Genomic DNA, 72,089 nt, shown 5'->3' on the forward strand with positions numbered 1-72,089 from the left:
TCATGTTCTTCATACAACAAATCCTCTTGCTTTTCTAACAGTATATTCCTATCATTCAAGGCATCAATCAATTCATTAATTTTGTCTACCTTAGTTCTATCTAATCCCTTGAATAAGCATGAGTAATCTATCTCATCATCATCACTAGACTCATCCTCACTTGAAGAAGCATAAGTACTAGTATTAGGAGTGCTTACTTTCTTCTCCCTTGCCATGAGGCAAGTGTGACGCTCGTTGGGGAAGAGGGATGACTTGTTGAAGGCAGTGGCGGCGAGTCCCTCATTGTCGGAGTCGGACGAGGAGCAGTCCGAATCCCACTCCTTGCCAAGATGAGCCTCGCCCTTTGCCTTCTTATAGTTCTTCTTTTTCTCCCTCTTGTTTCCTTGATCCTGATCACTATCATTGTCGGGACAGTTAGCAATAAAATGACCAAGCTTACCGCATTTGAAGCATGAGCGCTTCCCCTTGGCTTTGGTCTTGCTTGGCTGTCCCTTGCGACCTTTAAGCACCGTCTTGAATCTTTTGATGATGAGAGCCATCTCTTCATCATTAAGTCCGGCCGCCTCAATCTGTGCCACCTTGCTAGGTAGCGCCTCCTTGCTTCGTGTTGCCTTGAGAGCAAGGGGTTGCGGCTCGTTGATCGGACCATTCAAGGCGTCGTCCACGTACCTCGCCTCCTTGATCATCATTCGCCCGCTAACGAATTTCCCAAGAACTTCTTCGGGCGACATCTTGGTGTACCTGGGATTTTCACGAATATTATTCACCAAATGAGGATCAAGAACGGTAAATGACCTTAGCATTAGGCGGACGACGTCGTGGTCCGTCCATCGCGTGCTCCCGTAGCTCCTTATTTTGTTGATAAGGGTCTTGAGCCAGTTGTATGTTTGTGTCGGCTCCTCGCCCCTTATCATCGCGAACCGTCCAAGCTCGCCTTCCACCAACTCCATTTTGGTGAGCAAGGTGACGTCGTTTCCCTCATGAGAGATCTTGAGGGTGTCCCAGATCTGCTTGGCATTGTCCAAGCCGCTCACCTTGTGATACTCGTCCCTGCACAAAGAGGCTAGCAACACAGTAGTAGCTTGTGCATTTTTATGAATCTGTTCATTAATAAACACAGGGTTATCCGAGCTATCAAATTTCATTCCACTTTCCACAATCTCCCAAATGCTTGGATGGAGAGAAAATAGGTGAGTACGCATTTTGTGGCTCCAAAATCCGTAGTCCTCTCCATCAAAGTGAGGGGGCTTGCCAAGTGGAATTGGGAGCAATTGAGCATTTGAACTATGCGGGATGCGCGAATAATCGAAAGAAAAGTTTGAGTTAACCGTCTTTCGTCTATCGTGGTCGTCGTCGTCCTTTTGGGAGGAGGAAGATTCGTCGCTGTCGTAGTAGACAATTTCCTTGATGCGCCTTGTCTTCTTCTTCCTCCCGTCTTTTCTTTTGTGGCCCGAGCCTGAGTCGGTGGGCTTGTCATCATTGGGCTCGTTGACGAAGGTCTCCTTCTCCTTGTCGTTGATCACCATCCCCTTGCCCTTAGGATCCATCTCTTTGGGCGGTTAGTCCCTTTCTTGAAGAGAACGGCTTTGATACCAATTGAGAGCACCTAGAGGGGGGGTGAATAGGTGATCCTGTAACACTTCAAAATCTTAAGCCACAAAACTTGGTTAATCGTTAGCACAATAATTGCCAAGTGGCTAGATCGGAATCCTCAACAAAACACAATAACCAACAAGGATCAATCACAGAGATGACACGGTGGTTATCCCGTGGTTCGGCCAAGACCAACGCTTGCCTACTCCACGTTGTGGCGTCCCAGCGGACGAGGGTTGCAATCAACCCCTCTCAAGCGGTCCAAAGACCCACTTGAATACCACGATGTTTTGCTTTGCTTATCTTTATCCCACTTGCGAGGAATCTCCACAAATTGGAGTCTCTCGCCCTTACACTTAAAGTTCACAAAGAAGCACGGAGTAAGGGAGGGAAGCAACACACACAAATCCACAGCAATATGCGCACACACACGGCCAAGAATCGAGCTCTAAAGACTATCTCAAAGTTCTCACTAGAACGGAGCTCGAATCACTGAGAATGACAAACGAATGCGCAAAGATTGAGTGTGGATGATCAAGAATGCTCTAAGGTTGCTTGGTACTCTCCTCCATGCGCCTAGGGGTCCCTTTTATAGCCCCAAGGCAGCTAGGAGCCGTTGAGCACAAATCTGGAAAGCCATTCTTGCCTTCTGTCATCGGGCGCACCGGACAGTCCGGTGCACACCGGACACTGTCCGGTGCCCGATTCCTTTCCATAAATGGCGCAGTCGACCGTTGGCAGGCTAAGAGCCGTTGGCGCACCGGACATGTCCGGTGCACACCGGACAGTCCGGTGCTCCCTTCTAGCCGTTGGCTCGGCCACGTGTCCCGCACAAATCGCGCGGCCGACCGTTGGCCTGGCCGACCGTTGGCTCACCGGACAGTCCGGTGCACACCGGACAGTCCGGTGAATTATACCCGTACGTCGTCGGTAAATTCCCGAGAGCGGCCAGTTCGCCCGAGTCAGTCTGGCGCACCGGACACTGTCCGGTGCACCACCGGACAGTCCGGTGCTCCAGACCGAACAGCCTTTTGGCTGTACACAGCCAACTTTTCTCTGACTCGATTTCTCCTATTTCAAGCACTTAGACACGATACATTAGTCTTCAAAACAATGTACTAAGGCTTAGAAACATACCTTTACTCTTGATTTGCACTTTGTCCATCCATGGGTATAGATTCACATTTAAGCACTTGTGTTGGCACTCAATCACCAAAATACTTAGAAATGGCCCAAGGGCACATTTCCCTTTCACTACCATACCGAAGGCGCCCTGAGCCGAGATAACTGAACCAAAGGCTGATAGAGATAAAGCCGAAGAACCAAAAACTGACGAAGCAAAAAGGTTAGAGGTTTTAAGTCCTTCGGCAGAAATAACGGTGCCGACGGCACAAAAAGGTCTTGCGGCAACCTTGAAGAGGAAAAGGATGGTAAATGTATTAGATGTGCTAGAAACAGTGATGGCTTTAAGGTCTACTCCTTCAGGGAAAATCGCCGAGGCTTCGAAATTGCAAATCGAAGCTGAAACAAAACCAGCCGAAGTTGAAGCTGCCGCAAGCCAGGCCAGTGCCGAAGCTGAGCCTTCAAAGCCTACTGATAAACAACCTTCAGAATTCGAAGAGAAGGCAACAGAGGAAGAGGCTATAGAACAAAGTTTGCCTAAGAAAACTCCCACATCTGGTCCCGAAGCTTTAAAAGAAAATATTGAATATATCATCCGTCATGCTTCGGGAAAGAGATTCTCTAAAGAAGAAGAGCGAGAAGCACAACACTATGCCCAGAAGCTGAAATATCCAAAGGGGGGCATTAGTGTTTAATGGCAGCAGAGAAGAGGATTTTTTGTACTGTCTCCCGGACAATAAGGAGATATCTGTCTACCGGGAGATGAGCAGAAGCTTCGGATTTCCAACATTAGAAGATGGGCTTTCAGTACTGTCGAAGGATGAATTGGCCGACAGTTTAGCATATTATAGTATAAAGGTATGAAAATCAAATTTTTGTACTTAAGAACAATTTTTTTTCATTTGCTTATACTTAATACAATGCTCCTTTCGCATGGCTTGATCCTTAGCAACGCCTTAAGGGCGCAAAAGAATACTGAAGACGAGAGCTGCACTATTGCTCTCAACAACCTTCGAACAGAGGTTATCAGGCTGAGAAACGAAGCCTTGGAAAAAGACAAGATCCTACTTACATTGGTGGACAAAGTAAAGGGAGACGAAGCTAACTTCAAGGCTCAATCTGAAATCCAAAGGAATGAGATTGAAAACCTTCAAAAGCAACTGGCTGAAGCCAAATTAAAATGCGCTGTGGCCGAAGCTGAACGAGATGCCAGTGATTACTGGAAAAATTATTGTGAAAAAACAGTTGCAGAACTTCGCGCATCAAAAGAAAGATGCTTTGAAAAATCTGTGGAGTGTGTAAAAAAGATAAAGACTAGCTTCGCCAACATGGGCGCGTACTCACTTCATAAGAGGCGATTCTGAGGGCGTAATTGAGTGGATCAGCAGCGAAGCCGAAGCTTTTGAAGAAATTTTAAATGACCGCGCGGACGTGTGCGCATTCTCTGGTGCAAGGGGAGTTGCAGCTATTTTGGAGAAGGCAGGGTGCGAACATGTTAAAACTTTGGCCCAGTCCGAAGCTGCCTTCTCTATTGACGATACGAAGGACCCCTCGGCCGAAGCAAGCTTAATAGGCGGAAATTTTTTTACTGATATCTGGGAAAATGGCAGCCGAGGGATGGCCCATGAAATAATGGAGAAGAGCGAAAAGGATATTCATGACGCTCGAGAAGCAACAAAAGCGGCTGAAAAAGCTGCGGAACTTGAAAGACGGATAGGTATTACTTAATAGCTTTTAACTTTGTTGTTTATTTTTGCGACTTCGAGCTAATTTATACCTTCTACCACAGCTGAACTTTCTCCTCCCCCAGAGCCATTCGACCCACTGGCCGACCCAGAGACATAGAAGGCAATAGAAATTATTAATATGACCGAAGCTATTGTAGACAAAGTTGTCACCAAATTACTAACCGAAGCTACAGAAAAAGTCTTGAAGGAAGAGGATTAGCTATTTGTAAAAACATTTCTAGAATATTAATGTAACATTTGCTGAACTATGTTTATAATATTTGGTGCTTATAGGTTTGAATGTAATATATGAATGGTTTGTAATTCAGTTCTTTGCAATGCATGAAACTTTTATGTACATACCATTTTTGAGCCTTCGACGAAAAAACACCTTCCCTTCTTTTCATGCTTCGTAAAGAAGAGCTTTTATGCTTCGTAAAAAATCCTCCAAACATCATAAAAACATTAATGCTTCGTAAACAATAGATTTCTTCCTCCATATCAGAGCTGATGAAGCTGTACTTCTTCAAAACTTATTTTGTGCCTTAGCACAATTTCACTTTTTCGAAGCATTCTCCGAAGATCAACATTGTATTCCCTTCTTGTGCCATTGATGCAATATGATGTATGATGTTATGTTATGCGAAATGATGTGATGATGTTATGTTATGCAAAATGATGTTTATGCCAAAGACACGCACTCACACCCCCATAATGGAATACACAATCTCTTTGCCGCTTATTTTCAGCTTCACCGTTTATTTTTCGGTGTATCAGCGCTGACTTTTCGCTGTAAGTTCTGCATTCCCTTAGGAACGTCTTTTGAACTTCTTCGCCTTCTATTTCGGTGGTATTCGCGTTGACTTTTTGCGCTTCGCCTTATATTTCGGTGTTATTTGGCTCTGCATTCCCTTTGGAACAACTTTTGAGCAGAAAACTTACACTGTGCTCCCTTAGGAACGACTTTTTGTAGGTTCGGCAAACTTACGCTGCATTCCGTAGGGACGACTTTTTGTAGCTTCGGTGATACTTGTAATGTGATTTTTAGCCCCGCGTTCCCTTAGGAACGACTTTTGCGCTTCAGCGACTTTTTGGACTTCGTGAGTCTGTGGAGAAGATATGTTTCACTGTGGCAAGAACGAAACTATTACAAGAAATTGAAAATGGCAAGAAAACTAGGTTAACAATAATTGTTCCTTATTGAGAAAGAAAATAGCAATGAATGTAAAAACTGTTTCAGGGGTAGGATATCTCTCAATAGATATGTTTCGATTCTGGCACAGTACTGTTGATTGTGCGAGCTTCGGACTCCTCCTTAAAATCTCGCTGCTGATGGGTATGTTGGCTCCCTTCTGGCTGGTGGCCTCGTGAATATGCAGGTTGTAGTGGTGGTGGAGGTGGAGGCTATGGCCAAGATGCCTGTGGCTGGCTAGCCGAAGCAACAGAAACTGCAGGATGGTTACCCACATACTCTGGTATGTAGGCTGAGTGATACGAAGCAGTGTGCATGACTTGCTTCGGCTGGTTCTGCTGAGCTGCGGCTTCTGCTATTTCCTTTTGTTTCTGAATGGTGACATGGCACATCCTTGTAGTATGGCCCTTGTCCTCACCACAGAATAAGCAATAAATTTTTCTAGGTTGATCCCCAAACCTTCCTCCAAATCCCCTGGCGCCTCTGCCTCTTGGAGCTGGCGGCCGGAAAGAGCTTTGTTGCTGCCTCGAAGCTTGCGAGGAATACTGTGGCCTCTGTTGTTGACTTCCTCTGTCGTCACTCTGAGTGGAGTGAATTGACCTAACATGCCTTGGGTGGACTCTTCCTCCAAAGCCCCTATTCATCTCAGAGAACCTGTAGGCTTCCTCCCTTCTTTGGCGAAAGTCATTGTCAGCCTAGATGTATTCATCCATCTTTTGAAGCAGCTTCTCCAAAGTCTGTGGAGGCTTTCTAGCAAAATACTGGGCAGTAGGTCCTGGACGAAGCCCCTTAATCATGGCCTCAATGACAATTTCATTGGGCACTGTAGGCGCTTGTGCTCTCAGGCGCAAGAATCTTCGGACGTATGGTTGGAGATACTCCTCATGATCTTGCGTGCATTGAAACAGAGCCTGAGCTATGACTGGCTTCGTCTAAAAGCCCTAGAAACTTGTTACCAGCATATCCTTGAGCTTCTGCCATGAAGTAATAGTTCCTGGCCGAAGAGAAGAATACCACGTTTGGGCCACATTCTTAACTGCCATGACGAAGGACTTGGCCATGACAGCTGCATTGCCTCCGTATGAAGATATAGTTGCTTCATAACTCATCAAAAACTGCTTTGGATCTGAATGTCCATCATACATGGGGAGCTAAGGTGGCTTGTATGATGGAGGCCATGGGATAGCCTGCAGTTCTGCTGCCAAGGGAGAAGCATCGTCAAAGGTAAAGGTATCATGATTAAAATCATCATACCATCCATCCTCGTTGAAGAAGCCTTCTTGGTGAAGCTCCCTATGTTGGGGCCTTCGCTCTTGTTCGTCTTGAGCAAGATTGCGTACTTCTTCAGTGGCTTCGTCAATCTGCCTTTGAAGATCAGCTAGTCGGGCCATCTTCTCCTTCTTTCTTTGTACTTGTTGATGAAGCATCTCCATGTTTCTGATTTCTTCGTCCAACTCCTCCTGGAGTGTTGGACTAGTGGCCTTCCTCTTCTGGCTTCGGGCCTCTCGAAGAGAAAGGGTCTCCTGGTTTGGGTCCAGTGGCTGCAGAGCGGCAGCCCCTGTCGCTGAAGCTTTCTTCGGTGGCATGACGAAGGTCAGTGCTTGCCGAAGGTGGTCGAAAAGGATTCACCGGAGGTGGGCACCAATGTTGGGGACTTGTTCTCAAGTGCTATGAGTTAAGAACAAGGCAACACAAAAATATTAAATGTTAACGCCCTTCGTCCTTCGAAGCATTATTTCCCTTAGGATATAATGATCTACAGACGAAGGCCATGAAGACATACCTTCATAATTGTAGTATACGTTAATAAAAGGAGAATCATATGAAATATAAGAGATAACATGAACAATTATATAACATTATTAGCTCATTTCTATTTTATTATCACGGAAAAATAGAAATGATATCAAATTACAAATGTACCTTCGGCTTGATGGAAGGTAAAAGTACAAGCGTGACACACGAGCAAGTACAATTCAGCGTGAACAGTACGGGAGTACTGTTCATCTATTTATAGGCACAGGACGCAGCCCGTGTGAAATTACATCCATGCCCTTTACATTTGCTAATGACTCTAAGGTAATCCGCCGAGGTCTAAATAGTCTTTTCCCCTTTAAGTCGTTTCCCTTTCTAGCCGTCATGCCGAAGCTCCCTTGCACGTAGCTTCGGCGCTACGTCAACCTTCGTATTGTTTGTGCTTCTCACACTGTGGTTCTGATCCGAATCCGAAGGTACCTGTTCATGTATTACACTCCGGAAACATTGTTAAATCATGTTTTTGAGGACCTTCGGAAGACGAAGGCCCCCAACAGTAGGGATCAGCGATGGTGTTCTCCGTCTACAAGGCGTCGTTCCGGTGAAACCTGGACAGTATATGTAAGCAAGTTGTATCGGGAAGCATCAGTTTACCAAAAAGAAGCTAAAAACAATGAGTGAGGAGAAGAGGGGATCACCACATAACGTTGTTTTGTTGAAGGACCAGTGAGGTGACCAAAGGGGGTGAATAGCTCAGAAAGATCTCAAAATTTACCAGTAGCGAGCATAGAGAAAGAGATGATGTTTTTTGAGGTTTGAATAGGAACAAATCAAAACTTTGCTAACAGATTCAAAATATTAACTACGAATGGGGTTTTGTTAGGGTTTTGCAAACTTGATCAAATCAGTTTGGAACCAGCCCATGAGTGTAATCTGCTCAAATCAGATATAGCAAATATCCTAGTGAAGTTCACAAACGAGGAAGTATCCTCCAACTAATCCCCAGACTCAAAAAACCAAAGATTCACACAAAAAACACAAGAGGGGTTGAGAAGTGAGAGAAAAAATCAAAAACTCGTTGAGATTAGATTTTGCACATGATTCGAAATGAATGGAGAAAGCACGCTGGCTCTGTGTGGTTACATCCACACTTCCTCACAAGAGCAAAGTCACGCCATAATTAAAAAATGCCTAAGGATCTCCAACCTAGAGCGATTACAAGACTAAGAATTGAAAGAGCAAGTGCCAAAAGAGATAGATTCAAAACAACCAACCCTCCCTCCTATTCATATGGGGTTATTATACTTGACTAAACTACTCCTAGATACATAGATCTTATCCATTTAGCCAGGGACAAAATGGACCAACTCCTAGAATATGCATCTAAAGGTTACGTGATCTTCATGAAGTTGCTTCAGCTCGATGCACCCTTCATGATGATGTCACGTGCCACCTCTAATTCCTGTCGGAACCGCATCGCTAGATTTTCTGACCCAAACTCGGCGAAACCAGCAAACTGTAGCGCTAGGTGGTTTTGAGGTGCAACCATCGAAACAATAGAGGGTAGCATACTCCATACACGTCCCCCACATTGGGGATACATGTCCCATTAGTCCACAACTGTGTCGTCGACATGATCTGCTCTGCACGTCCTCGCACCTTTCAGTGTCCCTAGGTATCAGCCACCATGGCTAGTCACCCAGCTTCTCTAGTCCCTTGGTCAGGACTCAGCGCTCATCTTTCACCGCTCCTGGTCCATCAGCATGAACCCGCATGATCTTGACTTTCGCTGTCAACCATCATCTCCTGTCTACACACCTGCACACCATAAACCAAGATACATGTTGCACAACACACAAACTCTTACTCCGGTTAGTCCAAGACTCACACCGTAGCACCACCCTTTTTGACAATTACTCATCACAAACCTGAACCACAAGGGACAAGTCCACCTTGTGTTCGCAATCTCCCCCTTGATGATTATATTGCATTGTCAACACCACCACACGAACACACATATCATCATAAATGAAGTAAGACAAAGAAACTCACTCAAATTACTAGAAGACAACAAAAGCCAAATGCAAGTCATCGAGATTGAGCAAAGCTTGGTTCCCGAAGAAATGGGAAATATCTCAACACAACCAAGCAAAAATGGCTAGTCCTCAAGAAAAGGCAGAAATGGGTTCAACACCACTATCCAAAAGTTAGAGCCAAAATGGAGCAAAAGCTGGAGCAAAAGAACTAAAAGCAACACTAGTCCCTCTATAAAGAGGCAAATGGCTCAACACAACCAGCAAGAACTCCCCTTGACAAGAATAACTCCCCCCCTAAAAAAGCAACTCCCCCTAAAGTACTTAGAACCTCAAAGTAAAGCATGCATCCTAAAAGGTGTTGGTCACTTGTTCTCAAATGTTGTGAATCAAGAACAAAGTAACACAATTGTTAAAGATCAAGGACCTTCGTCCTTCGAAGCATTGCCTCCTCTCGGATTTAATGATCATCGGACGGAGGTCATGAAGGACATGCCTTCATCATGTTATAAATAAATAAGAATACACGAGAACAAACACAATGAATACAAGTCATAAATCCTTTCGTATTAGCGTTCCATAAAGTTTATATGAGTATTAATAAAATATTTATTACATTGATACCTTCGGCTTGCTCGAAGGTGCTGACGCGAGAGTGATTACAATTCAGCATGAATAGTATGGTGCTACTGTTCATCTATTTATAGGCACGTGACGCAGCCCGTGTAAAAGTACATTTATGTCCCTAACATTTACTCATGATCATAACATGAATCATTAATGACTAGCTAGTCTTTTTCCCCTTTCGGCCGACATCATGTTCAGTCTTCATCATCATTATAAGCCGAAGTTGTTGTTCTCTGGTCATAGCTTCGGCGTTCATCCTTATAACTTTCAGACCATATCTTCACCTCGTATGCCTTTATTATGGGGAGAAACTTCCATCCTGAATCCAAAGCTCCCTGTAATAATCTATGCCATGCTGAAAACAAATGGTTAATCAAGTTGTTGAAGACCTTCGGAAGAGGAAGGCTGTCACACCCGGGTTTTAGGGACCCGAGCGCGAAATAATCACGAAGTGTGCTAGGACCAAGTCTTACACATATGATGACTCATGGTACAGAAACAAATGTCACATAATTTATATAATGGGGTTCTGTACAAAATAGTTAAATAGTTACATCATGCGAAGACAATGATCCAGCAACACAAAGTTGACTGGGAGACAACGGCCTAGACCACTCACGAACTCATCACGGTATCCTTCACGTGCCTCATCCTAGGGTACCTGTCCTTGAACTAGGGGGATGTGAGTATAGCAAGGGTGAGCTCACATACGTTCATTGCTCAACAAGTTGTGGGGAATAATGTGCATGAACTCACCAAAGGTGGGAGCTCATGTGAAGTTTAAGGCTTATCAAAGGAGATGGATAAAGCTGAGCATTGCTTTTAGAGTTGGTTAAAATTTTATTAGTAGTTACTAAGTATAAGTAGATACCAACCCAAATAAGTAAGAGATTGAATTAATAACAACACTCACAATGCAATGTGTCGGAGAGGAAATTCTCTGGCCGGGTGGCGGAACGCACCCGCCCTAAATCCTTAGATGAGGAGGGGCCTAAGCGTTTTGCCTGTCTACTAGGTGATCGATGAACACAAGAACACACAAGGGTTTAGGGTGGTTTAGGCCGCCGGAGCGTAATACCCTACTCCCCTGTCTGTGTATTGTATGAGAGTCTGAGTGAATCTAAGTTGGGTCTTAGTGAGCCTACCTTGTAACGTCGTGTGCCCTCCCTTTTATAGCTCAAGGGGGGCACATACAAGGATACTAAGCCCCGACATGTGGGCCCAGGGGCAAAATGGAAGGAAATAACTAATGCATGTAACACCTAGGTGATCTCCGAGCGCCATAATGTCCGTAGTGCATATAGTATTGATATGTCACGGCTGCTTCCTTGGTAACGCGCGAGTCATGATGAATGTGGTACACGCGGCAGCATGGGCGTACTGCCTGCCAACGGAATGGATAGGCACGTCGCCTGTCATCGGAGTGGACAGGGCTCATTAAATGCTGAGGCGGCACATCGCCTACCAGTGGAATGGACAGGGCTCATTAAATGTCGAGGCGGCACATCACCTGCCAGTAGAATGGATAGGCGGCGCGCCTTATCCGCAATAAATGCAGAGGCCGCACAGCCCAGAGGCCTTATGTCATGCTCTGCCCGCTGGCTTACGTCACGGGCAGTAGGCCACGTGGCAGCATCGGGGCTCCGCTTGAGCGGGGGGCAGAGGCGTACACGATATGGTCCAGACACATGTCGGCTCCAGACCCCCGCCTGGCCTTGATTAAGGCCTGGGTATTCTTTGTCCCAGAATCCTGGGACCCTGCTGTGAGTGGCCCGGACCCCACACAGAGGGGTCCAGAACCCATCCTAGGGGTCCGGTTTGCACCCGTGGAGGTCCTGGACCTTAACCGGAGGTTCGGTCTGCATATGCAGGGGTCTGTCACTTTCCCATGGGGGTCTGGACCCACTGTTGATACCTTGAAGGATATTGTCTTCTCTAGCCACGTGGCGGCCCTGGAGCCGTCCATGTGGTGGGGTCGGTCGTTGTTTACCACGCGACTAGTGATAGTCGCGTGGGTATCGCGTCTTCATACTGTAGTAAGTGGTACCCCTGTTTCAGGGTACCGATAGTGGCCCCCTGGCCCACCTCAGGGGAGGATATGAGCCTGCAGGTGGGGCCAAAGCTTGACTGGCGATTGGTGCGCCGCTTCCGTGCTCTTGCTGACATAATCACCGCCAATCCACCTTCGGTCACGCCAACTGCCATGTCTGTCCCCGTGGCTGACTGACCCGCGGCCCCTAGGCCTAATGGTTTCGCCGGGCCACGCGCGAGGCGCCTCGATACCGCTGCATTGGTTTAAAAATTCACCTTCTCTATCTTCTGCAGCGGCCCCGAGGGGACGCAGTACTAGCGCGAGCGGCGGTTCGCTCTTTCTGCACCCAGGAACTGACGCCCAAGGAGTATGACTTGTGGGTCTGGGCCCCCATGTCATAGACTGGGCCTTTGTTTTCAGCGGAGATGAAGAGGCGCACTATCGCAGGCGGTGGTTCGCTCCTCATGTGGCGGTTCGCCTTCTTCACACTCGGAGACTAGCACACCATCTGTATGCCTTGTGGACCCAGGCCCCCGTGTCATAGACTGGGTTGCTTTGGTGCGCGTCGGGCGAGATTTTCTGTGGTGTGTCGGGGCGCGAGCGGGAGAGTTTGCCTTGAAAAGGGATTCACCCCACGTGCAACAGTTACGTTTTTGCATTCTGTCCCAACTACTGCGCCCTTTCGCCTTCGAGCTCTTTGCGCCGCTTTGCATTCGCACTCTTCTGCTTTCTGCCGTCGTAGTCGCCATGGCCTCGGTAGTCGATCCTGAGCGTTTCCAGTCCGAGGGGGCACTCAACCTAGTGCGCAACCTGCTCGGATGGAGCGTGTCGGCGTTCGCCTGAAGGATCTGCGCCGGCGCCACTCCCCTCGGCGATCTCGCCGCCGGGGAGTTCGTGCTCTTCATCTCCTAGCTCTCCTGCGGGTTGGCGTTGCCGATCTCGCCCTTCTTCTTGCTGCTGTTGGAGGAGCTTGGCCTCTAGCTTCAGCACCTCACGCCCCACTCCATCCTCCAGGTGGCCATCTTCGCCCACCTCTGCGAGATGTTCGTGGGGGTGGCGCTTTTCCGCCAGTGCCCAGATGAAAGGATGTTGCGCAGCGACCTTCCGGAGATGGAAAGCGAGTTGAGCTGCGACTCCACCCTTCGTATGAACTCCATCGCCTCCTGCAGCGGCCTCTTCAGCTCCTCCCTGAACTTCACCAGCATCTCGTGGTATGCCTCCATGAACTGGTCCAGCTCCGGCTCCGTCGCAGCGGCCAGGCCACCGAGCGTCGTGCGCTGCCGCGCCTCCACCTCCTGCGCTATCTCCGTCAGCTTCGCCGACACCTCCGGTGGTGCCCCCACCTTGTTGCACACGAGGTAGGCAGTGAGGAGTGAGTAGTAGTGTGGGTGCGAGATGATCTTGGCTTTGATAGCCAGGCCGCCGCTGTTGGTAAGCTGCAACACCAGGTTGCCGCTAGCGCCGCTGTTGCCAGTGGCCGCCACCGTGTTCAGGGTGAGTGACAGGCCTGCGCCCGGCGGTTGCGGCGACAACTGCGCTACGACGGCGCCGAGGGAGGATGCCCACGGGTGGTGGTAGTGGTGCTGGTCGTGGCCATGGTTGTGGCTGCTTGCGCCGGCTCCAAAGCCACGACCCGACCATCTCCTTGGAGCCGGTGATCGCTGGTCCGGTTGCTGACACTTAAGACGCCGCCCGGGAGGTCATACAAGATGTCGTGGAGACGGTGGCCACGTGCTTCTAGCGCGACCCTGCTGATGTCGAGTAGTTCATACCTGTAGAAATGAGGCTAGGGCTCCGCTTGAAGGCGGATGTAATAACTTTTGTTTTTGTAAGATACTTTTGGGAACTATCAATTAAACAGCTCTTATTTGTATGGTATTTGTTCTTGCTGTGTGTGGCGTTACCAACTCCTCTCCTGGTACTTGGCCCCCTGGGAAGTAGGCTCGACGTGTCGAGGCTGGATACCAGCACACCTAAGAAAGAGTTGGTGACCCGGCCCCCAGGAGGTAGCCTCGACTGGGACCTGGACCTGTACACAGCTTCGACTAGGAAGTGTTAGTAGCACACCCATAGGACCCATCGTCTGGTATCAGCCATCCTTTGATTCATGCAACAGGACGTGCAGGATTTAGTCTGGGAAGCCACGTCGTATGCCTGGATCCCTTGGATCATAGTTCCAAATACTAGGACGCCCGTCGCAGAGTGGTGGAGCGTGCAGGCTTAGGGTACGGGACCATGCTAAGCGGCTACATAGCTCCGGACCACCCCAGGAGACGTGTGTCCGTTCTCTAGAACCGGACCCTAGGTTGCCAGACCCATAGGACTATAGTTCCAAATACTAGGGTGCCCGTCCTAGAGCGGTGGAGCGTGCAGGCTTAGGGTACAGAACCAAGCTAAGCGGTTGCACAGCTCCAGACCACCCCAGGGAGCGAGCGCCCGTTCTCTAGAACTGGCCCCCAGGCTGCCGGACCCCCTGCCTTTGTAGAGGGGTCCTAAACTGCAAACCTGGCTACTCAATTCGAATGTCACCATACCAGCAAGGGTGGGAACTGTATGGGTGGGTTAGATAAAAAATAATATCTGGAAACTGCAGCAGAATAAAATCATCACAGAAGCACATCTGAGGGGGGTAAATCTTTTCTTTATAACTTGACATGCATGGGTGCAGACCAACAGGCCGGGCTTATGAGGGCGGACCTCACCGGGCTAGCGTACACATATGCACAACCTAGTTACAAAAAGAAGAAACCTTAACCCCTCAGACTTGCTCCTATGGGTAGAACTTATGGAGATGCTCTATGTTCCAGGGATTGGGAAGAGGCACTCCTTCAGTTGTGGCGAGGCGGACACACCCGGGTCGGCATACTTTCGTCACCTTGAAGGGTCCTTCCCAACTAGGGGAGAGTTTGTGGAGCCCTTCTCGGTTCAGTACTCACCTTAGGACTAGGTCCCCGACCCTGAGCTCCCTACTATGCACGAACCTTTAATGGTAGCGCCTGAGCACTTGGTTGTACCATGCATTTCAGATTGCTGCTTGCCATCTGTGCTCATCGATGAAGTCTACGTCCTCACGCCGTAGATGTTCTTGCATAGACTCATCAAACGGTTGGACCCATGGGGAGCCCATAAGGATTTCTGGGGGAAGGCAGGCTTCGGCCCCGTAGACCAGGAAGAACGGGGTCTCCCCGGTAGCTCGGCTGGGTGTGGTCCGGTTCCCCCATAGCACGGATGGTAGCTCATTGGCCCAATTTGCACCATGCTTTTTCAAGCAGTCGTAGGTGCGTGTCTTGAGTCCCCTGAGGATTTCTGCGTTTGCCCTCTCCACTTGGTCGTTGCTCCTTGGATGAGACACGGACGCAAAGCAGAGCTGGGTGCCGATGTCCTCACAATACTCCTGGAAGATCCGACTTGTAAACTGGGTCCCGTTGTCCATAATGATACGGCTTGGAAACCCAAATCTACAGATGATCGACTTGAGGAAAGCGACAGCAGCACCCTGAGTGATATTGACCACAGGGGTGGCCTTTGGCCACTTTGTGAACTTGTCGATGGCGACGAAGAGGAATCGGTACCCGCCGACGACCCTGGGAAACGGTCCCAGGATATCCACCCCCCATACGGCGAATGGCCAGGAGGGTGGAATCATCTGCAGAGCCTGAGCTGGTGTGTGTATCTGCTTTGCGTGGAACTGGCACGCCTTGCAAGACTTTACCATCTCAGCTGCATCCTGGAGAGCGGTTGGCCAGTAAAAGCCATGCCGGAAGACCTTACCGACCAGCATGCGGGATGATGAATGACTTCTGCACTCTCCTCCATGGATCTCCATGAGCAACTCACGGCCCTCCTCCTGGGTAATGCACCGCATGAGAATGTCGTTGGTGCCATGGCGGTAGAGATCCCCTTCCACCACCGCGTAGCGTTTAGCCAACCTCACTATGCGCTCTGCGGACACATGGTCTTCAGGAAGGATATTTTCCTTCAGGTAGTCCCGGATCTCGGAGATCCATGCATTGGGACCACTCTGAGATATTGGCTGTTCTGCTAAGGGACTGGCAGGTTCTCCTATAGCACACACAGTCTTCGGTGGGTTCTGTAGATGGGACACCACCGGGACCACTAGCTTCGAGGTGCTAGTCTCGCCCCCTTCGCCCAGTTCGGCCGGCTGGGTGGTGGGTCTCAGCAGCCATCTTTTGAAGACGCCCTCGGGCACGGGTGCCCAAGTTGATGCCCTCACAGAGAGGTCATCTGCCGCCGAGTTGTCAGTCCGAGGAACGTGTTGCAGTTCCAGGGCAGTGAAGTCCTTTTCTAGCTTCCTCACGTGAAGTAGGTACGCTGCGAGCCTTGGCTCGTTGCAGCTACACTCCCCACGGACTTGCTTGATGATCAGCTGGGAGTCCCCCTTCACAAGGAGCTGGCAGATCCCTAGGGATAGGGCCGCCGACAAGCCGAAGATCAGTGCTTCGTACTCCGCCATGTTGTTGGTGGCCTTGAACTCAAGGTGCACCATGTACTTCACTTGATCTCCGCTTGGGTCGATGAGGATCACTCCAGCTCCGCCAACTTGCTGACGGGAGGATCCATCGAAGAAGAGTGTCCAGTGGGGCTCGGTGAAGACCGGACCCCTGGGCTTCGCAGGTGTGGTGTCCGAATCGGGATCCGGACCCTCAGGAGCGCTCGGGGGAGGCGTCCACTCCACGATGAAGTCAGCCAGGACCTGGCTCTTGATGGCATGGCAAGGCTGGAAGTCCAGCTGGAACTCAGCGAGCTCCGCGGCCCACTTGACGATGTTGCCTGTGGCGTTAGAGTTGTGGAGGATGGCCCTTAACGGAAAGGAGGTCACCACCATGACCCTGTGTGCCTGGAAATAGTGGCGCAGCTTCCTGGACGCAACAAGCAGAGCATAGAGAAGTTTGTACGTCTCAAGGTACCTGGTCTTTGCCTCGTGTGGAGGACCTCACTGATGTAGTAGACCGGCCTCTGAATGGTCCGGACCCCGACAGTCGGTCTTGAGTCCTCAGGCTCCTAGCCTTCTTATTCCATCCTTTCGACGACCAGCACCATGCTCATCGCTTCCACAGCCGCCGTGATGTATAAATACAACGGCTCCCCAGGCTCTGGGCTATTAGTATTGGTAGGGACACTAGGTGTTGCTTCAACTCTTGGAAGGCTTGTTCTGCCTCTTCGGTCCAAGAGAATGGACCGGACTTCCGCAACAGCTTGAAGAAGGGTAGCACCCTCTCAGCCAGCCTTGAAGCGGTATGCTAATGACCCCGTAAGCTTCTGGACGTCCTTGATATGGGCCGGAGGCCTCATTGCCTCAATCGCCTTGATTTTCTCTGGGTTTGCTTCAATGCCTTGGTACGAAACCAGGAACCCCAGCAACTTCCATGCGGAGACACCAAAGACGCACTTGTCCGGGTTCAGCTTCGTGCGGGTTGCCCGCAGCATGTCAAAGACCAGGGTCAAGTCTTCCACTAGGGTCAACCCTCTCTTGGTCTTGACTATGATGTCATCGACGTATACTTCCACCTTGTCCCTAATCAGGTCCCCGAAAGTCTTACTCATCGCCAGCACAAATGTTGGCAAGGCGTTTTTCAGACTGTAAGGCATAACAACATAGCAGTAAAGCCCATCCACTGTTACAAAAGAGGTATGCTTCCTATCTTCCCTAGACATCTGGATTTGATGGAAACCAGAGTAAGCATCTAAGAAGGACAAGAGGTCGCACCCGGAGGTAGAATCCACGATTTGATCTATACGTGGGAGTGGATACAGGTCCTTAGGACAAGCCTTATTAAGGCTGGTGTAGTCGATGCACATCCGAAGCTTCCCATTCGCCTTGGGGACGACGACCGGGTTGGCCAGCCACACTGGGTGATGAACCTCTTCGATGAAGCCAGCGTCTAGTAGCTTCTGGACCTCCTTTTAGATGAAGTCCTGCCGCTCGACGGACTGTCTGCGAGGCTTCTGACTCATCGGCTTGGCGTCAGGGTTGATCTTCTGATGGTGCTCGATCAACTCCCTGCGGATCTCGGGCATCTACGACGGCTCCCATGCGAACACGTCGGCATTTGCCTGGATGAAGGCGACGAGCGTGAGTTCCTATTTTTCCTCCAGATCACCCGTAAGTGGTCTGGGAGGAACCCGCGCTGAGCTGGACGGCCTTGACCGGGACGTCGTCCGCTCCGGATGGCCACACCTTCGGCACCTTGGTAGGCGCCTTGGTCCCGGAGGTCGAGGGGTTCCTCCCTCCATCGTCTGGGCGAGTAGCTTCTGCCGCCAGGGCGTGCAGCTTTTCCACAGCCGCAAGTGTAGCGGCACGGTTGCCCCGCACGGTGAGGACCCAGCCGGAGACGACATCTTGAGGACCAAATACCTGTAATGGGCAATGGCCATGAACTGGTCCAGGGCCGGCCTGCCGATGATAGCGTTGAAGGGGACGTTAACATCCACGACGTCGAACTGGACGTTCTCCGTGTGGAAGTTCTCCTCGGTCCCGAATGTTATCGGGAGTGCGATGCTTCCAAGGGGATACACCGGTTGTGGGCCCACTCTGGAGAATGGGCGAGAGGGTCCCAGCCGGGACCCGGGATCTGCAGTCGCTTGAATGCAGCATGACTAATGACGTTGAGGCTGGCCCCTCCGTCAATCAGAACATGGTGCAGCCGCATGTTGGCGATGACAGGGGCGGTGATGAGCGGTAGTATACCGGCCCCTGCCATGTTGTCGGGGCAGTCGGATGCCCCGAAGGAGATGGTGGTGCTCCTCCACCGCTGATGTGGAGCAGCCTTCGGGACCCCCGAGACCGCCGAAAGGACCTCTCGGCGCAGGGACTTGACGTTCCTGTGGGAGGTGAGCTCCCAGCTCCCGCCGTACATGACGTACAGCTTCTTGTGGTGGTCGTTGTCTTCACTGGAGTCGAAGTCCCCAGTGAAAACATCCTTCAGGACCCCCTCAGGTGACTGATACCCGAGGTCCTGTTCTCCCACAACCACATCACCGTCGTCGACCCTCTCCTTGCCAGGTCAGCGACGAGGCGGGGAGCCATCTTTGGAGGTCTGCTCACACCGCTCGCTGACACGCTTCGCGAGCTTGATGATCTCGCGGCACTCCGCGGCACTGTGGCGACTGTTGGGGTGCACAGGGCATGAGCCGCTGTTGCCTCCCTGTGGCCGGGGGCGCTTGTTGCGCTCGCTCCGGCCCCCAGTCGCGGCTGCGATGATCGGAGCGGCAGACTGCGACTTCTCGTGGCCACGGTTCTTCTTCTTCTTTTTGCCGTCCTAGATGATGGCACCCGAGCCACCCGTCTGGGCAACCCTGGTCTGTGGTGCCGAGTGCCATGCACGGCCTTCGGCAGCTCTGGCACACTTGTCGGCCAGAGCGAAGAGCATGGTGACTGTTTCCACGTCATGTGTGGCCAACTTCTCCAGCATCTTTTCATCAAACACCCCCTGGCAGAAAGCAGTGATGATGGAAGCATCAGTGATACGGGGTATAGTCCCTCATACCTTAGTGAAGCGGGAGATGAAGGCCCAGAGAGTTTCCCCCGATTCCTGCCTCACTGCATGGAGGTGAGCCTCCATGCCATGCTGTTGATAAGCGCTGGCGAAGTTTGCTGTGAACCACGCGCAGAGCTCTTCCTAGGAGTAGATTGATCCTAGGGTGAGGTTCATGAGCCAAGTCCGGGCTGGCCCAGACAAGGCTACATGGAAGTATGTTGCCATTACGGCGATGTCTCCACCTGCTACCGTAATGGCGGTGACGTAAACCTACAAGAATTCCGACGGATTTGATGTACCGTCGTACTTCTCTGGCAGGTGTGACCGGAACTTGGATGGCCAAGTCGTCGCGCGGAGATGATACGCCAACGTGGCACAGCCCACACCGGCCAATGGGACACCCGCCTCGATCCGGGCGCCCGTTGGAGTCTGCGGTGCAACCGCAGCGAAGTCGTAGTCGAGGTTGCGACCCTCGACGTTTAGCCGGTGCTCACGCGCCCTCTCCAGAGAGACGTGGGCATCCTCGCCCGCACGCCTGTGGTTGAGTTCTGCCCGCAGGTCATCAACCCTCTCTAGAGAGACTGGAGCGTCCTCTCCCGCACGCCTGCGGTTGCGCTCCGCCCGCAGGTCCTCAGTAGGTGCGGCCCTCACTGAGGGGGAGCGCACTGACGTCGACGCCTCATGTTGATGCCGGGATGACCGAGGCCTAGGCATGGCTGAGCCAGAGTGCGCCATGCCGAGCAGACGGTTGACATCGTCGCCCCACTGCTTCATGGCCCCCGGCGAGGCTGTGGAGCTAGGAGGGTGGCGTAGCAACTCCCTGGCAGCTGAAAGCGCCCCATGCGCAGCTCTTGACGCCCTGGACGTCTGCGCAGGAGTGTGCTGCCACGCAGAGTGCACAACAGCAGCACCAGGCACAGGGCGGTTGGTGGCCCGCAGTGTGGAAGACACAACCTCTTCCTCCATCAGGAAATCCTCGGGAACGAAGTCGTGGTGCTTGATGATATGGACCATGGTGTCGAGCAGAAAAACAAGCAAAAACCTAATGCCAAGCCCCCTACTTGGCGCGCCAAATGTCGGAGAGGAAATTCTCCGGCCGGGTGGCGGAACGCACCCGCCCTAAATCCTTAGATGAGGAGGGGTCTAAGCATTTTGCCTGTCGACTAGGTGATCGATGAACACAAGAACACACAAGGGTTTAGAGTGGTTCAGGCCGCCAGAGTGTAATACCCTACTCCACTGTGTATGTATTATATGAGAGTCTAAGTGAATCTAAGTTGGGTCTAAGTGAGCCTGCCTTGTAACGTCGTGTGCCCTCCCTTTTATAGCTCAAGGGGGGCATGTACAAGGATACTAAGCCCCGACATGTGGGCCTAGGGGCAAAATGGAAGGAAATAACTAATGCGTGTAACGCCTGCGTGATCTCCGAGCGCCATAATGTCCGTAGTGCATACAATATTGATATATCGCGACTGCTTCCTCGGTAACACGCGAGTCATGATGAGTGTGGCACACGCGGCAGCATGGGCGTACTGCCTGCCAACGGAATGGACAGGCATGCCGCCTACGGGATGGCCTGGTCGCCGCCCGTCAGCGGAGTGGACAAGGCTCATTAAATGTTGAGGTAGCACATCGCCTGCCAGTGGAATGGACAGGGCTCATTAAATGCCGAGGCAGCACATCACCTGCCAGTGAAATGGACAGGCGGCGTGCCTTATCCGCAATAAATGTAGAGGCCACGCACCCTAGAGGCCTTACGTCATGCTCCGCCCGCTGGCTTACGTCACAGGCAGTAGGCCACGTGGCAGCATCGGGGCTCCGCCTGAGCGAGGAGCAGAGGCGTACACGGTATGGTCCGGACACGTGTCGGCTCCGGACCCCTGCCTGGCCTTGATTAAGGCCTGGGTATTCTTTGTCCCGGAATCCCGGGACCCTGCTGTGAGTGGTCCGGACCCCACACAGAGGGGTCCGGAACCCATCATAGGGGTCCGGTTTGCACCCGTCGACGTCCTGGAACATACCCGGAGGTCCGGTCTGTATATGCAGGGGTCCGACACTTTCCCATGGGGGTCCGGACCCACTGTTGATACGTTGGAGGATATCATCTTCTCTGGCCACGTGGTGGCCCCGGAGTCGTCCACGTGGTGGGGTCGGTCGCTGTTTACCACGCGACTAGTGATAGCCGCGTGGGTATCACGTCTTCATACTGCAGTAAGGGGTACCCCTGTTTCAGGGTACCGACACAATGCATATGACAAATTTAGTTTAGTTCCATAGATTAATCATGCGAGAGTCCTGAAAGGATGGTATACCAGTTTTACACTCTACAGAGGTTGCGCCCTTTACCCATAAGTCGTGTATCCCGTCTAGCCAGGGTTAGCTAGACCCTTAGACACTTCCGAGGTGAATGGATAGGGATCCACTACGAGGCCTTTACAAAGTTCCACTAGCTTCAGAAAACCCGCTACAGTTTCTAGGGAGCGCAATGCAGGGATCCCCCGTCTGACCGCCATCGCAGCAAAATCAACCCGAGAACCTCCCTACACGCCAACTCTCCTACTGCCCTGGCCTCTTTTGGATAAGGTAGTCTTCCACTAGCTTTCCTAATTAGTCAGCCAAGGGCGTCCCATTCCAACCTTGTGGTAGCACGTGTTTCTCAAGTTAAGCTTCATGTTCCAATTAACACAATGATCTTGTCATGAACAATAATTAAAACAACAGTATAATTGGAACATGATCATAATGTAATATTAATCCTAAAACCAGATAGAGCAATAGCATAACTAACCAAAAGTTCAGTGGTAAACAAGGTGTGAGATAAACAAGTCTAGGGAAACCTATTAGGTCCCATAAAATTAACCTGAGCATGTCATAGTGATTAACAAGAACATTATTGGGTAAAGAAAAGTGATCAAGGGCACAACTTGCCTTAGACTCGAGATTCCAGGTACCAGGATGATCTTCAGATTTTCGTGACCTCACTACTAGTCGTAGCAATACAAACAAACATGGTATAGGCAAAATTAACATCACATCAAACATAAGAACAAAATGCATAATAACAATCTACGCGTCGCTACGAGATCGTGGGTTCAAGAATCATTAAAATCAGAGTTATGATTAAAAGGATATAGTTTTCGGAAGATCTACATGATTAATACTAGGTCTTAGATTGATTTATAAATCATGTGAAAGATATATTAAACATATAACTGATTTATTCCAGGTCACCACTTGATTATAATCTTATCTTGGTTAAATTTTAATTATGAAGTTAACCTTTATTAAAAGTTTAGTTGATCAAACATAAGCTAAACAAATTTGTAACTATACAAGTATGTGAGATGCCATAATCAGCACTGTTAATGTGTAGAAAATTTTATTATGAAGCTAACGCAACTAGAAGGGACCAAATCGGAGTTAAAATGAGCAAGATATGGATTTTCCTAGGTTTTGTGTATTTTTGTATTAATTTTGTGCCTAGAAATAAACTCCAGGGGCTAATACGCAAAGTCTTCATTTATTTCATTTTCTTTATACCGAAAAATGGACGGGGCGTTTATTTGGCAAAAATGGAGGGGCTCTTTAGAAAATAAACCCCGGGTTGCGCTACTTGATGCTCCCTGGCCGTTTGATCAATGATCAAGAGCCCGGATTAGATGACGAAGGGGTACGCACCCAGGGCCACCGGATCAAAGATCCCTGGTCCCAAAATCCGACGATAGCGCGATCCGATCCAAGCCATCCAACAGCCGATCAACGGTTGAGAACACACCACGCGCGGATCAACCCGATCCGTTCATTGGTCGTCCAATGATACAGATTGCATGTACCGAAGGGGTTCTTCACGATTTAATCCCGATCGTTCCCTAGAGATCTAACGACACGAGCCTATCTCCCCTCCGACTCCCACCCTCGGCGCTTGGCAACGACGGAGGAACGCCCCTACGGCGGCGCAGTTCGCGGAGAAGAGTGCCCCAGTGATCCGGTGCCCAATCCAAGGAGAGAACGGTTTCAAAACGTGGTACATATGTTGGCGAACTAGATAGGGTTGACTCACCATCGACTTGTGCAGCGCAACACTCTAGTCCATAGCCCCTGCGGCCCCAAGATGACAAATTCACATCGGCGAGACATTTGCTTTTCTCCGTTCATCAATCGTGCCTGCCGAGGGAACCACACGCACCTGAGTTCCTCGACGAAGATCCCTGACCGCAAACCAGGCCGAAGCGACGACCAGGTCATGTATCCACAGTGGCGGCGGCTCTCTCTTCCCTCTCTCCTTATCCTCTCTCTACTAGCGACCCTACAGAATCCTAACATGGCTTGGGGTCAGGGGGCGGCCCGATTGGGATTTATACCATGGACACAAGATTCCAACAACCGGCGCGGGTTCACAGCCGACACCGGCGTGTTTGGCCGAGCTCGCAACAAGCCGTGAACGAGTTAGCGAGGAGGATGGCCCTGACAACACGGTCCCACTCGTTAGTGAACGGCAACCGCACGCGTAGCTTTGGACGCTGACGGGGCGGGTCCCACACGTCTGGTAGGGGCACGATTGGCTGAGTTGGGCTGGCGGTCCTGTTGACTAGGGCGGGCAGGGAGGTTTTGGCCCATGGCGCAGTTAGCAGGTGAGTTTTTCTTTTTCTTTTGTTTTCTATTTCAGTTTTCCTTTATTTTGGGTTTTCTTTAGATTTTAAATTCAAATTAGGTTCTGAACTCAACTTATTTAGAATGCACAATCAAAAAGCCCTGCATGATGCAAAGTATCAATATATATGATTTTATTTTCTCTAGGTAAATGCTATTTAACCTAATAAAGAATAAATCACAGTGAGATAACAAAAGACCCCTTTTTAAATAAAATAAACAATAACCTTATTTAAAAATTAAGTATTTATTATCTATTCATAGATAACCATGAACTCTATATTCGGTAACAATTTTGTGTAATACTTCAGATAATATTTCTAGGTATAAGATTTAGAGAAAGAATAACCCATTGGCAGCTCTTTCCATGTAATCCCCTATTTCTAAACAATATTATTTAAATCTTGATATAAACTTTCTCTAAAATCCAATAATAGAAAATTTGAGGTGTTACAAAGGCCCCCAACAGTAGCCCCTCAGTATTAATTTGTTCCTTTATAACAAATTCAAACTACGACGTGAACGAAGGCCTTTAGCCGAAGGTTCGAAAAACACCTTCCCTTTGCTCGAATAGCGAATCATTCTGAACCGTGGGACCCACCGAGCTGTGGGGATCTGAGTATATATATAGAAGGCTATGTCGCAAATATTTTTTGTGCGATCTAGCTGTTTGCGCTGTGTTTGCCATTTTAGCCTTCTTCTCTTTCGCGAGCTCGATTGACTTTTGAGCTTCAGCATCTGCTCAGCCATCACCTGAATGGCTGAGGAGAAGAATATTACAGACCCTGCATTGTCTGGGTTTTACGAAGCTATGGAGAAGACCAACACAAAGAAGATCACCAATGAGATGCTGGCTGGGTTGTCTGAGGACTCCAGCGACAATGACAATTTGACGTTGAGAGTGGGAATGAAGATGTCGAAGATCGGCCGTGGAGGCCGAGCCATATTGTTTTTGGGAAATCAACTATCAAACAAGGGTAAATTGAAACGATGAAAGGCAAATATTTTCATGACGTTTCCATAGTGAGGGCTAGAGGAGGAAGCATTGTTCCCCTTCCCGAAGCTAATGAGGTAGTGGTTTGCGAGAGCTTCATGAAAGCTGGGTTTTGAAGACATTTGAGATATTCCTTCATCAACTTACCCCCGAAGCTCTTATCAAAGTGGGGGGTTTTATATGGGTCATGAGGAGTCAAGGACTAGAGCCGGATGCTAAGTGCTTCTGCAATATTCACGAGTTATCTTACCAGACAAAGGTGACTGAAAAAGAACAATATCATAACAACTTCGGCTGTTACAGCTTTGTGCCCCATTCCGAGGCAAATTATCATGTGCCTACATTTCAGAAGAAGTGGCCGGGCTCTTGGATGAAGCAGTGGTTTTACGTGAAGAATGACCTGGATCAGAGGGAGGATGTGAGGGTGTAAATTCAACGTCCTATATGGCCACGCTTCGGCATTAGAAGGCCATCAATCGCACTTGGGAATGAAGTGCAAGCGTGCCAAATTGCCTTCAACACCATATGCACCTACATTGGCATGAGAGATTTAGTTCAAGAGCGCATTGCTTACAAAGTATGGCCTCTTGCAAATGGATGGGAAATGCCGAAGGAAGCTACCGTTGGCTCTAGCCAAAGTGCTTGGTTTATCTCAAGTATACCTTCTGATACAGAAGTCAATTTGATGAGCAAAATGATGACTGGCTAGACGCTATAGAGGCAACAAGTGATGAGCTATTTGGAGCCTACTCGAGGACAGAAGACGAAGCCATGACAGTTGCCTTCGGTGCTCGCGGGAAAAAGAGATTGAACAGGGTGTTCGATGTTATTGGGTTTGTTTACCCGAATTGATGCTTTCCCGTCCAAAAACAAGGAGGAAAAATAAAAACTGCTGCTTCAACCTCTACTATCGCACCGAAGTCGAAGAGAGCCAAGTTCTTGACACGTAGGACGAAGCCTATTGGAACGGCCGAAGTGCCCAAGCTCATTGAAAGTGTAGAGGCTGGCTCGGTAGCCACAGAAACAGCTCCTGTGATGCCAATCGAAGCTAGTGCGGGCTCGGTAGAAGAGCCTGGACCAAAGAAAACAACAAACGATCAGCTAAAATTGTTGAGCTACCTAACTGTGACAGAATTGCCGAAGCTATCGGCTACTGCAACAACGACTCCGAGGAAGAGGAGGATGGCTAGTGTTTTGGATGTTGTTTTGGAATATGTGAAAATGCCAACTCCTACTTCTGCTAAAGCTTCTGGCGAGAAAATTGAAGATGCAAGGGGAGCGGTTACTACAAGCGCTTCTTCTGGTCATGCTGAAGCAGGATCTTCAGAAGCTACACCAGTAAAGCTGGTGGGGGGAAGTCTTCCAGAAAAAACCCATGACACCTGCTCCCGAAGCACCTCCCCAAGATGATTTGGACTATATTATTCGACATGCTTTGGGAAAACAACTATCAGCAAAGCAACTTGCCAAAACACAACATTATGCTGAGCTGAAATACCCCGAGGGGTTGGTATACGGGGGATACAACAAAGATGACTTCCTCTATTGTCTACCAGACAGTAAGGAGGTCAATGTTTGCCGTGAAATGATGGACAACATGGGGTATCCAAAGCTTGAGCTTGGCTTATCTGTAATGGCGAAGGATCAGCTTGCAAATAGCCTCGCCTATAACAGCTTGAAGGTTTGTATACTTTAGCTTGTCATTTTGTAATTTTTGTTATGGTGAACTATTTTTGTGGTAATTATTATCGTTATTATTTGCTCACTCATTGTTTGTTAGGGCTTAATTCTAAGCAAGGCTGTGAAGGCTCAAAAGGATGCAGAGGATGAGAGTTCTCAAATAGCACTTAGTAACCTTCGATCGGAGGTTATAAACTTGAGGAATGAAGCTCTCGCGAAAGACAAGATTTTGCTATCTTTGGTCAAGAAACTGAAGTCCAGCGAAGCCAAGCTATCCGCTCAAGCCAAAGTCCAGAAAGCCGAAGTGCAAGAGCTAGAAAAGAAAGTTGCCGAAGCAAATGAAAATTTTAGCGTGGAATGGACGAAACATGAAATTTGTGAGATTGAACGATCAAGGGCACAAAGAAATGTTGATGAGCTTCGAGCAACTAAAGAAAAATGCTACGATACAGCTATGGAATGCACTAATAATCTGAAGAACAACTTTCCAAAAGTTGGTGCATTTTCTTCAGAGCAAAAATTCATCCGTAGTGACCTGAAGGAGTTATCCAATGGATTAAAGGCGAAGCCGAAGCCTTTGAGGAGATTCTTAGTGACATAGGGGATTTTTGTGCTTTTGTCGGTGCCCGTGGAGCTGTGTCCATTTTGGAGAAGATTGGTTGTGATCATGCTAAGGTTGTAGCTCAACCAGATTTTGCCTTCTCAGCTGACGATATTAGAAACCCTTTAGCCGAAGCTACTACCCTGGGTGGGAAGTTTTATTCCGAAGTGTGGCTCGAGGGTGGTCGAGAAATAGCTGATGAGGCCATTAGAAAAATGAGAAAGAATCTCATGACGCCATAGAAGAGGCTAAAAGAGTTGAAGAGGCTGCTGAACGAGCCAGACTTATATGTACATTCTTTATAGTTTAGCTTCGTAATTTTTGTAGGTTCGGTACTAACACATATTTGTGTTTTAATGCAGCTGAGCTTTCTCCCCCTCCTGAGCCATATGATCCTGAAACTGATCCATGTGTGAAGGAGGCGCTTTATATAATCAAGATTGCTAATGAAGCTATTGACGAAGCTATCGACAAGCTGTTGAACGAAGCTGTCGACAAAGTTCTAAAAGAAGACTGAAGTTGTGTATATTTGATAGTTTAGTGTCCTTGTACGTAGCTTTTGTTTTTGTAAGAAACAATTATCAACAACTCGTATGAATGTTTATGTAATATATTTCTTTGTGATGCGTGGAACCTTCATACATACCGTTTTTGAGCCGGCGGCGATAAAACACCTTCCCTTCATTTCATGCTTCAGAAAGAAATCTCCCTTTTTTGACGAAGCGACTGTGTAGTTCTTGCCGTAGACATAAACTCTGTATGACAATATCTCTATCACAAGCATGGATCATGCCTTATTAATACACTCGCATGAGTCTTTGCCGAAGCTAAAGGAGCAATTTTCCTTGTTTTCCACTGTATGTACCAGTGCAAAGTGATGCATGATGCGATGTCATGCAATATGATGCGATGGTATGATGCAACTGATGTTGATGCACAAAACATAAAAAATAAGACTCTGCATCCCCTTGGGAACGACTTGGAGTCTCTTCACCTTTTACTTAGGTGGTATTTCAGCTCTGCATTCCCTTAGGAACGACTTTGGAGCTAAGCTCTTCATCCCCTTAGGAACGACTTTGGAGCTTCTTCACCTTTCACTTAGGTGGTATTTTAGCTTTGCATCCCCTTAGGAACGACTTTGGAGCTTTTTCACCTTTCACTTAGCTGGTATTTTAGCTCTGCATCCCTTTAGGAACGACTTTGGAGCTTCTTCACCTTTCACTTAGGTGGTATTTTAGCTCCGCATCCCCTTAAGAACGACTTTAGAGCTTCTTCACCTTTCTTGTTACACTTGATGGTGTAACCACAGATTTATTACAACAGGTCGAAGATTAAATCTCCTCATATTTGTCTTCTAGAAGAAAAATATACAGACAGAAAAATAAAACTACATTGAAGTCAAGCCTCTGTGCTGCTTTAGTAAATGTGTCTTGATTCGGGCACAATGCTATTGACTGTGCGAGCTTTGGACTCCTCCCGAGTGCCGTGTTGTTGTTGTGCCTAGCGATGCCCTTCAGGCTACTAATTGTGAACCAATGTAGGCGCCAGTGGTGGTGGTGGTGGTAACTGAGCCCAAGCAGCTTGGGAATGACTTGCCGAAGCCACTGATGACGTGGGTTGCTGGTTACCCACATATTGAGGGATATATTGCGAATAGCATGGGCAGTATGCAAGACCGGCTTTGGCTTCAGCGATCTCCTTCTACTTTTGGATCGTGACTTAGCATGTCCTTGTTGTGTGTCCCTTATCCGCCCCACAGAAAAAGCAGAACAATCTCCTGGACTGAGTGCCAAACCTTCCTCCGAAGCTTCTCCCCCCTCTGCCTCTTGGGGTTGGTGGCCTGTAAGAGGTTTGCTGCATTCCGAAAGATTGTGAGCTTTGTTGGCTACTCTGAGTATGATTTGCCCTGTCATCATTTGTGATGTGATTGTGGATTGTTCTGACATACCTGGGGTGGAGTCTTCCTCCGAAGCCCCTAGTCATCTCAGAATACTTGTAAGCTTCCTCTCTTGTCTAGCGAAAATCATTGTAAGCTCGGATATACTCATCCATCTTCTAGAGGACCTTCTCCAGGGTTTGTGGTGGCTTCCTGGCAAAATATTGTGCTGTTGGTCCTGGTCGAAGTCCCTTGATCATGGCTTCAATAACAATCTCATTTGGCACTGTTGGCGCCTGAGCTCTAAGATGTAGAAACCTTTGGACATACGCCTGCAAGTATTCCTCGTGGTCTTGTGTGCATTGGAATAGAGCTTGAGCAGTCACTGGCTTCGTCTGGAAACCCTGTAAGCTGGTGACTAGCATATCCTTCAGCTTCTGCCACGATGTGATTGTTCCTGGCTCAAGAGAAGAATACCATGTTTGAGCCACACTTCTGACTGCCATGACGAAGGACTTTGCCATGACAGCAGTGTTGCCACCATATGATGATATGGTTGCTTCATAGCTCATGAGGAACTGCTTTAGGTCGGAATGCCTGTCATACATGGGGAGTTGTGGTGGTTTGTACGAAGGTGGCCATGGTGTAGCCTGCAACTCTGCTGCTAGGGGTGAAGCATCATCAAAAGCAAAGTTACCATGGTAAAAGTCATCATACCATCCATCATCGTTGGTTGGAATTTCTTGACAAAGCTCTCTATGTTGAGGCCTTCGTCCTTGGTCATCTTGGGTGGTGTGGCGCATTTCTTCAGCAGCTTCGTCGATCTTCCTCTAAAGTTTGGCTAGCCGAAGCATCTTCTCTCTCTTCCTCTATACTTGCTGATGTATAGCTTCTAGGTCTTTGATTTCCTGGTCCAACTCCTCTTCCTATGGTGTTAGGCTGGTAACCTTCCTTTTCTAGCTCCTAGCTTCTCTCAGTGAGAGTGTCTCTTGATTGGTGTCCAGTGGCTGTAGGGCAGCCCCTAGCACTATTGCCTTCTTCGGCGGCATGACGAAGGCGAATGCTTGTCGAAGGTTGTGGAAGTGAGTTCACCGGAGGTGGGCGCCAATGTTGGTCACTTGTTCTCAAATTTTGTGAATCAAGAACAAGGCGACACAATTGTTAAAGATCAAGGACCTTCGTCCTCCGAAGCATTGCCTCCTCTCGGATTTAATGATCATTGGACGAAGATCATGAAGTAGATGCCTTCATCACGTTATAAATAAATAAGAATACACGAGAGCAAACACAATGAATAAGAGTCATAAATCCTTTCGTATTAGCATTCCATAAAGTTTATATGAGTATTAATAAAATTTGTATTACATTGATACCTTCGGCTTGCTCGAAGGTGATGACGCGGGGGTGATTACAATTCAGCATGAACAGTACGGTGCTACTGTTCATCTATTTATAGGCACGTGACGTAGCCCGGGTAAAAGTATATTTATGTGCCTGACATTTACTTATGATCATAACATGAATCATTAATGACTAGCTAGTCTTTTTCCCCTTTCGGTCGGCATCATGTTCAGTCTTCATCATCATTATAAGTTGAAGTTGTTGTTCTCTGGTCATAGCTTTGGCATTCATCCTTATAACCTTCGGACCATATCTTCACCTCGTATGCCTTTATTATGGGAAGAAACTTCCATCTTGAATCCGAAGCTCCCTGTAATAATCTATACCATGCTGAAAACAAATGGTTAATCAAGTATTTGAGGACCTTCGGAAGCGGAAGGCCCCCAACAAAAGGGAAATGGAATTAAACCATTTCCTATATTAATTTTGGTGCTTGATGACCATCAACAACCTTTCGTACTAACTACTTGTCTAGTATTTGATTCACAGGTTCATAAGATCAATGATTCATCTTCTAAATCAGAATCAGCTCAAATGCAACAAAAAGGGCTAAAACTTAGAAAAAATGAACTAGTAATAGTTCTATAGTTTAGATAAGTTCTAAATACCCCTAGGAACCTAGTTGTCCTATCTAGAAGTCTTTTATTCACAGGTTCATAAGATCAATGATTCTTGTTCTAACGCTAACCTAGGGTTGAAGTTTTTGTTTAAAGATGTAAATTTCAGGTTTCGCCTATTGAGCCCCCTCTATGCGACTTTCACATCCTCAACAAGATGTGTGTGTAGAAAACTCCGCTTGAGTTGAATTCTCCCCCTTGTTGATAATTTCACTTAGCAACCAACCAAACAAGGGATAAGAAAGAAGCAACTGCCCCTGAGAAATGCATGAAAATAGCAAGAGGTGTAGCAAATGCAGGAGCTTTAGGAGTATAGCCATCAGAATGTAAAAATGCGAATAGTGGTGTTGTGTGATGTGTTCATCAATATATGCATGTTCTAACATATGCTCAAACTAATCATATGCACAAAATATGTCAAGCTTAATCATTTGAATCAGTTTTGATCAAGTCAAAAAGTGGTTCACCACTAAAACAACACTAGACATATGTAAGCAGGAAATCAACACAGTGCTAGTCAAAGGTAGACAATGCGAACTACCACATACAACAATCACTCAACATGCTTGAAACAGAACTATACTTGTATTTTTCATATTATCAGGATTTGCAGTGGAGCACAAGTTTCATAGAAAAGCATGAGTGCGAGAGGTTGTAAGCATTGTCAAGTCTAACGTTTCAACTGGGTGTAGCCTATGCAGAAACGCAATCAGAAGCTAAAGACACCGGATTCAATCATCCACTACATTGCTCAAGTTCTTCCAAAAGTGCAAGTGCAAGGTCTCGATACAGTGATATGGTGTCAAATGCAAACCCATCACGATCTTTCTGATTTTCACTTATCTTGATTTAGATTTTTGCACAGATTTAATGTATCAATACAATGAATGACTCAAAGCATGAGACATAGCAACCTAGCTTATTAGTGATAGAAAAAAGGATTTCAACACATCCTATGTAGGTTAGGTGCCAATCTCAATGGTGAAAAATTTTGGATGAAACAAGTAGTAATCATGTTCTCAATTACGAAAATAGGCTTAGCTCAACAACACTGTATCAATATGAGCAAAAGAAGCCTAAGCTTGCCATAGCATCATCATATACACAAGAAACATACTACAAAGAGCATAGTCAGATTCTAGCAGATATACAAATGAAGCTCGTGCTACATGATGAGATGCAAAGTAGATATGATACATAAAGAAAAATAAAAAATGACAAAGAAGGACGAAGAAGCACAAGATGCAACTAAAAACAAAATAGGGCCCCTCAGCTAAAAAGGAAACACACATCCAACTCCCCTCAGAAATGCACAAAAGTAAATTGATCAAGGGGTTTGATGAGGATATCTGTAAGCTGTCTATGGGTATCAACATGGCAAATATATGTCCCATTTCTCATAATAACCTATGAGATGAAAGCAGACATGGATGTGCTTGGTCTTAGAATGTAACACAAGGTTTTTGGCAAAACTAATGGAACTAGTGCTATCACAAAGCAAAGGCATAGGCTAAAACTCCAAGCCAAAATCCTGCAAAGTGTCCATCCAAATCAATTGCGAGCAACGGCTAGTGGCAGCAACATACTCAGCCTCTCTAGTAGATTGGGCTATGCTAGACTGTTTGCGAGAAGAGTAAGAAACCAAAGAATATCCAAAAAATTGACAAGTCCCAGAAGTGGACTTGCGATGTAAGTAGTAACCCGCAAAATCAGCATCAGAATAAGCAAAGATAGGACGAAAGAAGCAGAATACCATAATCCGAACTCTTTGTGAAATGAAGGTATCTCATGATCTGTTTGACTGCTTGACTCTAGGAAGTGCATGGGGAAGTCTAGAATCGAGCGCATAGACACACGACGAAATGTATGTCTGGCCGCGTTGCTTTCAAGTACAAGAGGGAGCCGATCATGATCCTGTACTGCTTCTGGTCCACAAGCTTGCTGTCCCCATCAGCGTCCAAAGCCGTCGTGATGGACATGGACGTAGAATGAGGATTGGCCTCGCCCATGTCAAACGTCTTCAGGCCATCCTTGGTGTATTTGCCTTAGTGCACAAATGTCCCATCTTATGTCTGCTTGATTTGTAGCCTAAGGAAGAAGCAGAGCTCTTCCATCATGCTCATCTCAAACTCTCTGCTCATAGTATATGAAAACATGGAAACAAGAGCATGAGAAGAACCACCAAAGATGATATCATCCACAAAATCTAAACCAATAGAGAATCAATGTTTTGCCTGAGGAAAACAAGAGTTTTGTTAGCAGAGCCCATTTTAAAACCCTTTGCAAGAAAGAAAGTTTTCAAATGCTCATTCCAGGCTCTACATGCTTGTTTCAAACCATACAAAGGCTTTTGAAGTTTAAAAACATGGTTTGGAAACTTGGGGCTCTCAAAACTAGGACATTCCCTCACATAAACCTCTTCCTACATATACCCATTCAAGAAAGCACTTTTGACATCCAATTGAAAAAGTTTAAAACCATTTGAAGCAGCAAAAGCTAGAATGATTCTTATGGCTTCTAAATGGGCAACAGGGGCAAAAAGTTTCCTCATAGTCTATACCCTCCTTCAGGCAAAATCCTTGGGCAACCAACTTCATCTTGTTTTGAACTACCAACCCATCCTCCCTTTGCTTCTTTTTGAAAACCCATTTTGTACCAATTGGGTGGCAGTTTTGAGGCGGTGGAACCAAAACCCAAATAGGTTTCTCTCAAAATTTTCAAGATCCTCATGCATGGCATTGATCCATTTAGGATCAGACAAAGTGTGTCAATCATCCCGGGGTTCAAAAGAAGCAACAAAATCTGAGTGAGCAAAGTGGGACATCTGCTGATACCCAAAGCGAGTGACTCGCTCATGAAGCTCACCAATCATCTATTAAGGAGGATATTCACACTGGATGTGGCGGGGAGCATCTCTCGCGGAGGTTGCCTCCCTCTCAACAGTAGCCTCAACTCCTCTAGACTTAGCAGTCTCTAGCTCGAGCGAACCCTAAGACATGGAAGAAGTCTTGTTGTGTGCATCATCCGAAATCATGGACACAGGCACAACTAGGGTAGCCGATGGAGTGGGCTCGAGATCACGTTAGTCAGCGTTGTCGTGCTCCTCCTCCACAAAGATGATCACACCTATATTATCATGACATGCATGCTCAAAGATAGGGGATGGACGAGGCAAAGTCTCATCAAAAGTCGCCTCACAGGTCTCCATGATATGGTTAGTCTTAAGGTTAAGAACACGATAGGCTCAGGAGTGCAATGCATAACCAAAAAAATCTTGTCAGAAGACCGTGACTCAAATTTATCCAAATTTCTTTATTTCAGCACAAAGCATCTGTAGCCAAACACCCTGAATTAGCTAACCTTGGGTGGACGTCCAAATCGCAACTCATAAGAAGTCTTGTTCAAGAAAGCTCAAAGAAAGATGCGATAAGAAACATGGCAGGCAATGTTGATCGCTTTGGCCCAAAATTTCCTAGGAGTCTATGCTCATCGAGCATCTCCTAGCTATCTCAATATGGGTTCGATTCTTGCATTCAACAATGTCATTCTGTCGAGGTACATATGAATAGGAAAACTGATGCTCAAGTCCCAAAGAAGCACAAAAGGTCTCAAAATGAGTATTCTTGAATTTGTGCCATTGTCACTACGAATCGCTCTCATGGCATTCTTGGGTAACTCATTTTGCAACCGAAGAATTAATTTTTGAACATGAGTAAAAGCCTCATCCTTAGCGTCAATGAAAAACACCAAAGAGTAGCAAGAAAAGTCATCAACAATCACCAAAACATACCACTTTCCCCCCAAAATAGCAAAACCGAGCTGGACCAACAATGTCCATGTGAAGCAACTCATCGTGTTGCGTGGTCATCACCTTGGTGACCAGGTAATGATAAGCAACAACCATTTTTCCATGACAACATGTGTGACAAACAAGATCTTTCTCATATTTCAATTTGGGTAATCCTTGGATGATGTCAAGTGAGCTTAATCGAGCCCAAAGATCAAAGCTCAAATGACCCAACCTCCTATGCCACTTCCAAATCTGAGAGGAAGAACTTTCCACAAGACATTGAGAAGGGCTAGAAGAGTGGGAAAATCAACACAAAAAACTCACACAAATGGGGAAATTTGACAAACAAGATCTCCCTTAGCATCCAAAACACGAGAAAGGCCCTTCTTAAAGCGCACTTCATAATCATCCTCAAGGTGTTGCGAGACAGAAAGCAGATTGAAATGCAAATTGGAATCCAAAGTCACATCCTTGACCACAAATCCCTTGTTCACGCGAATGGTGCCACAAGAGACAACCTTACCTCAACTTATCCACGAAGGTATTGTATTCCTTACCAATAATGGGGTGGAGAACCATCTAGAGCTTCCGGTCATGTGGCGTGAACAACTAGAAACCATGAGCCACGCGTTCTCCATGCCTCTGTCCTACGTTAATAAAAACACACAGGGTGAACAAATGGCACAACATTAGGGTTAGTAACCTGAGAAGAATACTAGTGTTGTGTCATTTGCCCTTGAAAAGTGTTAGGGAAAACACCAAACATCACCAATCTCATAAGGGGGTGCGATCATCACAAGAATGGAACCATGGTCCACTAGAGCTATGGGAACCAAAGCCTCTACCATGAATCCTTTGGTCATACGACACATGACCAACATCTCAATGGGAAAGATCACCATGTGGTCTCACTACTTGAGGCCTAGCAGCCTGAGGAAATGCACCTCTAGGCCTAGCAGTGCATCTCTAAGTAGGAAGATCATGTACACCATGAGAAGAGTGGTACATGTCCCTTCTACTCACCTCAAAACCCCACATATCATCTCTCTTTCTCCTAAAGCAAAACACAACTAAGTGACCATACCTCTCACAGTACTCACAATGGTATCTCACCTCTCTCTTGGATGGAGTCTTTTGTGGGATTGGATCAACTTGGGTGGTTGTGGTATTCTAGGAAGGTGATCACTAGAGTTGTTGGGCAAGGTGTCAAGTGGGTTCCTTAGATGGTTAGGTTTGGGACACCACACTTGTTTTAGAGGTGGGGTTTTCGTAGGCTCCACAAGCACTCCATCTCTCACAACCGGGGTGGCAGATTTGCGTGGAGTGAATTTGATAAGCTAGGAGGTGGCTCGAGATTTCTCTAAAGGTGTCAAACCACCACATTTACCAATATTTCCATAACGAGCATCACCCCATCTCTAGCAGCAAAGCTTAACCCTGGTCCACCAGTTCCCTTTTGAACTGACTGACCATCATGCCCAATTAGGGCTCAATGCTAGACACCAAGCTAAAGACTGATCAAAGGTATGTTTTTTCTCCCTCGAACTGAGTCTTGATCTGTCTGTAGGACTCAAGCTCGACCTGTAAACCCTCATAGAGTGCACACTGAGCAAGTACAAGTGTACTCACTAATCTAGTCTTCTCAAGCAAGGCTATCCTAGTGTTCTTCTTCGCTAGCTCAATCTAGAAGCTGCAACAAGTCTTACACGCACCTAACAAGCTAGATCTAGATCGCAACTCATCACACTCATCTAGCAGGGTGGCAAACTTGGTCTGCAATGTGGTGATGTTTGACATATGAAGAGCACACTCATCACATTCAGTCTTGTCGGACACTACGAAAGAAGCTCTAGCAGACTCTAGCTCCCTAAGCATGCTCTCATACTTGCATTTCTATTATTTCTTCTCAGGAGCAGCAAGCCTAAGCAACTTGTCCTGACTAGCCAAAACAGTCATCAACTCATCTAACTCAGAGGCGAGATCATCGGTTGAAATTTATACCTCATAAGTGGAGTCGTCATCGATGTCCTTGTTAGTGCTGCCCACCGCGTCCTCAATGAGTGCCATGGTGCAGAGGCCTCATGCAGTATCGGCGAAAAAACAAAGTACATTGAGCTTGTTCTCGACCTGCCTCTTGAGATCCTCATTGCTCGAGGAAGATGGGTCATCATAGTGATGGTTGAGGTCGCTAAGGGAGGCAAGGAAGACATGTTCCTCGATCTTGGCCTTATGGAGGTACTTCTGCTTAAGTGCCTCCTTGTCAAACTTCCCTTTGGACTTGTGCTTGCCAAGGTGTACTCGCAGTTGCCCTTGTGCTGGCAGGAGTGGTGGTCGTGCTTGCTGGCCTCCATCTTGCCCTTCATCTTGGGACAGTTGGCGATGAAGTGGTCGGGGTCTCCACAGTTGAAGCAGCCATCATTGGATCTACTATGCCACTGGTTCAGGCGGTCGTTGCGAAACCGCGTGAACCGACTGGCAACAAGCGCTAGCTCCTCGACCCTAAGGCTCTCAACCTGCTACTCTATGATAGTCAACAAAGAAGACAAAGCAAACAAAGTAGGTGAAGGGTTAGAAGAAGAACCACCTCTAGAGACAAGGACCATGGTGGGTGAATGTGACACCTCAAAATCGTGTATTGGGTGATGAAGGAGAACCTCTTCCAAGAAAATAGTAAATAAAAGTAATTTCTAATAAAGGATCAACATATGATCAAATTAACCTTAGTTGAATTATGCATATGGGTACATTCTCTAAAAGAATAGAGTTAAAAATGCTCTTAATAAAAGAATATATATATTAAGAAATAATTCCTTTGAAAACAAATGAATATTTAGTTCTGAAGTAACTTTTAATTTAACTTCATATCTAAAATAATATTTTGTTAACATAACTAAATTTGTGAATTCGTATTTTTTTACAAAAAAAGAACGTTTGATGAAATAGGATAACAAATAAAAATAAATTTAAGGCATTCATGTTGGATCTTTGTTTGTGCATATTTAAAAGTTAAACCTCAACTAAGATTGAAGTTAAAATTTGAAATAAGAAATCATGTAGAAAATAATTTGAAAATAGAAAATATAGATGAAGGGAGTACAATACTTCTGGGCTGAAAACCGGTGACCCGACCCAGTGGCCTCATACCGCCAGCCCTGGTGCTGGCGTGTGCTGACATGGTGGGGCCCGCCGGACAGCCGCACAAACTCCACACCCTGCGTTCATGCTAATATCGCCGACACAGGATCTTCCTCGAGCTCGGTATGCCCTCGATCCGGCGCTGTGTTCCGCCCGCATCGGCCAACCTCTGTTCCATCCTAGCACTCTCACCCGCACGCGCGCATCTGTCGTGATCAGACGGTGGATCCGCTCGGATCAGACCCCCACCATAACAGACCTTACTATGATTTACTCCGGCCGGATTGCAACAGCTTCGGTTGAAGCTCTCGGCCTAGGAATATAAATCACCAACCCCCGCACCCCGCAACAATCACCATGCCGCAGAGTGCCATAGCCGTCGTGATCAGAGCAAAGCCATTGGTGTGAGTAGCCATCTTCCCCTAGGTACGCAAAGTGAGGAAAAGGGATCTACCGCGGGGGCATCCACCAAGCATGTGCGGCAGGCGATCGAGAATTAGGCTAGGGCAAGCGCCAGGGTACATGGTGGCTTGTAATGGCAACGCCGGGGCGAATTTTCGCTCTAGGCCACCGGAATCGCTCGCCGCACCTCCATGGTCGCCGCTGGGTGACGCGTCTCCATGGGCGGGGATCTCGACACATCGACCATCGGTGGGATACCTTCGATCAAGTTCGTATTGCATCGCTATCTATAAATCGCTCGTTAGTTCGAGGAATAGGGTAACAACACGTTGATCTTGACCTCACCGGAGTCCGCGCCGCCACGGTCTTCTCCGGCGCCATCGTGGCTCTGTGTTGGGAAGGGAGAATGTGTCGTGGCCGTGGATCTGTGCATCGACGGCTGCGATTAGATGAGAGAATAACCTTTCGCGACATCGAATCATGGTCGTTTGATGGAAATCGGGTGGCCGCGGTTTGGTGTACCGGTTGATTATAAAACTGGATCTAATCTGGGCCTTCGGTCGTTGATCGGACAGACAGAGATCATGGATACCCCTTCGTACGAGACCCATTTGCAAAAGAACCCCTTCAGTTCTGTAGAATAAACCCACCGTCCAAACACATTGAAAAGTAATTGCAGATCAGTCCAAAACTTTGCGGATTTGACCTTGAGCTTTTAAACAATAGGCACCACAGTCCATTAATTATGGATTATGAATAAATTAAATTAGGGAATTGTTTTAGGGTATAAAGTGATTCAATAAACTTAGAAAATCCATAACTTTTGCGATCTAACTCCGTTTTAGTCCGTTCTAGTTGCGTTGGCTTCGTAATAAACTCATCTACACATTAGTAACCCTAACTTATCATGTAACATGTTTTTAAATAATTAATTACCCTAGGTTCATCATATTAACTTCTCTAATTAAAATTAAAGTAATGTTTTCAAGTCCCTAGTTATGATTTGGCTAAAATATGTCTTCTAATCAAGTTATAACTTGGATTAAAATTAAATTAATGGTTTCATAGGAATATCTTCCTCGCATGACTCAACATGGACATAGTTTTCATACTCGATCACATTAAACTTATGAAAACCCCATCTTTTTAATCGTAACTCCGATTTTAGTGGTTCCTGAACCTACGATCTCGTTACGACGCGTATATCATTATTATGCAGTTTGTGCTTATGTTTGGTGTGATGTTAATTTTGTTTATACCATGTTTGTTTGTATTGCTACGAATAGTAGTGAGGTCACGAGAATCTGAAGATCAACTTGGTACCTGGAATCTCAAGTCTAAGGCAAGTTGTGCCGTGGATCACTTTTCTTTCCCCAATAATGTTCATGTTAATCACTGTGACATGCTCAGGTTAATCTGATGGGACCTAATAAGTTTCCCTAGACTTGTTTATCACACACCTTGTTTACCCCTGAACTTTTGGGTAGTCTTTGTTATTGCTATATATAGTTTTGACTATTGAGATAACTATTACATATGGTCATTCTTTATTATTATTGTTGTATTCTGTTCATGATAAGACTATTATGTTAATTGGAACATGGAGCTTAACTTGAGAAACACATACCGCCACAAGGGTGGAATGGAACGCCCTTGGCTGACTAATTAGGAAAGCTAGTGGAGGACTACCTTACCCGAAAGGGGCAAAGACAGTAGAGGAGTTGGCGTGTAGGGAGGTTCTCGGGTTGATTTTGCTGTGATGGCGATCAGACGGGGGATTCCTGCATTGCGCTCCCTAGAAACTGTAGCGGGTTTTCTAAAGCTAGTGGAACTTTGTAAAGGCCTTGTAGTGTTACCCTGCCTCATCTCCTCGGTAGAGATGAATGGGACTTCTAGACTCCTTGGCAACCGGGTGACATGAATTGTGGGTAAAGGGTATAACCTCTGCAGAGTGTAAAACTGGTATACTAGCCGTGCTCGCGGTCATAAGCAGCTCATGACTCTCGCATGATTAATTTATGGAATTAAATTCAATTTGTCATTTGCATGGCATTGCGGTTTATTATTAATTTTGATCTATTATTACTCTGGTTTGGTATCTACTTATACTTAGTAACCGCTAATAAAGTTTTCACCAACTTCAAAAGCACTGCTCAGCTTTAACCATCCTCTTTGGTAAGCCTTACACTTCACATGAGCTCCCACCTTTAGCGAGTTCATGCACATTATTCCCCACAACTTGTTGAGCGATGAACGTATATGAGCTCAACCTTGCTGTCTCACACCCCCACAGGTCAAGAACAGGTAACGCAGGATGAGGCGCATGGAGAATGCCGTGATGAGTTCGTGAGAGGTCTAGGCCGTCGTCTCCTAGTCAACTATGGGTTGCTGGATCATTGTCTTCATATGATGTAATTATTTAATTATTTTGTACAGAACTCCTATTACATAGTAAAGATGTGACATTCATTTCTGTACCATGAGTCATCATATTGTAAGACTTGGTCCTAGCACACTTGGTGATTATTTCGCGCCCTGGTTTTGGTGCCCCTAGAATCCGGGTGTGACAGTGAACTTGGGTTCTCATAGTTGGGTGACTCTATGATCACTGAGATCTTCACCTCCCAAACCCTCTGACCTAGATCATGTAGTAACTTGAGTGCTCTCTCATGATCGACATAGGGCAATTGTGCCTTGTTTGCATGAATCTTGTTCACAATTGACTGGAACCGAGAAAACATGGTGTCGATGGTCTCTCCAGTCCACTGCACGAAGGTCTTGTACTCTCGATGGTAGGTCTCAAAGAGTCTAGTTTTGATCATTACCATCATGGAATTTCTCTAGGATAGACCAGATCTCATGAGTCGTACCCAAGTGTCCATTTAACACCCTTGGAGGTATGAGAACTAAAATTTTGACATGTCATCATGTGCACTAGCATCCTCTTGTTTGTGATACACCTAGAATGCATTCACTAGATCCAAAATTATGATGCAAATGTGATGTTGTGCTTTCTAGAGTAGAAGACTTAGTTTAAGGACACTACTTAAGCCAAGTGGGAGCAAATCACTTCCTAAGATAGTGACAAGTTGGCCTTGAGTCTTAAGTGCAAAAGGTAGATCTTGTTAAGTAGGGTAGCTTGGCCTTTAGTATGCGGATCAAAGTTGGTGAAACACTTGAAGTAATTAAGTGCATCCAAAACCCTGATTTGAAGCCTAAAAGTGAACCTTGTGATCTAGCCACATATTGCCAAAAGTCAAAATACCAAAGTGGTAGAGTTTCTAAAACCAAGCAACTTTCATATTATGAGATTTAAGTTTTGTGCAAGATTTCATAGTAAATTGCAAATTTCAGATTTGGTTCAGTTGTGAACTCATAGTGTGGTTTGGCTGATTTTGGGCCCTTATAACTTGAAATCCATGAGCCTTTAGTTAATGGTCACTATAGCAAACATGTAGAGCTATTATAGGAGTAAAAGTTTGATTAAACAATTTGACCCTAGAACTATTTGGAACCAGGAGAAAACTTTGTTCAAATATGGGCTGACAAACTTGTGTTTGTCTGAACTTCAGTTTACTTCAGTGAAAACTTGAGTTAGTGAGTTTTGCTTGACTTTGGATCTCTATGGTACTAGATCTATGCAGTTTTGGGCTCGAATGTCTATAGTATGTTGGTAGACAGTAGAAGGTGAACATGTTTCTTTAACTGATCTTGGTCTTATGCTGACCAAAGTTTGAGAAAAATGCCCCAAAATGTTCACTGTCAGGCTGCATATGGACTGAATCTGTTTTAGTTAACTGAAACAAAGTGTTTCAGTGTTTTCACCCCACTTTGGAGCATCATGACTTGTGATCTATACACTTTGGGTCTTGGGCAACTACAGTAGAGTCGAAGGGATATACATGGGGTGTGATTGGTTGCTCGGATAGCCACACCCAGGCTCGTTGTGTGCATTGACCATGAACGAGCATGCGATTGGTTGCCTGCGCCATCCGGGCGCAGCATGCACGCGCAGAAGCAGGCCAGGCGTTTTTCCAGCCCTACGCCTGCACGCGCGGAGACACAGGAGAGGGGCTTCCCCGGTCGCCCAGGCCGGCGTGAGCATGGCTCGCATTGGCACCACAACCAATCACGTAGATGGTGAACAAGTTTGGCCAAAGGAAGTCGGCCTGTCCTTAACAAGAATTGTGAGAATAGAGGGGCTGAACAGGGAGGTTCAGTCGAGTAGTGAAGATTTAGTGTCGATTCAAAATATCTAAAGAAAAGATCACCATCCACTATAGACTCCTGGCACTTCTAGGTGAAGTTGGGGATAAGTGATGACTGGTGTATGGGGTGTAATGTTGGCTAGATTCACTGTCCAAGGGCTTGAGCTAGGAGAGTTGACACCTATCCACCGCTGGTGGTAGTGCTGCCTACCTACTTGCTCCCTATCGAAGCACCACTGGTTGCCATTCACTGCCTCACTGTGCCATCGATCCTACATGGTGTCCATGCGCTAAGTGGCGTATCCTTGGGCTAGCAGTGGCTGGCCTTGCTCGCCTTGCCCTCAGCCTCTGTAAACCAGCGTGTGGGTGACCTGGGGGCTCTATCCGTTGCTGTTGCCCTCGAGTGCGGGTTAAATTCGCCATGTCCATGCCCCATCGCTCAAAATTGGTACTTCATCGAGGTTCGCCAACCACTTACACCGTGTAGCCCAAGTGGCCAAGTCTAGTCGCCTGTTGCCGTTCGAGTACACCTCGTCGCGCTTTGCCCTCGCCAATCATCGTCGTGCCCTCCCACGTGCGCCTCACCGTGGCTAGAGCCGTCCAAGGTACTTGCAGTTCAATTAGTGAGCGTTCTGAGTTCCCTTAGGACTTGTTCGGTTATTTTCAATCCATATGGATTGGAGGGGATTGATACGGATTGGGAGGGATTTTGACTTAATACGGATTGAAACCCCCTCAAACCCCCTCAATCCATATGAATTGGGGTAGAACCGAACAAGCCTTTAAGGGCCGCGTTGCTCATCGGCCCAACTGTTTGAACTCTACCACATTGAAACGCCGGGAACATCGTGTCAACGCTGGTCGTTGACGCGGTCGTCGTTCCAAGTCATGTGCGATCGTGTCCATGAGTCGGTTTGCTTCCTGGGGAGCCCTGGTGCTTGCTCTGTCCTTATTTTGAACTCTACAGCAATATCACGTGTAGCCGTCGCCCCGCTAGACCACTTTGTCCGCCGTCGCCGCGGGTAGCTAGGATCCAGGGCTAGAGTTACTCGTTTTTCTTAGGGGATGTAGTGGGTTCGGAGTTGGAGTACAGGTGCTTCCTTCCGCCAGAGAAGTTCGCCAGAGCTAGGTGTTCGACCGGTGTCTATCGAGTGTCTGAGTTTGGGAATGAGACGAAGAGGGACCTTGGTTTAATGTCAGTGTCACATTATAATAGTGTTAGGGGTCATTCATCGATTGTTCAAAACGTCGCGGGCCACCATGCAAAGTGTATAGGTGCGGGCGTGGATGGCAACGGGTAAAAACCCGCTAGGTATTATTTGCCCAAACCCATACCCGCGAAGAAAAAATACGTTCGCTAAAAAACTCATGCCTATGACGGGTATAAAATTTTACCCAAACTCATACCCATGCGGGTTTCGGGTACACAATTGGTTTCCCATACCCACTAACATCAACATAAAAAATAATTCATCATGTAAATAACAATCAATACATTAATAAGCTAGAATAAAAGGAACAAGTGATAACTAATTTTAGCTTAAAATTTGTTACATGAAGTTTATTTCAATTAGAACATATTTAATTAATAATATTACAAGACATATTTATAAGGAATGATGATTTTAAGGCGGGTTTTAAAAACTCATGGATTTGCGGGTATGGGTAGTGGAAGAATAAATCCATGCCCATGTACCCGTTGGGTTTCTATTTGAACCCATTAACAAAGCCATGAGTAGAGAAATTGACCTAAACCCATACCATAATAGAGCAAAAACCCACCGGGTTTCGGGTAGCGGGTACCCATTGCCATCTCTAGGCGTGGGTGATTGGCCTGGGGCTGGTATTGTGTTGCACGTGGGCTAGATTCAGCCCAGAACTATTCATTGTTTTCTTTTTTCTTTTAACTGATAACTTGTTTAGTCTACCAAAAATGTAGAGAAACTCAAAAATGGTGAGACAAATTTTGCTAGGTCCACAAAATAGTACGGTTTTTTGGGAAAAATAGTTTTAGGATTTTAACAGTAAAAAACAGATTATGAACAATTAAAAGGCACCTTAAGACTACTTGAACGAATTTTAGGAATGAAAATAGAGCTCTAAAATTTCTAAATATTTTTGGAAAAAATTGTTACAATCATATCAACCCTTAGTAAAAGTTTAATCTTGTTAGGAATCTGTTTAGTCAAAAAACCCCTTGATGGTTGAAACAAAGAAAGGTTATCACTAATCAATTATAGAAATACTCAACTACATATTTAGATAGCTAGTTTATGTTGTCTTAACAATTGCTATGTTTCTTGGTAGTTTTAGCCAACAAGGAAAATATTTTGCAATGTACTTTGATCTTTAGTTATTATTAGGGTCACATGATTATCTTTTATGTAAGTTTGCATCCATGACATAACATGAGCATTCATTATTGTCGGGGACCATAATTAGGGGTACCCCTAAGACTCCTAATCTCAGCTGGTAACCCCCATCAGCACAAAGCTGCAAAGGCCTGATGGGTGCGATTAAGTCAAGGCTCGGTCCACTCAAGGGACACGATCTCGCCTCGCCCGAGCCCAGCCTCGGGCAAGGGCAGCCGACCCCGGAGGATTTACGTCTCGCCCGAGGGCCCCCTCAAGCAACGAACACACCTTCGGCTCGCCCGAGGCCCAGCCTTCGCCAAGAAGCAACCTTGGCCAAATTGCCACGCCGACCGACCGTATTGCAGGAGCATTTAATGCAAGGATGGCCTGACACCTCATCCTGACGCGCGCCCTTCAGTCGACAGAGCCGAAGTGACCGCAGTCACTTCGTCGCTCCACTGATCGGCCTGACAAGAGGACAACGCCGCCTGCGCCGCTCCGACTGCTGTGCCACTCGATAGAGTGAGGCTGACAGCAGCCAAGTCCAGCCTCGGGCACCATAGGAAGCTCCGCCTCGTCCGACCCCAGGGCTCGGACTCGGCCTCAGTCCCGGAAGATGACGAACTCCGCCTCGCTCGACCCCAGGGCTCGGACTCGGCCTCGGCCTCGGAAGACGACGAACTCCGCCTCGCCCGACCCCAGGGCTCGGACTCGGCCCTGGCCTCAGCCGACGGTCTCCGCCTCGCTCGACCCAGGGGCTCGAACTCGGCCTTGGCCCCGGAAGACAGACTCGACCTCGACCTCGACCTCGGAGGAGCCTCCGCCTCGCCCGACCCAGGGCTCGGACCGACCACGTCACAGGAGGGGCCATCATTACCCTACCCCTAGCTAGCTCTGGCTACGGGGAACAAGACCGGCGTCCCATCTGGCTCGCCCCGGTAAAACAAATAATGATGGCGCCCCGCGTGCTCCATGACGACGGCGGCTCTCAGCCCCCTTACGGAAGCAAGGAGACGTTAGCAAGGACTCGACAGCCCCGACAGCTGTCCTTCCGCCAGGCTCCTTAGACGGCCACGACATCTCATGAACAGGGTGCCAAAACCTCTCAGGCTGCCACGACGGCATGTACTTAGGGCACTAGCTCCTCTCTGCTAGACACGTTAGCACACTGCTACATCTCCCATTGTACACCTGGACCCTCTCCTTACGCCTATAAAAGGAAGGTCCAGGGCCCTCTTACAGAGGGTTGGCCGCGCGGGGAGGACGGGACGGCGCGTGCAGGCCTCTCGCTCCCTCCCACGCGGACGCTTGTAACCCCCTACTGCAAGCGCACCCGACCTGGGCGCGGGACAAACACGAAGGCCGCGGGTTTCCCCTTTTACGCCTATCTCCCTCTGGTTTTCCCCCCTTCGCGCTCCGTCTTGCGCCGACCCATCTGGGCTGGGGCACGTGGCGACAATTTACTCGTCGGTCCAGGGACCCCCCGGGGTCGAAACGCCGACAGTTGGCGCGCCAGGTAGGGGCCTACTGCGTGTTGACGAACAGCTTCCCGTCAAGCTCTAGATGGGTAGTCTCCAGCAACCTTTCCAGCCCGGGACGGTGCTCCGTTTCGGGAGTCTTGAGTTCATGTCCCTCGACGGTAGCTACGACATGATACTCCTTCCCCCGCCGCGCGACAGCGACAATGGCAGCCGACAACCCGCCCGCCGGCGGCGGAATCGACGACGTCTTCCCCACATGACGGAAGAACAACATTCGGGTTTGTCCCGTCGGCTCCCCCGCCGACGGAGGAGGAGGCGGGGCAACCAAGGCCAAGCAGGAGGCGGCACCTCGTCGGTTGTCGAGCGAGTCGATGGCGCCGGTGCCCCAACGGGGGACACGTCGGGCATCGACCTCGCGTCTGAGACGAAGACGAGCGCCGTTTCCCCGCAACACGCCAACTCCAAGCGGACGGACGACGCCAGCACGCTCGCAAAAGACTTGCTGGGCGTCACCCTCGTACCTGAGACGACGGTGCAGTCTGCCCCTGACGTGACTTCGTCACCACCCGTCGACCAAGAGGTACCGACCGATTCCCATCTCGTGCCTTTTGGATTCAGCCTCGACCCACCAAGCGACTTCGCTTCGGTGGACGCTTTCATAGAGGCGAGTCCAAACCCTCCGGGGTACGGTATGCGGTCACCCTGGGACCGGCTGGCAGCCGTCTCGACCTACAGGCCCTCGGGTTCCGAGGAAGATGACGAGCCCGACTTTTGTTGGGATTTCTCCGGACTTGGTAACCCCAGTGCCATGCGGGACTTCATGACCGCATGCGACTACTGCCTTTCCGATTGTTCCGACGGTAGGCGCAGCTTCGGCGACGAGGACTACGGCCCAAGTCATGAATGTTTCCACGTCGATCTAGGGGGTCCCGGCGAAGGCAACCATCTTGGTATACCGGAAAACGGTGATCCCCCTAGGCCTGCGCCTCGCGTTGACATCCTTCGGGAGCTGGCTGTGGTCCCAGTCCCTGCGGGGGGTCAGGACGCACAGCTCGAGCAAATCCGCGAGATGCAGGCCAGGCTTGTCGGTGTTTTGGGTCCGACCGCACACCTGGGGTTGCCCCTCAAGGTGTTTTTAGGAGTAGGACGGTGTCGCCGACTGTAGCTAAATGGTTCGTGCCAGATGCACGAGGAACAATGGACAGTGTTTACAGGTTCGGGCCGCTTTGAGATGCGTAACACCCTACGTCCTGGCGAGTATGCTTTGTGTAATAGGTTACAAGGTAGCTCTCTAACGTAGAGAGTTGGGGTGGATGGTTGAATAGTAATGGGGTCGATCGTCCTGAAGGGGTGCCCCCTAGGCCTTATATATTCGACCGTGGGGCGATACATGTGGATATGATAACAATGTGCACCTAAAAGATAGTGAACCGTTTTAGTCTATCTTCCTATGATTCTGCCGACTTATCCTCGCCTGGTTCCGTCGTACGGGGCTCCAGCACGGGAAAGTCGGATCTTCTGTTGCGGTCGCTTGTTCAACGTTGTGGGGCCGTCCGGGTTTGCGCCAACCCGGCCTTATGTCGATCTGCTTCACTGGTTGTTCTTCCCCAGGCCCATGAAGGAGTGACCTTACGAGTCATTGGGCCCTTGGGCCTTTCGTGAGGTCTTTTATCCTTCCAGTGGACCTGGGGGATATCTGTCCCCCACAAGCCCCCGATCTTCGGGCTGATTTTGAGATAATCAGCCCAAAGATCCTAGGTCCAGCTTGCGGTCTTTGTTTATGATAATAAATGCTTTCCAAGCAGTCTGGTAAAAATGTTTTTTTACTGTCTCCTTCTGCTTTAATCACTCGTAAACTGGAGCCTTGTTTCATGCTTGTGCCTTAGAGGTCGGCATTTCATTTTATAGGACCCTGAACTTCATTGGGTGCACCGGAGGTGCACCCAATGGGTGTAGCCCCCGAGCTTCGAGTGGATTTTGGAAAATAATCCACTCGAAGGTCTTCATCAGAAATTATTTTTATTTTCCACTTGCACTTTGGTTGAGGGTCAATCTTGCCTTCAATCTTGCCTTATGCCTTAGAAGTTGGTGTTGTCTTCTCTTGAAATGGTGATTCATTGGGTGCACCGGAGGTGCACCCAATGGGTGTAGCCCCCGAGCTTCGAGTGGATTTTTGAAGATAATCCATTCGAAGGTCTTCATTTCGTGTCTTTTTGCTGAGGGTCATTTTTTCTTTTTTCGGGTGCCTTAGAAGTCGGCATTATGTCATCCATATTATGCTTTAGAGGTCAGCATTATGTCATCAATATTATGCTTCAGAGGTCAGCATGTATTTTGTCTTTTGCAGCCGAGTTTGTGATCCGCCCATATCTTGCTAGGTGGTGCAATTTATTTGCTCTGCGACTGATTGGACATTTGATGGACGTTCCCTGGCTAGTCTTCACGTCGCTTCTGTCGGTCATATTTTGTACTTCACCGACTATATTTGGCTTTCCTTTGATCCTTACTAATATCTCATTTTTGTCTTGAGGTATTCATTGCATGCCCTGCACGGATGTGACAGTTTTGAAAAATATACTGATAATTCCTGGGCGTCCCCCCCCCAATGGGTGTGGGCAAGGGACGGCTTGGTACGCTGAGTGTTTTAGCCGGATGCTTCTGAGTAGTAATGTGATGTGACGGCGGGCGTAATCATATCATCCGCGCTGTTGACTGGAGTCCCAATGGGTGTTGCGTTGCGTGAAACGGCGTCAGCCGCCTGACGTGTCTTTAGACGGGTTGAAGTGTGTATTGAATGCTTCGTGACTGTTCAGTGACCGTGGTTGGAGGTGAGCGGTTGCCTTCTTCTTCTATAAATAGTGTCTTTGCCTCTCTGATTTTTTCACATCTCTTGCTGTTCTCCGCTGCTTGCTTTCTTCCTCTCCTTGCATTTCCACCATGGGCAAGAACAACAAACGCAAGCGCGAGTCGACTCCTCCATCGGAGGACTTTGGCGACTCGGAATACTCAGAGGAGGAGTTCTCCTCTGAGTCCGAGGGGTCTCCAGCTCCCGTCTCTCCCCCAGCGTCGTCCGATGACTCGGACGACTCTCAGGGGATTGCCGCGGAGGTCTGGACTTACATCCGGGCCGTCGAGCGCTCCGGGCTCGAGGGCTCGGATGAGTCGGAGTACTCCTCGGACGAGGAGGACTCGCCCGAGGAGGACGGCGAAGGTGACGACGACGACGACGACGACGACGGAGGCGACGACAGCGATGACGGTGACGGCGGCGGCAGGGGCGGCAACGGCGGCAGCAGGGGCGGCAACGGCGACGACAAGGGTGGCGACGGCGGCAGCAGCAGGGGCAGCAACGGCGGCGGCAGCAGCAAAGGCAGCAACAAGGCCAGAGGCTAGATGCCACTAGTCTTTAGATATTAGTATAATATAGTAAAATAATGTAGTAGTATTAGTAGTGTAGAGTAGTATAGTGTAGCGTAGTAGTAGTAGTAGTAGCAGTAGGGAAGTATCAACTCATAATGAGTTGATTTGTAAGTACTGTTACTTCCCTTAATGAAGAATGACTTTGTCTCCTCCTGTACCAATTACTTTGCTTCATAGTAAGTTGATCTCTTATTTGTGAAGTTGATTCATTCGGAATAGTATCTAAATAACTCGGGCATCATATCGCCGCTTCAGGGGTGATGGCCGAGCTATTATTGTCAATATTTATGCATTTGAAATAGAGTCCGAGTGATGACGAAACCATGTCAGCGTCGGAATGACTGTTGACCACGTCGGCGATCTTAGAGGTGACAGCCGAGTGACTTGTAACAACACCAGCGTTTTTTAGAGATAACCGCCGAGCGACTGAGGACGTCGTCGGCGCTTCAGAGATAGTCGCCGAGCGACTGAAGACATCGTCGGCGCTTTAGAGATAGCCGCCGAGCGACTGAAGACATCATCGACACTTTAGAGATAAATGCCGAGCGACTGGAGACATCGTCGGCGCTTTAGGGATAGCCGCCGAGCGACTGGAGACATCGTCGGCGCTTTAGGGATAGCCGCCGAGAGACTGAAGACATCGTCGACACTTTAGAGATAAATGCCGAGCGACTGGAGACATCGTCGACACTTTAGAGATAGCCGCCGAGCGACTGAAGACATCGTTGGCACTTTAGAGATAAATGCCGAGTGACTGGTGATAACGTCGGCGTTTTAGAAATAACAGCCGAGTTAGAACGAGCTGTGTCGGCCACTTTGAGGATAATAGCCGAGTGACGATGTGGCACATCGGTGTTTTAGAAGTAGCTGCCAGGTGACGACGTGGCACGCCGGTGTTTTAGAAGTAACTGCCGGGTGCTGACTAGGCACTTTTGGAAACGGTATCTGACTCGGGAATATCCCGCATATACTGCGCTTTCAGCCGCCTCTGCTTTCCGTGCCCTAGTTCTTGCTTTCATGCCTCCAGATCTTCTCTGCAATTCGGCTCCCGCTCTGTTTGCCAGTAGAGTTGAGATGGCGCCCAAGAGAAAGGCCTCGAGTTCATCCGCTGCGGTGATTCCCCCCATCGACCCCAACAGCCAGTTGCCTTTCGCAGGTAACCATATATCTGTTGTCTCCGAGCCTGACCTTCTCCACCTCATATCCATCGGGGTCCTTCCCCCGAGGGAGCTTTGTTCTTGGCGGATTTGTCATGGGGTCACTGTCCCGACAGAGGATACCCATGAATCCGTGATTTACGTTCCTTTTCTTCTCCGCGGTCTCACTCTCCCCATTTCTCCCTTTTTCCGTGGCCTCCTTGATTTCTATCGCCTTAACTTGACCCATCTAAATCCCAATTCTATTCTGCAAATTTCCATTTACGTTTATTTGTGCGAAGCTTTTCTTGGCATCCTGCCACATTTTGGACTGTGGAAGTATCTGTATCACTGTCGCCCTGGAATGGCCGGGGGGCAGCATCAGCTGGTTGGGGGTGCTAGTTTAGAGATGCGCCGTGGAAGGAAGTCTGATTATCTTGAAATCCCTCTCAAGGACAGTATTAAGGGATGGCACTTGGAGTGGTTTATCATTGAGAACCACGGAAATTCTCTCCCCCCATGGTCGGGGAGACAGCCGGACGTTCGTACCCCGAGTTGGACCGAGTCCCCCACAGATCAGGAGGTGGCTGAGGCTAGGGCTTTGCTAGCTGAAGTTGGACTGCTGAAGGAGAGGGGTCTAACTGCAGAAGCTGTGGTTGCTGATTTTGTTTTCAAGAACATTCAGCCGTTGAAGGACAGGGCTTACCCGGCTTATATGTACCGAGGCCTAGCTGACTCAACTCGGGTTACCAACAAAAGAATTCCCGCTGCAGATTTGGTGAACCGACTTGAAATGATTCTTAGAGGCAAGGTATCAAATGTTGGTGCCCCAGTGGCATACTCGGCCTGGAACCCGCCTCCTTCTAAAGCCTTCACTCATTTTGTTTCGAATCCTCCTGTTGCTGATGGCAGTTTGGGCCTTAGAGTGCGACCCTCTGCTGAAGAAGTTAACGCCTTGGTTGCCTCGCTCGGGGAAATTCCTGATGATGAACAGCAAGTCCACTTTGAGGTGCCTTTGGATCCTAGTGACGCAGAGATAAGTGCTATGCTTGATTTGCTGGCTGAGGACTCTTCTGATACTGCTCTTGTTGGGACATTGGTAGTGGCGCCTCTCCTAGAAACTAATACTACCTTGGATATTCAGAGACCTGTCAGTGTTCGCCCAAAACGCCCTTGCCGAGCCAATCAACTTGATCCTTCTGCTGATGAGCAGAGAAAGAAAAAGAGACGTCTTCGGCGAGTATCTAGTTTGGATCGGAACGTTGGTCCTTCAGTTCCTGCTGCTGAAGAAGTGTCTGTGCCTGAATTTACTGACATTGACCCCAATGGGTGTGCTCCACCTGCTGCTGACCCCAATGGGGGTGCTCCATCTGCTGCTGACCCTAATGGGGGTGCTCCATCTGCTGCTGACCCCAATGGGTGTGTTGTCTGTGTTGCTGATGAGAACGACGGGGAGGAAGAAGATGAGGTCCCTTTGACTCGGAAGAACAGTCGGCAGTATGTCGCCAGTGGGGAAAGTAGTGGAGTTCCTTCTCCTGCTCTGTCTGCCCTCATTGGTCTACAAGAATTGTCCCTGGCAAACTTTGATCAGACTCTTGAAGATATGGTTCCAGAAGACCTGTTATCAGAGCCAGCGGATGATGGTGTGATGGAGGTTTGTGCTGATGTGCTCGACACCGGGTTGGGGTCATCCCGGGCAGCATCCCGCGCCTCATCGACCTTAGAGCGCGGTCTTGAGGATGAGGAAACTGACTTGGATCGTCTTGCTCCCATGGAAGTAATTGAGGGACCCTCAGCCTTAGAGGCGGCTACTGCAGAGAACTTGGTCCTCAAGGATGGTGCTGACACTTGCCCAGCCCCCAAGGATGTTGCAGGGGATGACTCGGCTCGGGTGGGAAACGCAAGCCACTGCCCAGCCCCCGAGGGTACTGCCGGAGATGATCTGGCTCAAGTGGGTAGCACAAACTATAGCCCAGCCCCCGAGGGTGTCCGAGCGGGGTCTCCCTCTTGTACTTCCATGGATGTTCACGCAGGGTTGTCGGGGACCATAATTAGGGGTACCCTCAAGTCTCCTAATTCTCAGCTGGTAACCCCCATCAGCATAAAGCTGCAAAGGCCTGATGGGTGCGATTAAGTCAGGGATCGGTCCATTCGAGGGACTCGATCACGCCTCGCCCGAGCCTAGCCTCGGACAAGGGCAGCCGACCCCAGAGGATCTCCGTCTCGCCCGAGGCCCCCCTCCAGCGACGAACATATTTCCGGCTCGCCTGAGGCCCTGTCTTCACCAAGAAGCAACCCTGACCAAATCGCCGCGCCGACCGACCAAATCGCAGGAGCATTTAATGCAAAGGTGGCCTAACACCTTTATCCTGACGCGCACCCTTCAGTCGACAGAGCCAAAGTGACCGCCGTCACTTCGCCGCTCCACTGACCGGCCTGACAGAAAGACAGCGCCGCCTGCGCCGCTCCGACTGCAGTGCCACTTGACAGAGTGAGGCTGACAGGCAGTCAGGCCCGGCCGCAGGCACCATAGGAAGCTCCGCTTCGCCCGACCCAGGGCTCGGACTCGGGCTCAGCCCCTGAAGACGGCGAACTCCGCTTCGACCGACCCAGGGCTCAGACTCGGGCTAAGCCCCTGAAGACGGCGAACTCCGCTCCGCCCGACCCAGGGCTCGGACTCGGGCTAAGCCCCAGAAGACGGCGAACTCCGCTCCGCCCGACTCAGGGCTCGGACTCGGGCTAAGCCCCGGAAGACGGCAAACTCCGCTCGGCCCGACCTAGGGCTCGGACTTGGGCTAAGCCCCTGAAGACGACGAACTCCGCTCCGCCCGACCCAGGGCTCGGACTTGGGCTCAGCCCCAGAAGACGACGAACTCCGCTTCGCCTGACCCCAGGGCTCGGACTCAGCCCTGGCCTCAGCCGACGGTCTCCGCCTCACCCGACCCAGAGGCTCGGACTCGACCACGGCCACGGAAGACAGACTCGACCTCGACCTCAGAGGAGCCTCCACATCGCCCAACCTCGGGCGCGAGCCGGCCACGTCAATAGGAGGCGCCATCATTACCCTACCCCAAGCTGACTCAGGCTATGGGGAACAAGACCGGCGTCCCATCTAGCTCGCTCCGCCAGATAGGCAATGATGGATTGATGGCGCCCCGCACGCTCCCTGACGACGGCAGCTCTCCGCCCCCTTACGGAAGCAAGAGGACGTCCGCAAGGACTCGACAGCCCCGACTGCTGTCCTTCCACCAGGCTCCAGCGCTCCTCCGACAGCCACGACACCACACGAAGCGGGTGCCAAAACCTCTCCGGCTGCCACGACGACATGTACTTAGGGCGCTAGCTCTCCTTCGCTAGACACGTAGCACTCTGCTACACCCCCATTGTACACCTGGATATTCTCCTTGCGCCTATAAAAGGAAGGACTAGGGCCCTCTTACAGGGGGTTGGCCGCGCGGGGGCGAGGACGAGACAGGCGCTCGCGTGAGGCCGCTCGCTCCCTCTCCCGCGTGGACGCTTGTAACCTCCTACTGCAAGCGCACCCGACCTGGGCGCAAGACGAACACGAAGGCCGCGGGATTTCCACCTCTCTCACGCCCATCTCCGGCCACCTCACTTCCCCCCTTCGCGCTCGGCCTCGCGCCGACCCATCTGGGCTGGGGCACGCGGCGACATTCACTCATCGGCCCAGGTACCCCCCGGTCTCGAAACGCTGACAGTTGGCGCGCCAGGTAGGGGCCTGCTGCGTGTTGACGAACAGCTTCCCGTCAAGCTCCAGATGGGCAGTCTCCAGCAACCTCTCCGGCTCGGGACGGTGCTCCGTTTCAGGAGCCTTGAGTTCATGTCCCTCGACGGCAGCTACGACATGATACTCCTTCCACCGCCGTGCGACAGCGACAATGGCGGCCGATAGCCCGCCCGCCAGCGGCGGAATCGACGACGTCTTCCCCGCGTGGTGGAAGAACAACATTCGAGCTCACCCCGTCCTCTCCCCCGCCGATGGAGGAGGAGGCGGGGCAACCAAGGCCAAGCAGGAGGCAGTGCCTCGTCGGCTGTCGAGCGAGTCGACGGCGCCAGCGCCCCAACGGGGGGCGCGTCAGGCATCGACCTCGCGTTTGAGACGAAGACGAGCGCCGTCTCCCCGCAACACGCCGATTCCGAACAAACGGACGACGCCAGCACGCTCGCGAAGGGCTTGCTGGATGTCACCCTCGTACCTGAGACGACAGTGCAGTCAGTCCCCGACGTGACTTCATCACCGCCCGTCGACCAAGAGGTACCGACCGATTCCCATCTCATGCCCCTTGGATTCAGCCTCGACCCGCCAAGCGGCTTCGCTTCGACGGGCGCTCTCGTAGAGGCGAGTCCGAACCCTCTGGGGTTTCGTATGCGGTCACCTTGGGACCGGCTGACAGACGTCTCGACCTACGTGCCCTCTGGGTCCGAGGAAGACGATGAGCCCGACTTTTGTTGGGATTTCTCCGGACTTGGCAACCCCAGTGCCATGCGGGACTTCATGACCGCATGCGACTACTGCCTTTCCGACTGTTCCAACGGTAGCCGCAGCCTCGGCGACGAGGACTGCGGCCCAAGCCGCGAATGTCTCCACGTCGATCTAGGGGGTCCCTCCGAAGGCAACCATCTCAGCATGCCGGAGGACGGTGATCTCCCTAGGCCGGTGCCTCGCGTTGACATCCCACGGGAGCTAGCTGTGGTCCCCGTTCAGGCGGGGGGCCAAGACCCACAGCTCGAGCAAATCCACGGGGTGCAGGCCAGGCTCGACGAGGGAGCAGGAGCGCTTGAGCCGATCCGCCGGGGCGTCGGGCATGAATGGGCGGGCCAACCTCCGGCCGGGGAAATGCGTCATCTACCCCAGGCCTTCCAGCACCGCATCGCCGACGATGTTAGGATGAGGCCGCCGCCCGCTTCCAGTGGAGTCGGCCAGAACCTGGCTGCAGCGGCAATGCTCCTCCGCGCAATGCCGGAGCCATCAACCACCGAGGGACGGCGAATCCAGGGAGAGCTCAAGAATCTCCTGGAGGACGCCGCGGTCCGACGGGCCGAGAGCTCCGCCTCCCGAAGGTAGGGGTACCCCTCGGAACATCATGCCGCGACTTCCCGATTCATGCGGGAAGCCTCGGTCCACACCGGGCGCACGCGCAACACAGCGCCTGCGGCCCCGGGTCGCCTCGGCAACGAGCACCATCACCGCGACCGTCGGGCCCACCTCGACGAGAGGGTGCGCCGAGGCTACCACCCCAGGCGCGGAGGACGCTACGACAGCAGGGAGGATCAGAGTCCCTCGCCCGAACCACCCGGTCCGCAGGCCTTCAGCCGGGCCATACGACGGGCGCCGTTCCCGACTCAGTTCCGACCCCTGACTACTATCACAAAGTACTCGGGGGAGACGAGACCGGAGCTGTGGCTCGCGGACTACCGGCTGGCCTGCCAACTGGGTGGAACGGACGTTGACAACCTCATCATCCGCAACCTCCCCCTGTTCCTCTCCGACACCGCTCGCGCCTGGTTGGAGCACCTGCCTCCGGGGCAGATCTCCAACTGGGACGACCTGGTCCAAGCCTTCGCCGGCAATTTCCAGGGCACGTACGTGCGCCCTGGGAATTCCTGGGACCTCCGAAGCTGCCGACAGCAGCCGGGAGAGTCCCTCCGGGACTACATCCGGCGATTCTCGAAGCAGCGCACCGAGCTGCCCAACATCACCGACTCGGATGTCATCGGCGCGTTCCTCGTCGGCACCACCTGCCGCGACCTGGTGAGCAAGCTGGGTCGCAAGACCCCCACCAGGGCGAGCGAGCTGATGGACATCGCCACCAAGTTCGCCTCTGGCCAGGAGGCGGTCGAGGCTATCTTTCGAAAGGACAAGCAGCCCCAGGGCCGCCCACCGGAAGATGCCCCCGAGGCGTCAACTCAGCCCGGCGCCAAGAAGAAGGGCAAGAAGAAGTCGCAAGCGAAACGCGATGCCACCGACGCGGACCTTGTCGCCGCCGCCGAGTACAAGAACCCTCGGAAGCCCCCTGGAGGTGCCAACCTCTTCGACAAGATGCTCAAGGAGCCGTGCCCCTATCACCAGGGGCCCGTCAAGCACACCCTTGAGGAGTGCGCCATGCTTCGGCGTCACATCCACAGGGCCGGGCCACCCGCGGAGGGTGGCAAGGCTCGCGACGACGACAAGAAGGAAGATCACCAGGCAGGAGAGTTCCCCGAGGTCCGCGACTGCTTCATGATCTACGGTGGGCAAGCGGCGAACGCCTCGGCTCGGCACCGCAAGCAAGAGCGTCGGGAGGTCTGTTCGGTGAAGGTGGCGGCACCAGTCTACCTAGACTGGTCCGACAAGCCCATCACCTTCGACCAAGTCGACCACCTCGACCACGTGCCGAGCCCAGGAAGATACCCGCTCGTTGTCGACCCCGTCGTCGGCGACGTCAGGCTCACCAAGGTCCTCTTGAACGGAGGCAGCAGCCTCAACATCATCTACGCCGAGACCCTCGGGCTCCTACGTGTCGGTCTGTCCTCGGTCCGGGCAGGCGCTGCGCCTTTCAATGGGATCATCCCCGGGAAGCGCGTCCAGCCCCTCGGACAACTCGACCTTCCCGTCTGCTTCGGAACACCCTCCAACTTCCGAAGGGAGACCCTCACGTTTGAGGTGGTCGGGTTCCGAGGAACCTACCACGCGGTACTGGGGAGGCCATGCTACGCGAAGTTCATGGCTGTCCCCAACTACACCTACCTCAAGCTCAAGATGCCGGGCCCCAACGGGGTCATCACCGTCGGCCCCACGTACAAACACGCGTTCGAATGCGACGTGGAGTGCGTGGAGTACGCCGAGGCCCTCGCCGAGTCCGAGGCCCTCATCGCCGACCTGGAGAGCCTCTCTAAGGAGGTGCCAGACGTGAAGTGTAACACCCGGTTTTAAAGAACAAAGCCGGGTGCATCTCATACATGCGCCAAGAAGACAACATATATAATAACAGAGTGTATAGAGATAAATGTCATAAAACATCAGAGTATTTATTACATAGCGGAAGACTTATTACAAAATAAAGGAATAATTATAAAACGAACTAAGGATCGACGGCGCCAATGTCAACTGAGAAACGCCACCTAGATCAAGTCGAATGCCTCAGTGTTAGGCGGCTCCTCTTCGACCACCTGTTCTTCTCCTGTGGGGGGGTGTGAGACAGCAAGAGTGAGCTCACATACGTTCATAGCTCAACAAGTCGTGGGGAATAATGTGGCATGAACTCACCAAAGGTGGGAGTTCATGAAGTGTAAGGCTGATCAATGGAATAAAGGATGAAGCTGAGCATTGCTTTTATAAGTTGGTCAAAATTTTATCAGCAATTACTAAATGTAAGTAAATACCAAACCTTAATAATAATAAAGAAAAGTAATACTAAAATAATCCCAAATGCGGTGCAAATGTCAAATTGAATTTAAGTTCCATAAGTTAATCATGTGAGGGTCCGAGCTGCTCATGACCGTGAGCACGGCTAGTATACCAGTTTTACACTCTGCAGAGGTTGCACATCTTTACCCACAAGTCATGTTACCCATCTGCCAAGAGATGGCCAATCCCATACACCTCTACCGAGGAGGCGAGGCAGGGTAACACTACGAGGCCTTTACAAAGTTCCACTAGCTTCAGAAATCCCGCTACAGTTTATAGGAAGCTCCAGTGCAGGGTTCTTGCCTGACCGCCATCGCAGCAAAATCAACCAAGGACCTCCCTACACTGACCACTCCCCTACTGCCCTTGCCCCTTTCGGGTAAGGAAGACCTCCACTAGCTTTCCTAGTTAATCAGCCAAGGGCGTCCCATTATACCCTTGTGGTAGCACTGTTTTCCCGGGTGGTCGCTCCATGTTCCCATTAATTTAATGATCTTAACATGAACAATAATAATAACAAGATAATAACAGAATAATCATGAATAGTGTAACTCCATACCCAATCCACATAAAGCAATAGCAAGTACTACCCAAAAATATTTCAGGGGTGAACAAGGTATAGAGGTAATCAAAACTGGGGTAACATAAAGGATCCCATCAAAATTAACCTATGCAGATCATTAAAATTAATAAGAACATGGCTGGGAAAAGTAAGTGATCAAGGACACAACTTGCCTTCAATGAGCTCCTGCTCAGCTATCTCTACTTGCTGAACCTCAGAATCCACAGTGGCTTGCTCGTCTACTCGCATCAACACAATACATACATAGTATATCATAATTTAACATCACATCAAACATGTAAATAAAATATACAGTAAAAATCTACACATTAAAATGAGATCATAGGAACTGGAATCACTAAATTTTGGTATTAATATATTTCTTTTTATATTACTTTTATATTGTCACAGAATGCACACAAAATGAAGTCCCGCATGATGCATAATTTAGTGGCATATCTTTTATTAATTTAATTGTTTTTTTAAATATGGTGTTCACATGTGATAGTAAATTGATACAACACACACGTATAGATAAAGGAAATAACTTTTTCTCCTTTTATACTATCTCTTACAAATTGGGTATTACAAATCCTACCCCCTTAAAAATAATCTCGTCCCCGAGATTTTAGGAGGAACGAGGGAAAAGAAGGGAAAAATCTATGTGAAACTCTTCTTCTCTCTCCCATGTAGCTTCATACTCTCCATGGTGACTCCATTGTACTTTGCACATCTTTATCACCTTATTTCTTGTAACTCGAGTCAATGTATCAAGAATCTTGATAGGGTACTCCGTGCAAATAAAACCACCTTGAACACTGAGCTCTTCCATTGGTAACTGTTCCTCAGGGACACAAAGACACTTCTTAAGTTGAGACACGTGGAACACATTATGCACATCCGATAGATTATCAGGTAGCTCGAGTTGATAGGCCATCTCTCCAACTTGCCTAAAAAAACTCTAAAGGGTCCAATAAAGCGAGGGGACAATTTGCCCTTAACTTTAAATCTCCTCATTCCACGAAGTGGTGAAACCTTGAGGTACACATGATCACCTTCCTCAAACTCCAGTGGTCTTCTTCTATTATCAGCATAGCTGTTTTGCCTGGTTTGAGCTACCCTCAACTTCTCCCGGATTATACGGACTTGCTTTTCTGCCTCTTGAATAAGTTCGGGTCCAAAGAACTGGCTCCCTCTAGTCTGATCCCAATATAGAGGAGTCCTGCATTTCCTGCCATACAGAGCTTCAAAAGGTGACATCTTCAAACTGGCCTGATAGCTATTATTATAGGAGAACTCAGCATAAGGTAAACTCTTATCCCAACTACCACCATGCTTAAGGGCACAAGCTCTTAACATATCCTCTAGCACTTGGTTGGTCCTCTCAGTCTGTCCATCAGTCTGTGGATGGTAAGCCGAACTAAAATTTAATCTTGTATCCAAGGACTCATGCAACTTCTTCCAATATCGAGAGGTAAACTGTGATCCCCGGTCTGACACAATCTTCTTTGGCACACCATGCAGGCATACAATCTGTGCCATGTACAACTCTGCCAACTTGGCTCCTGAATACGTGGTCTTCACTGGAATAAAGTGGGCTACTTTAGTTAGCCTGTCCACAATCACCCATATAGAATGATATCCAGCAGACGTGCGGGGTAATCCAACAATGAAGTCCATGCCAATCTCTTCCCATTTCCACTCAGGTATCTTCAGTGGATGCAGTAGTCCAACTGGTCTCTGGTGTTCAGCCTTAACTCTTTGACACACATCGCACATAGCTACATGTGCAGCCACATCTCTCTTCAATCCATACCACCAATATTTTTGCTTCAAATCCTGATACATCTTAGTGCTCCCAGGGTGGATAGAATAAACTGAGTCATGTGCCTCCTCCAATATGGTTTTCCTAAGACTATCAATATCAGGAACACAAATCCGATTCTTGAACCATATCGTGCCTTGCTCATCCTCCGTGAACTCTGGAACCCGACCTTCAAAAATCAGATCCTTAGTCTCTTGTATTTTAGCATCACCAATTTGACCTTTGCGAATTTCTTGCTCCAAAGTAGGTTCCAATTCAATGGTAACTCCTTCCATATGTGTAACAATTCCCAGGTTGAGTCTCTCAAAATCTTTTGCTAATTCATCAGGTAACTGGACAACGAAAGCGGAGTGAACATGCTCCTTCCGACTCAAGGCATCTGCAACCAAATTTGCCTTGCCTGGGTGATAGTGAATCTCCAAATCATAATTCTTAATGAGCTCTAACCAACGGCGTTGCCTAAGGTTGAGATCCTTCTGAGTGAATATGTACTTCAAGCTCTTATGATCCGTGTATACTTGGCACTTAATTCCCATAATGTAGTGTCTCTAAATCTTAAGTGCATGCACAACGGCAGCCAGCTCCAAGTCATGAGTAGGGTAGTTCAATTCATGTTTCCGCAACTGACGAGATGCATAGGCGATCACATGTCCTTCTTGCATAAGCACACATCCAAGTCCCTGGCCACATGCATCAAGTAAATGTCAAATCCCTTCTGCAGATCTGGCATAATCAATACTGGTGGAGACATCAATCTCTCCTTCAATTGATCAAAGCTGTCTTGGCATTTCTCATCCCACTTGAATTCTCTTCCTTCCTCCAGAAGCGAGGTCATAGGCTTGGAAATCTTAGAGAATCCTTCAATAAATCTCCGATAATATCCTACAAGCCCCAAGAAACTCCGAATCTCCGTAACTGTAGTGGGTATGCTCCACGCCACTATCTCCTTGACTTTAGCAAGATCCACTGATATCCCTCCATTAGAAATAATATGACCAAGGAATGGCACCTTGTCAATCCAAAACTCGCACTTGCTGAACTTAGCGTAGAGTTGACTATCTCGCAGCTTTTGTAGCACCAACCTTAGATGTTGTTCATGGTCACTCTCATTCTTAGAATAGATAAGGATATCGTCGATGAACACCACGACAAATCTGTCCAAATACTCCATAAACACCTTATTCATCAAATTCATGAAATAAGCTGGTGCATTGGTTAATCCAAATGACATAACTGTAAACTCATATAATCCATATCGGGTTGAGAAAGCCGTCTTAGGAATATCCGAGGGTCTAATCTTCATCTGATGGTATCCCGATCGGAGATCAATCTTCGAGAATACCCTGGCTCCTCTCATCTGATCAAACAAATCCTCAATACGGGGTAATGGATACTTGTTCTTCACCGTGACATCATTGAGTGATCTATAGTCCACACACATCCGTTGCGATCCATCCTTCTTCTGCACAAATAACACCGGTGCTCCCCAAGGTGAGGAACTCGGACGAATGTACCCCGCTTCTTGTAACTCAGTTAACTGCTTCTTAAGCTCCTTTAGTTCTTCTACGGACATCCTGTATGGCCATTTAGAAATAGGAGCAGTTCCAGGTAAGAGATCTATGACAAACTCAACTTCCGTATCTGGTGGCATCCCTGGTAACTCCTCTGGGAAGACATCCGAAAAATCTCTAACCACACGGATGTTGACACCAACAAACTTCCCATCTACTAAGAATGTCATTGGTCTGGTGGCGGTAGTTACTGTAATTCCAACTTCAAATCTTTGTCCTTTGGAACTGGTGAGTTCTATGGTTCCCTTAGCACCAGTGTATAAACTGCCTTTACCTTTCTTAACCACGACATATCAAGGATCAAGTCTATAGTGCTCTCTTCTAACACTATAGGGGTAGCCCATCTGGGTTAGAAACACAGGGGACGAAAGAAAGGATTGTAGACAAGGCAGTGATTACGAAGCATGTTACTTTGGGGGATTTATTAGCTAAGTGTGTAACCTACTAAAGCTAATTCATTACCTTATTGTGGTACATGCTAAGATGCCCATCTATACTATTTCAATCAATCAAAGAAGCAAATCAGGCATTGATCATCAGCACAATCAACCAACATTTTTAATAGATAAAATAATTTTATTTTTTTTGTCTTAGGTCTCCTATCTCTTAAAAAGGTCATAAAGGTAGGATTCCAAAGTGTGAAATCCATCTTGTCTCAGAGTAGAAAAGGTAAGAATCATCAGAGTAGAACAGTAGAAGGTGAGACAGGATCAAGATAAGTATAGAGAGAATCTGTAACACCCCAGGTGTTACCATGGCTAGAGCACACCTTGACATTAAGGACTGTGAGTTATATGAGGTAAAGGCTTAGGGCAACACATAAGAACTTGGAGGTCATGTGCTAATCAAGTTGCCAATGACCTAAGAAGCATTACTCTAATCCTTGCACACTTACTACCTTGGATAAGAGGGGACAAGAACCCTAGACCTCTCTTAAACCCTATCTCCCAAAACCCTAGGTAAGAAGGGAAAGAGAGTGAACAAGTGTGCAAAGCATGAGTAATTTTTACCCAAACCTTAACTAACCTTGTAACCATCAATTAGGGGAGGGAAATATTGCAAAAAGACCCCTGGGAAACCCCAATTTAAATCTCCAAGTGGAGAGAGAGCTAGAGCTCTCTATTTCCCTCTAAGTCAAATTCTAACCCTAATCCAAAGACCAACCGTGTTCACCTTAAAGATGGCGCCAAAACCACTTAGGTTCTATACCAAAAATGTGGTATACCACCTAAGGCACCCCCTGGAAAAAGTGGAAACCGAGACTTGGACGTTTGATAGGATTTGGCATCAGTTTTGTCGCGAGGTGGGCAGTGAGACAAGCCAGATTTGGCGCCCGTCTATCTCCTGATCTAGGGCGTATCCTCCATTGGAACTCACACATGTGAGATAGCCCTAGGTGCCAGGAAGAGGTCTGCGCCGGATTCATGGCAAGATTCGCACGTTTGCGATCTCTGGAGACATTTGAACAATGGAAGAAACACACCTCCACGTGTTCGACGCTTCCTGCCCGCGCCAGAGCACGCTCGCGCGCGCCCCTGCACGCACGCGCCGCGCCCGAGCCAAGCCAGCGCCATGGCCCGCGCCCGCGCCTATAAAACCCTCCCAGACTTCGGCTGCACTCTTCCGCGCACCCTCAAGCCTCACCGGAGTCCAGCTCGCCGCCGTTTGCTCGTGCGCAGCGTGTCCGCGGCCGCCCAATCCCTCTGTCACCGTAGACCGACCAGTAGAGCCATTCCCAACTCCATCCAGCCCTTGGAGAAGACTGTGCACACCTCCGTGAAGCTCCCCGAGCGAGGAATCGGAGTTTGCTTCGCCGGAGAGGCCAGTCCACGCTCGCCGGAGCTCTCAACCCCGCCGGAGTACGTGGACCGGGTAAACCACTCCACCATCCTTCGATTCCCTGTGCACACGGTCGCTACGTTACACCGTGAAGCTCACCGTGCCCTCGGATTGAACCAGTTCGCCGTGGTTTGGCCGGTACACTCGCCGCCGACGAGGACACCCGCCTGCGCGCGTGGACCGGGCGATTTCGGCCATCCCCGACGTCAAGCCGTACCTCGACGTGACCGCCAGAGCCTCCCCGAGCCAACCCCACCCTTCGCCGGACCTCCCTCGCCACCGGTAAGCCGCGCCACCCTTTTCTTTCCCGCGGTTACTGTTTGCATAAGGGGAAGGACTGCGGGTGAGAGGGAGAGAAGGTCAGGGGGTTTTGTGAAATGTCAGAGACACAGGGGAATAGTGGCGCAAGGGTAGATTTGCGAAGGTTGATTTAGTTTAAACCCAGGGACCTTGGTGTAAACTGTTTTTCCAGAAAACCTTTATTAAACCTGTTTTTAAATTGAACAGAAACTTTGAAAATTCATAACTTCTGTTTAATTCATCCAAATTTGGTCAAACCAATTTTGTCAGACTCTAAATAATGTGACCTACTTAAGAAAAATATAAAACCCCCTATGTACTATAGAAAACTTTAGAGCTCTGATTTAATTATAGTTTTGACCAAAAGCTTAATAATAGGGCCAAAAATTAGTTGCACTATTTGACTGGGGTTAGAAAAATTTTGAGAATTTTGTATCTACCTACTAACCCAAATAAAAATGTTAAACCTCTCTGTCCACTCCATTAAGTTAGTTTTTACCCCTTATTCTATGATATGCTTAAGGATAAGAAAAATAGAAAATGTAATTTAAACAATGAACCAGAGAGCACCTCTATTTTTGTTAGGATACTTGTTTAATGTAGTTCACTGGAAAAATATATCATACCCTGGTTTAGTATAAAATAAGTAGGATACCTTTTATTTTAATAAACTAAGGATAACTTAGAAAAACCCTACAAAAATAACCCCAAGATAAAAACACCCCCACCCTTGGGATAACTAATGTTTTATTAATAAGAACTTAAGAAAAATATGAAATCTGCTGTTTGACATTTTTCAATTAATAATGTAGTAGAAAGTGCCTTTTTAACATTAAATTAAGAAAATCATAACTAAATAACCACCCCTTAGTTATCTGTGATTTTTAGCACAGAAGCCTATTATTACTATGGGATGCCAGCAAAAATAACCTTTAGGACAGAACCTACCCCTAACTAAGAGGTGTAGTGTAAAGTGGCCCATTTTGCCTAAATATTGTTGTTTTTGTTTAAAGCCTAGCCTTTGTACTTTAAGCCTCAAATTCTTAAAACAAGTTTGAATAGCAAATGACAACCCACTGTAATTTTTACAGAATTTTTGGAAATTATAAAAACACTGTCGTAGTTCAACCTACACTAGAAACCCTAATTGGAAATTAAAGAAAGGAAGATGAATAATGTAAATTAATGTCATCCTAAAACCTTTGTAAATTTTTCCACAAAAATCTATAAAGACAATACAAATTCACTATGTTATCCTAAAAGAAAACCTAAGCCTAAAAGGTAATAAGTCTATGTATATATATACCACTAGAAGCCCCACATAACCAAGAAACCCTAAGTTACTTCTTGACTAAGTTTCTTTTAGCTTAATGTTATTAAATCTTGCATAATCATGACATACATGTTCATTGCATTTCGATAGACTGTAACCTTGCTGACGGAGAGTACATCCTCGTGCCGGAGCAAGGAGCTGCTCAGGAGGTAGCCCCGGATCCAGCACCCGAGCCTGCACCAGAGGACCTGCCTGCCACTGCTTTGGAAGGCAAGCCCCGGTTTTATGCATAACCTGTTCTATATGCTATTTTACTGCACTTAATGTTTGTAGGATTGTACTGTGCACTTAAGTGTAGGAGTTGATTGAAACCCTAGTTGCATGATCTCAGGAATCCTTTTGAGATGAATACTAGTATGATAGGACGAGTAGTTGCTTTATTTAATTAGGATCTCGGTAGAAGACGAGTGATTTTTCTAGCACTCGCGCGAGATCAGGAAATTGATTGTACCCACTTTCACACTATCATGATACTAGTTGGTGGACAACAATCCATGGGGATTGGTTGTTTACGAGATGGGAAAATGGAATAAGGATTAACGTGCGGATACCTGTGTCAAGCGTTTGAACGTACTAAACACATACCGAGAAATATAGTAAATCGGTAAGCCTAGTACCTGAGTGAACCTGCCCGCAGACTTTGCCCCTCACGCGACCTGAGACAAGGTCTCCCATTCCGGTTATGGTGGGTACAAGTGCGGTCACTGCACGACGGCCAGTCGGGGTCAGTGAGGCATTGTACGCCAAGGCGGTGAGCCCTGATCTGTTGCCAGGGAATCGATGGGGACGGTTGATATGTGTGGGGACGGAGTGCCCCTACATGTCGTGTGTTTGGGTTTACCTTGCAAGGTTTAAAAACTCGATTCGAATCGTATGTTTCTCGCAGCTAATGAGACTGCTTGATCCATTGTACTGCATTGAGTAACAAGTGGAAACATGATGAGTTGATATAAGATGTTGATTGCTAATAATGCTTGCTACCATGTATGAATAGATAGTCCACTTTTAGCCTTAAGAGAGTCACACTTAATTTTGACCAAGTTAAAATCTTGATTTAGAAACTCAGCTAGTGCTTTTGGCAACCAAACCCCACAGCCAAACAGCTGCATGTCTAGAGGTAGAGGAGTAGACTCCTCACACCGGGTAAGTCTAGCTGAGTATTAGTATATCAGCCTTGCTTGTGGCATAATTTTTTACAGGCTCTCTGGAGGAAATGGTTGCTGGAGTGACTTGGCCGTCCACCTTGCCACCGGGTTGGACTGTCGAGTGGGACCCTGCCTCGGCTGAGGAGGAGCATGAGGAGTGATGGGACAGGCTTCCCCATCTCTCTGTTTAATTACCGTTAGTTTTATTCCGCTGCACTTCGAACAATGATGGTTACTTTTGCAAAAACTCCGATGATGATGATGGTGATGTAATAATTTAATACTCTAACATGTATGGTTTTATGCTTTATTGTATTTGCTCTGTGACTCACCTTCGAGTGAGATTGTGGTACTTGATCCTGTCAGTGGCCATGTCGGACTAGATCCGAGGGATTGACGGGTTATTCCCATTTAAGTGTGGTCTAGCCTCTAAGGCGGGGCTTAGGCACTTAAGTTGGAATAATTCGGGCAGTTCCGCCACAGCTGGTATCGGAGCTTGTACCACCACAGAGGAATCAATAAAATGTAAATGCCATCAATTTTCCAAGTAAAACTTGATAGAAACAATATTGGATAGATAGTAGGACGAGCAGGATAGACCTAGGACGTGAAGCCTTAGGGTAATAGAAGGGTAGCTAGGTGGCTAAGTAACTAGGCCCTACAGGCCACTTTTACAGGATGGGAGTTCCTCCCTATTCCTTTTATCTTGTGGTGAGGTCGTTCAGGACGAGCATGCATGCATTCATCATTAAGCAAATGGATAACTGAGTAAAGGACTTAAAAACGAGATAACAACCAACTAGGTCCCCAGTGCCTTTTCATTTAACTAGAGAAAGGCTGAGTTTTATTTTTCCTTGTTCTTTTTATAATTCTTTTTCTTTTACTTATGCTTAACCGTACACAAATGACTTCCCACGGATCCTCTGATGATGGAAATGCACTATCCCACACTGACGGACTTGCACGAGAGGGCTTTCCCCGCATTTTGTGGGAGGTACTTCAGGGGGCCGGATACGTGACACCCCCTTAGTACACGGTGCAGCAGTTCGAGAAGCACCGAGTGCCTCGCTGTAGAGTGAGGATGACCTTGGAGCCTCATCCCCTGCAGCCAGGCTGGCGCTCCTTGGACTCCGAGTCTTTCGGATACCGAGCGGAGGACACGATCGAGGCGATCGCTCTGCATGGATTGACTACTTTCTGCGGGTTCCATCCTTTGGAGCTGGCCACCCACCCCATTGGCTTGTTCCCCGCCGAGAGGGAAGACGACCCAATATGGAAAGATCGGGTGGAGCATGCCAAGGACATCTGGGCCATCTACCCAGGACAGACTGCGCACTTGACCGTACGGTGCATGAATGCTCTGTACCGTCTGCAGGTGATGCGCGGTGAGGCGATGTCCCATCTGATGGCACTGCTGGAGGCAACAAAGATTACGTTGGACAACAGAGAGGAACTAGTGGTTGACTTGTCTCAAGAAATGGTGGAGAAGGACTTGCAGGTGGAGCAGCTATCCACTGATATTCAGGAGTTGGAGGAGCTGGTGGGCACCAGGGAGAACACCATCGAGGTTCTAGAGGATCAGCTCATTAACACTCAGCAGCAGCTTGATGAGGCTAACGAGCACCTGGACATGCATCACCAGGAGATCCAGGACCAGGAGGCCAACGAGGACGTCGACATCGAGGGAGGAGATGAGCCTGCCTCCAGTGTGGACACTGCTGGCTCGGGAAGACCACCTTCCCCCAAGTCGAGTGTTGCTTCGTTCGCTCACTAGGTGTTCGGGATAGGATTAGAAGTGGAATGGTCGGACTCCTCGCAGCTAGCTTAGCTTTTGCACCCTTGGGGTACTAGGCTAGAAAGAGTTGAGTCATTTTGGGACAAATTGATGTAATCATGCTAAACTCTCTTGAAAGCTTGTTTGATGGATGCTGTCATCAGTTTAAATTGGAAGGAAGAATTAGTGTCTTTTAAAAATCCTTTTGTTGAAGTTGGAGTCTATCTTGTTGTTTTAACTTCTTCTTCGCGATAAAATCTGAACTTGGAAATAAGGTGTTCAGTATGTGGTTTTGCAGATGGCCGGGAGGCAGCGTCGTGGCCAGAATGAGCACGTTCCTCCACCGCCACCGCCTCCCACTCTGCAGGAGCTCATGGCTCAGCAGAATGAGATCCTGAGACAGCTGGCCCAACGTCAGCCACCACCTCAGCACTATGGTGGTGGAGACCATCAGCGTCACCCTGTGGCGGCTACCTATCAGGAGTTCCTCAGCACCCAGCCTCCATTGTTCACAAGGGCAGAGGACCCGCTTGATGCAGATGTGTGGCTGCGAGTGGTGGAATCCAAATTCCCACTGCTCCATGGAGCTTGCTCAGAGGTCACCAAAGTCAGGTTCGCCACCCAGCAGCTTCGCGGACCCGCAAGGACTTGGTGGGATCATTTTCTTGCTATGCAGCCAGAGGACCGAGAGGTGGAGTGGAGGGAGTTCAAGGCAGCTTTCAGAGGACACCATATAAACGCCGGGATCATGGACCGGAAGCTCAATGAGTTTTTGGCACTCACTCAGGGCAACAGGACAGTGTTGCAGTATGCCCAGGCCTTTAATGACTTGTGCCAGTATGCGGGGTATCACGTAGATACGGATGAGAAGAAGAGAGATAGGTTCAGGAGGGGCCTCAGCACTAAGCTCCGTGACCGTCTCAACACCGTCAGGGCCAACAGTTACAATGAGTTGGTCAACATGGCTATCTCCCAAGAGGACTGCATTACAGCTAGGCAGGCAGAGAAGAAGAGGAAGACCCCCGTGGCAGGACCCTCCGCTCAGCCACAGCGCTTCAGGATTGTGTCCGACACCCAGAGCAGGGGACCCCAGCAGCAGCAAGGGCGATGGGTGATCCGACCACAGCAGCAGTAGGCACCCAACCGCGCCCAGTTTTCAGCTCAGAGGAACAATCAGCAGCAGCAGTATCGTCAGGCAAATGACAACAGGTGCTTCACTTGTGGCAACACCGGGCATTATGCCAAGAATTGCCCCAGGAACCAGCAGAGGCAGGGGCAGAATGTTAATCGGAACCAAGGGAAGAGGCAGAAGGTGCAAGTGAGGCAGGGCAGGCTGAACTTCACCACCATGGCTGATATTCCAGAGGGAGCACCCGTCTTGACTGATATCTTTACAGTTTTGAATTATCCTGCTATTGTTCTTTTTGATTCTGGTGCATCACACAGTTTTATCAGTACCAAATTTAGTGCCAAGTGCCAATTGCCTTTTCACCACACCAATGGGGGTATTACAATCTCAACACCAGGAGGCAGGGTTGCCACCTACCAGATCAATAGGCACGTACCAATTAAGCTGGGTAGTCTCATTTTCAAAACCACTCTATTGATAATGGGATTGGATAGTGTGGATATCATCTTAGGGACTGATTGGTTATCACGGCACCACGCGGTGATTGATGTCGCAGCCAGAGCCATCGAAATCCGCTCCCCTTTGGATGGCGAGATCACCTTATATCTACCCGACCAGGGATGCACCCGTTCTTGTGCCTTTGTTATGATAGAGTCCCCAGTGGAAAAGATCCCAGTGGTCCGTGACTACCCGGACGTTTTTCCGGATGAATTGCCAGGGATGCCACCTGACCGAGATATTGAGTTCGCCATCGAATTGCAACCCGGGACCGCTCCTATCTCCAAGAGACCCTATAGGATGCCTCCCGCGGAATTGGCGGAATTGAAAAAGCAATTGCAAGAGTTGTTGGACAAGGGGTTTATTCGTCCAAGTACTTCACCATGGGGATGTCCAGCATTATTTGTGAAGAAAAAGGATGAGAGTTTGAGGATGTGTGTTGATTACCGCCCTCTTAATGCGGTGACTATCAAGAACAAATACCCACTGCCCCGTATTGATGTTCTGTTCGATCAGTTGGTGGGAGCCAAGGTATTCTCCAAGATAGACCTTCGCTCAGGGTACCATCAGATCAAGATCCGTGCCAGCAATATTCCCAAGACGGCTTTCTCTACCAGATATGGGTTGTATGAATTTTTGGTGATGTCTTTTGGGCTGACCAATGCCCCGACTTATTTTATGTACCTGATGAACTCAGTGTTTATGCCAGAGTTGGATAAGTTCGTGGTCATTTTCATTGATGATATTCTAGTTTATTCCAAGAATGAAGCCGAGCACACCAAACATTTGCATACCGTACTTCAGAGACTGCGTGACCATCAGTTGTATGCTAAGTTGTCTAAGTGTGAGTTCTGGCTAAAGGAGATTAAATTCTTGGGTCACACCATTTCTCAGGATGGGATATCAGTTGATCCTGAGAAGGTACAAGAGGTAATGAATTGGAAACCCCCGACTACAGTGAAGCAAATTCGGAGTTTTCTGGGATTGGCAGGGTATTATCGACGATTTATTCCGGATTTCTCCAGAATTGCCGAACCAATGATTGAACTGTTGAAGAAGGAAGTCAAATTTGAGTGGAGCCAAAAGTGTGAAGATGCCTTTCATACCTTGAGGCATCATTTGACAACAGCCCCAGTGTTGGCTCAACCTGACAACACCAAGCCATTTGAAGTTTATTGTGATGCTTCTGGTACTGGATTGGGATGTGTCTTGATGCAAGAAAACAGAGTGATTGCTTACGCTTCCCGAGCACTCAGGCCCCATGAGCAGAACTACCCTACACATGATCTAGAATTGGCAGCTGTAGTTCATGCTCTTAAGATATGGAGACACTACTTGATGGGAGCCCACTATAACATCTACACTGATCACAAGAGTCTC

The 72,089-nt window shown here is 48.6% G+C and overlaps 1 protein-coding gene across 1 annotated transcript; it reads right to left on the reverse strand.

The window, feature by feature from the left end:
* Nucleotides 1-12,750: 12,750 nt before the first annotated feature.
* Nucleotides 12,751-39,107, reverse strand: LOC103633844 (homeotic protein knotted-1-like). The gene is made up of 4 exons (XM_020541527.2): nucleotides 39,072-39,107; nucleotides 37,478-37,702; nucleotides 13,093-13,760; nucleotides 12,751-12,847 (listed from the first exon to the last, which is right to left on the reverse strand). The coding sequence occupies exons 1-4, from the start codon at nucleotides 39,105-39,107 to the stop codon at nucleotides 12,751-12,753; spliced, it is 1,026 nt and encodes a 341-aa protein (XP_020397116.2).
* Nucleotides 39,108-72,089: the final 32,982 nt, after the last annotated feature.

Source organism: Zea mays, chromosome 7, assembly GCF_902167145.1.
Source record: "Zea mays cultivar B73 chromosome 7, Zm-B73-REFERENCE-NAM-5.0, whole genome shotgun sequence".
Lineage (NCBI taxonomy): Eukaryota > Viridiplantae > Streptophyta > Magnoliopsida > Poales > Poaceae > Zea > Zea mays.

What these genes read in the sequence shown, in the direction of transcription:
- LOC103633844 (XM_020541527.2), bottom strand. Translation starts at nt 39,107, where the DNA reads ATGGCGCCGGAGAAGACCGTGGCGGCGCGGACTCCG. An exon ending in CCGTGGCGGCGCGGACTCCG is followed by an intron (nt 37,703 to 39,071) that starts GTGAGGTCAAGA and finishes ATAGAGTAGCAG; the next exon opens with GTTGAGAGCCTTAGGGTCGA. An exon ending in TGGGCGAAGATGGCCACCTG is followed by an intron (nt 12,848 to 13,092) that starts GAGGATGGAGTG and finishes GGAAACGCTCAG; the next exon opens with GATCGACTACCGAGGCCATG.